The sequence below is a fragment of the Miscanthus floridulus genome, chromosome 2, assembly GCF_019320115.1.
Source record: "Miscanthus floridulus cultivar M001 chromosome 2, ASM1932011v1, whole genome shotgun sequence".
In the NCBI taxonomy this organism is placed as follows: Eukaryota; Viridiplantae; Streptophyta; class Magnoliopsida; order Poales; family Poaceae; genus Miscanthus; species Miscanthus floridulus.
Genome location: NC_089581.1, coordinates 140015055 through 140087143, shown reverse-complemented (window position 1 = coordinate 140087143; position 72089 = coordinate 140015055). Strand labels below are relative to the sequence as shown.

The following is a 72089-nucleotide window of genomic DNA, read 5'->3' as shown; positions in this document are numbered from 1 at the left end:
TCACAGAGATTGTCGATGACGAGGCGACCGTCGTCAGTGGATCGATGGAAGAAGGCGCGGGGAAGGCGCACCAGGCGCAGAAGGGGTGGCTCGTCGGCGAGGCTGGCCGCGCGGTGGTGCGGCACGACGATGACGAGGAAGGCGCCAGGGAGGAGCAGCGCACTCGGCGCGGGCGGGGCGAGGCGCTGCGGCTGTGGAGCTCGGCCGACGACGAGCGCGAGCCGGAGGTGGAGCGGTCCAGCGCGGGGAGGGCCGGCACCGGGCGGACGACGGTGCAGCAGATAGTGGACGGGTCGCATCCGGCCGAGCGCCGCGGCACGGGCGCTTCGGAGCACGGCATGGAGATGGAGATGCACACGGCACCATTGAGCTGTGGCACGTAGAGGCAGCGAGGGCGCAGCGTGGCTCGGGCAAACAGATGCAGAGATCGTGATAGCGAGCTGGGAGGACGAGCTAGAACCGGAAGCACCGGTGGCATGGACACCGGGTGCCGAGCGGTCGGAGGTGAGGAAGAAAAAGGGCCTATTGCCGCTGTGAAGCTTGGCTGCTGGTGTTCTAACGTAACGAGAGGAAAGCAGCACGCGTTCGGCCAGCTTCCAATACGAATGGCATAGTAGAGATAATAAGGAGACATACAATTAAGGGCGGCAGCAGCTTGGATGCCCGGCCTGCATGCCTGGCAGAGGGAGCAGTGACACAGCGAGATAGAGACACGGTAGACAGAGACACGGACAGGGGCAGCAGGAGACACGGACATTGGAACTCGCGAATTGGAGCTTTGCTCTGGTGGTATGCGGTGCCTGTACATGTACTCTGCCCGCTGCCGATGCTACGTGCGTTTACTTAGAGTATGGGGCTCTGAGTTGCTTGTCGTCACGTGTATCTATATTTATATATACACATACATACATACATACATATATATATATATATATATATATATATATATATATATATATATATATATATATATATATATATAGAACTACTATCCTGTAGCTGGCTACAGAATAACTTATTCTGTAGCCACTTTGAGTTACGATAATTACTATGTTATTTTACGAGATTATAGTAACTCCTTACTAAGTGGTTTAATATAACGTTATGGTAAATATCCCCATGTGTTATAGTAACCCAACTATCGTAAATATGTATTGACATTATGGTAAATTAGTATATAAAATAATAGTAAATGGAGGTGGCTACAGAATAACTTATTTTGTAGCCGGCTACTGAATAGCCTCTCCCTATATATATATATATATATATATATATATATATATATATATATATATATATATAACGGTTTACTACTTTAGGCAATTTGCAACGTCTAGGCACAGGAGAATTTCAGCAAGCTCGAATTTAAATTTGATTCAAAAGATATATATATATATATATATATATATATATATATGTATATGTATATATATCATGCTATTTATTAATGGATTTTATTTTATTTATAAACATTGCTTTTCATGCTTAATCTAATAGAACGACCCGTTTGCTATCGATTGGTTCGAATTGCCGTTTGATATTCCTAAATATTTCTACGCCCGGCATGATTTAACTTGAGCGTTGATTTAAGCCCACGAAACTAAGTCGCACAGGATTCGCTTATCGCGTCGAATACGTTTTAAATTAAAAATTCCGAGAAACTCGTTACGAAAATTTTACTTAGGCCTAAATCGCGGTGCTAAATAAGCTCGTAACACCAGGGGTGTTACACCCGTCCCCTTACCGTTGCTAGGGTCAGGTTTCACTAAAGATCGAGGAGACGATAGCGAAAACTGATAGGGGAAAGTGTTTTTGTTTTAGAAATGTTATTCTTAGTTTTCATATGTCCCCGCTCCCTAGGGTCCGAGCCATCGTTCTATGACCGCGTATTCGGTCTCCTTGTGAGTCCAACTTCCCTCGAGCCCCTGCGTATTGTAGGGGGTCCGGTCGAGCGGTCAGCTCGTCTTTGTGATCGTCACCCCGTTCGTGGTTTCCGCAACCGAAGGGGTTGAGCTAATGTCACTTGCCTCGATGGCTCGAGTGTCGCGCTTGGTGAGCTCGCTACCGGGCATGTCCGAGTAGAATCTAGGTCCATCGTTCATAACGGGGTCGGCGTAACCCTCACGTGGCATTCTACAACTCCTTAACCCACCTCTCAGCTGATGCTCGAGTCATTCTAGAGCTCGACTCAGGTGGCCCGCTGTCTTCCCCTCGATGGAGATTCTGTGGGCATGGCTCGGGGTTAGGATCAAACAAGAAGGTCGAGATGACCCTGTCTGCTTCTGAGTGGGTTAGGCAAAGATTGCTGGGGCTCATCTATGTTTTCTCCCCTAGCTCTATTCGATGCGAGGCAGCCTCGAGCCCTTCATGGGCTGGCCTTCGAACCTTTGTCGGTCGCCGCTCATGTTGAATGAGACGACTACCGCTTTGTGACGTAACGCAAAGTGTTGTGATGCAATAATTGCATATGCGATGCTTGGATGTATGAGAATAGATGAATGAATGCTCATGCACTAGAAAAGTAAAGTGGGGGTTGGTAAAGTTACCTCGATGGCTCGAGTGATGGGTTTAAGGAGCTCTTACCGGATATGTCCGAGTGGAATCTAGGTCTGTCATTCGTGACGGAGTTGGCATAACCCGCATAGGGCATCCTACTGCTCTTTACCTGTCTCTCGGCAGTGGCTCAAACCATCTGATCAACTTGGGTGACCCGCTGGCATAGGACTTACCTCGTTAGCTCAAGTGACGGGTTTGGAGAGCTCTTATCGGATATGTCCGAGTGAAATCCGGGTCCATCGTTCGTGATGGAGTTAGCATAACCCGCATGGGGCATCCAACTGCTCCTTACCCGTCTCTTGGCAATGGCCCAAGCCATCCAATCAACTTGGGTGACCCGCTGGCATAGGACTTACCTCGATGGCTCGAGTGACGGGTTTGGGGAGCTCTTATCGGATATGTCCAAGTGGAATCCGAGTTCATCATTTGTGATGGAGTTGGCATAACCCGCATGGGGCATCCTACTGCTCCTTACCCATCTCTCGGCAGCGGCCCGAGCCATCCGATTGACTTGGGTGACCCGCTAGTGTAGGACTTACCTACGGAGATAGAGGATGAGATCACCCCCACCAAGAAATTAGTTAGGCAGCTAAGCCAGGCGGCGAACTCGTAATAAGTGGACAAGCTCTTAAATTTCATTATGGCCAAATATATTTTTAGCCCTTCTTCCCTTTTTGTATAAAAAGGTTAATGTGTTCTGACCCTTTCTACCATTAAGGTTGTAAAGCTCGAGGTGCGGGTGAACAAACTCTGATCATGCTGGTGAGCAAAAACATTATAGCCGCTGGGGCATAGGTTTCTTGTAGTCCGATTAGTTTTACTCAGTGTTCATTTCTGCAACCCTTGCTTCTAGATCTTCATGTGAGAGAGGGTCAAACACAGAGAATGTTTGCCAGGTGGATATACTCTTAAATGTGTTCCGACACTTTCCGTAGTTAAGGCTAAAAAGCTTAGGGTTTGGGAAAAACTCTGATCACGCTGGTGAGCAAAAACGTCGTAGCCGCTGGGGCATAGGTTTCTTACCGTCTGACCAGTTTTACTCAGTGTTTGTTTCCGCGACCCTCACTTCTGGGTCTTAACGTGAGAAAGGGTCAGGCATTGAGAATGTCTACTGGATAGATATGCTCTTATTAGCCCCTGAGTGAGGCCCGACTCCCTACCGTTGCTAGGGTCGGGTGTCGTTAAAGATCAAGGAGTTGATAGCGAAACTGATAAGAGAAAGCGTGCGTAAATTTAAGGGTAAAAGCGACATAGCTGTTCGATGTTCTAGGCGTTGATGAAAACTTCCCTGTTGATGGTCCTAAGCTTGTAGGTGCCTGGTCAGAGCACCTCCGCGATGATGTATGATCCCTCCCACGATGGAGAGAGCTTGTGGTGGTTCCTGTTGCTTTCGACGAGGCAGAGCTCCAGGTCCCCGACGTTGAAGGCCTGACCCTACACTCGACGGCTGTGGTATCAGTGCAACGCTTGCTGGTACTTGGCCAAGCGAAGAAGGGCAACATCACGCGCTTCATCTAGCTAGTCCATGGCATCCTCAAGGGACGCCTCAGCTCCCTGTTCATCGTACGCCCTGACCCTCGGTGCTCCATAATCAAGGTCAGTTGGGAGGATAGACTTGGAACTGTAGACCATGAAGAATGGCGTGTAGCCGGTGGCCCGGCTGGGGGTCATCCTCAGGCTTTAGAGCACCGCAGGAAGCTCTGTGACCCATTGTCTCCCAAACTTGTTCAACCAGTTGAAGATCCTAGGCTTGAGGCCTTGTAGGACCATGCCATTCGTGCACTTGACCTGCCCGTTCGTGCGGGGGTGCGCCATGGCAGCCCAATCAACATGGATGTGGTATTCATCGTAGAATCGGAGGAACTTCTTCATGGTGAACTGCGTGCCATTATCATTGATAATAGAGTTTGGGACTCCAAAGTGATGGGCGATGTCAAGGAAAAACAACACGGCTTGCTCGAACTTAATCGTGGAGATCGGTTGAGCATCTATCCACTTTGTAAACTTGTCTACGGCGATGAGCAAGTGCGTATAGCCCCTAGGCGCCCTCTTGAGAGGTCTGACTAGATCGAGCCCCTAGACCACAAATGGCCATATGATGGGGATCGTTTGGAGTGCTTGGGCCAGTAGGTGGGTCTGTCGAGCATAGTATTAACACCCTTCATAGGTGCGCACAATCTGTTCAGTGTCGGCTACTGTGGTCGATCGGTAGAAGCTTTGTTAGAACGCGTTTCCGACCAGGGTTCTAGCTGTGGCATGGTGCCCGTAGATCCCACCGTGGATATCACTCAGCAACCACTTCCCTTGTTCGATGGAGATGCAGCGCTGTAGGATCCCAGTGTGGCTTCGCCTGTACAGCTTGCCCTCAATAAGGACAAGGGACTTGGCACGACATGCGAGCCGCTAAGCCTCCATTTTGTCTATTGGCAGCGCCTCCGAAGGAGGTAGTGAAGGTAAGGCATCCTCCAGTCGGTCAGAGAGTCAGGCTTTGTCGTTGGATCCTCACCAAGCTCCATGACTTTAGGGTCGGATGGAGCCACTGGTTGGTTAGCCCCCGAGCCCAGGGTAGGCGGCCCATCACTGATCTATTCTAGCTCCTCGTAGCTGACCAAGGGCTTGTACTAATCGCTGGCGAAGACGCCTATCAGCACCGGCTCTCGACTGGACGCCATTTTCTCCATGTCGGCCGCCTCATTGAGATGCCTCAGGATGTGATTGAGCTCGAGACCGTCGAACTTGTCTTCTAGCTGGCAGACTTCTCGGTAATACATAGCCATCTTAGCATTGTGGCATCTTGATTCCTTCAAGACTTGGTCGATGACCAGCTGGGAGTCACCCCGGACGTCAAGCCATCGGATACCCAACTCGATGGTGATGCGTAGACTATTGATGAGTGCCTCATACTCGGCCACATTATTGGAGATGGGGAAATGGATGCGAACAATGTACCTCATGCGTACCCTGAGGGGCGAAACGAAGACCATCCCCGCGCCAGCGCCTTTCTTCATTAGCGATACATCGAAGTACATCATCCAGTACTCTTGATCGACGACTGCTAGTGACATGTGGATCTTAGTCCACTCTTCAACGAAATCAGCCAGCACTTGGGACTTGATGGCTGTCCGAGGGGCATATGAATGCCTTGATCCATCAGCTCGAGTGCCCACTTCGCGATTCTTCCCATGGTGTCCTGGTTTTGGAAGACCTCGCCGAGAGGGAAGGATGTCACGACCGTCACCGGATGCTACTCGAAGTAGTGATGCAACTTCCTCTTGGCGATAAGGACAGCATACAGAGCTTCTAGATTTGGGGGGTAGTGGGTCTTAGAATTAGATAAGACCTCGCTAATGAAGTACACGGGACGCTGTAGTTTGAGGGCATGTCCCTCTTCTTCTCGCTCTACCACCAGGGCAGTGCTAACCACTTGTGTGGTGGCTACAATGTAGAGCAGAAGCGGTTCCCTGTCATTTGGGAGGACCAGGATTGAGGCCTTCATCAGGAGCTACATGACCTTGTTAAGTGCCTCCTAGGCCACAAGCATTCATTCGAAGCGGTCAACCTTCTTCAGAAGCCGATAGAGGGGGAGACCTCATTCGCCGAGGCATGAGATAAAATGGCTGAGCTTGGCGAGGCACCCGATAACTCATTGTACCCCCTTTATGTTCTAAATTGGGCCCATCCTCGTGATGGTTGAGATCTTCTTCGGGTTGGCTTCGATGCCACGCTTCTCGAGGTTGAGCTTGATGTCGTTTGTTTAGAGTTTCATGAAGGTCTGCTCTAGGTCGGCCATGACCTGGTCATCCCATTTGGACTTGACCACGATGTCATCCATGTAGGCCTCAATGGTCCACCCAATGAGATCCCTGAAACAATTGAGCATGCAGCATTGGTACATAGCCCACGTGTTCTTCAGGCCAAACATCATTATGACATAGCAGAACGAACCAAATGGGATGATGAAAGATGTCACGAGCTGGTCGGACTCTTTCATCACGATTTGATGGTATCCGGAGTACGCATCAAGGAAGCAAAGGGTTTCACACCCTGAGATCAAGTCGACTACTTGATCTATGCGTGGCAAAGGAAATGGATCCTTTGGACATACTTTGTTGAGACTAGTGTAGTCAACACACATCCTCCATTGCCCATTCTTTTTTTATACAAGAACAGGATTGGCTAACCACTTGGGATGGTATACTTCCTTGATGAACCCAGCCACCAAAAGCTTTGTAATCTCCTTGCCAATGGCCCTATGTTTCTCCTCGTCGAAGCGATGCAGGCGCTGCTTCACCGACTCGAAGCCAGGCCTGATCTTCAAGGCATGCTCAGCGACTTCTCTCAAAATGCCTGGCATATTTGAGGGTTTCCATGCAAAGATATCTCTGTTGGCACAGAGGAAGTCGATGAGCGTGCTTTCCTATTCGGAGGAAAGCGTGGTGCCGATGCGCACCACTTTGCATTTGAAGCTGCTAGGGTCCATGAGGACCTCCTTCACACCCTCAATAGGCTCAAAAGACCCAGCCATCTGCTTGGGATCATGTGCTTCTTTGATGACCTCCTCCCTGATGGCCGCAAGCTCTTTGGAGGTGACAATTGCCATGTCGTGTTCACAGCACTTGACCTCACACTCGTAGTTGGGGAGGTGCTGATGGTGATGACCCCACATGGACCCAGCATCTTCAACTTTAGATAGGTGTAGTTGAGGACGGCCATGAACTTCACGTAGCATGGACGTCCCAGGATGGTGTGGTAGGTTCCGTGGAACCCGACCACCTCAAATGTAAGGGTCTCCATCCTATAATTGGTTGGTTTCCCGAAGGTGATGGGTAGATCGATCTGCCCAAGTGGCACGACCTATTTTCTAGGTACAATGCCGTGGAAAGACACCCAGGTCGGTCGGATGCATGATCGGTCGATGACCATGGCGTCAAGCGTTTTAGTGTACATGATGTTGAGGCTGCTGCCTCCATCCATCAGCACCTTGGTGAGCTACTTCATGCCGATGATCGGGTTGACCACGAACGGATATCTTCCTGGCTATAGGACGCTTTTCGGGTGGTCGGTCCGATCAAAGGTTATGGCAGACTTTGACCATTGGAGGAAGGAAGGTGTGGCTGGCTCGGCTGTATAGACCTCGCGGCGCACAAGCTTCGGGCGGCGCCTAGAGTCATAGGCCGATGACCCTCCAAAGATCATAAGACAGCCATCCAGCACCAGAAATCCATCATCCTTCCCCTCGACGTCATCTGCGGTCGGCTTGGGCTCCTTCCTATGCTCCCACTTGTTAGAGCCTCCGAAGAAGAACCGCTTCAAGAGGACGCAGTCCTTGTATAGGTGTTTGATAGGGAAAGCATGGTTCGAGCATGGCCCTTCGAGGAGCTTCTTGAAGTGGTCCGGGGTACTCTCGGTGGGCTTCCAGCCCCCTTGCAGTCGACGGTGGCCACGAGCGAGCCCTCACACCGCTGCATGTTCTTCTTCTTGTTGAGGCGGTTGGAGGCACCTTTGCCGGCATCCTCGTCCTAGTTTGCCTTGCCTTTGAGGTGGTCGAAAATCGCTTCGACCACCTCCTCGCCCTAGGCATGGCTAGTGATGATGTTGAGGAGCTCCTTGGTGGTTCATGGGCCCTTACATCCCAGCTTATGAACCAGGGACTCACAGGTTGTCCCAGACAGTAAAGCTCCGATGATGTCGGCATCGGCGACGTTGGGCAGCTCATTGCACTACCATAAAAAGCATCGGATGTACCCACGAAGAGTTTCCCCAAAGTTCTATCGGTAGTTTTTGAGATCCCATGGGTTCCTAGGACGCACGTATGTGTCCTAGAAGTTTTCCACGAAGGTCTCTTTTAGGTCCGCCCAACTGTGGATTTGGTTGGGCAAAAGGTGTTCCAACCACGTTTGCGCCGAATCAGCCAGGAACAATGGAAGGTTGTGGATAATGAAATCGTCACTATCTGCTCCACTGACTTGGCAAGCAAGCCAATAATCCTCAAGCCATAGTCCGGGGTTTGTTTCCTCGAAGTATTTTGGGATGTTGGTCGACGGTCGGTACCACGGTGGGAAGACGACGTTGAGGATGTGTCGTCCAAAGGTCAGAGGCCCTGGCAAGTCAGGGCTTGGGCTTATGTTACAAGTGTTTTTATTTGGATGCTGCATATGTTACAAGTGTTTTTATTTGGATGTTGCGTATGTTTCACACATATGTTTGTCAGGATATTGTGTATGTTTTGCAATGGCTTTTCAAGTGTTTTTAGGTGTTTTCGTAAGTGTTTCAGATGCATGTTTCAAGTGCTTCATCTTTTCTCAGACACATGTTGCAAAATATTTTAATATTTAAAATAACAAATACAAAACACAAGTTAGATACATTACTCTTTACAATAAGTTAGCCAAATAAGTTAGCTAGCATGCAAGCACATGGAAACACAAGTTAGATACATAACTCTGTACACTAAGTGAATCAAGTAAGTTAGGTAGCATATACATAAAAGAGGAGTTAGATACATAATTGAGTACAATAACCTAATGAACTAACTTAGGTAGCATATACATGAACAACAAAGAGAGAAATAAATAACTCTGTTATTTAACATAGGACCACAAAAAGACCGCATAGCACAAATCTATAAAAATAAACTATACGAATAGCAACGAATGTAATAAGTTAAGTAGAAAATCATATCGTTATACCTTGTTCATGTATAGTTTGAAAGCTTTATACCCTGACAAGTTTAAGGAGTAAAGATAAGGATTCCATCACAGACAAAATAATAGGTACAAATATGAAATCTTACATGTTGCTCAGCTATGTAACGTATCGAAGGTAACAAGAATTGATTCTCCTCATGGGTGTACAAATAGTATGTCAATGCCTCACAAATAGGTTTTGCATGCTCCTGCATAACATAAAAATTTGGAAAAACATCTTGTCAACTAATCTGAAGATGTAGGCAATATGCTCTAATCAAATGATCAACAGCTAAGGCATTGAAAATTGACTTTGGAATGATTGAAAAAAATAAAAGAAAGACTAGTTAGTATTTTCTTAGTCAATTCACCACAAACGAACTATCTGGAAGCTACATTTAGCTTATTACTGTAGCATTCAGTAAAAACAACTAATGCAAGAAAGAACAAAAAAATAAATATACAGTAAAGAACTCACTCGCTATTTTAACCTGAAACATATGACCTGAATGCAAACCAACATTTGTAGCACAGTCAGAGTACGAAAACAGAGTCATTGCAATCCTGGGAACACCATAGGTAGCATTTGAGACTAGACAATCTTCAGATCCTTCTATTAAGAACCTACGTGTCGGATTTGGAGGTTTAATTGTACCCCTGTCTTTTCAAAATTATTATAGGGCAATCTTGGTCAAGTTTGGCTGGCTAAGTTCTTCGAAAAATATATTAACGTCCAGAATACCAAATAAGTGCACTATCTAGACATATTTAATGGTGAAATTAATATTATAGATGTGAGAGTATTTTTCAACAAACTTAGTCAAATACAGAGAAGCATAATTTAGGACAAAGCTAAAGTGGTCTATAATATGAAACAAAGGGAGTATCTTTTGAACTGTTACATGCATGAATGCACCAAATGTGGTTTTAACACAAGTTGGAATCGACATTCATCTCATCAACAAACAAAAATGGTGGGGGTTCCTTTTCTCAAATTATTTCCTTGACTTTCCAAGATTTTTGCATCCTGATTACCTCTAATTGCCTCTTATTACCTCTAATTTCTAAGCTTGTACAATTCGATGGCCACAAAAGAATAAAAGTTCAATGCAAGAAAAGGATCCATGACCGCTCAACTCTCATACTGATATGATCATCTAGAACAGCTATGATGACGTATTGACATCTTAGAATGCAAAAAGAATGAAAAGCAATGCAGACCACTCTATCCAAACTTGAAAAATCGCCAAAAACAACAACAGACAAGTAACCACTACACCATTTTGGAGAGCTTTGCCACCATAAGTCAATAAAGAAAGCAAAACTGAGCTAAACAAAACTCAAATAAGCCAGTGACAACAGAAATAGGTCATACTTTTCGTGTGAAGAATAAAGATAGGAAATACTGATATCTCATCCACAAAAAAAAGATTATTATCTATATCACCACAACACAGTCAGTGTCTTGATTGAGACCAGAGCAACCCTAATTTTAAAACTAATCTTGTATTACTAATTTTAAAACTTCCAAACAAAACAAGTAATGTGTGCAAGATAGAACATACAAGTTGAACATACTAACTTAATAACTCGCACAACACAACTAAACAATACAAGTTATGTGTCAAAGTTGAACTTACAAGTTAGCAGCATAAACTTAAACAAGCAAGTTGAACATACTAACTTGCAAACAAAAGATTACTCAACAAGTTCAACATAATAACTTGCAGAGCACAACTAAACCATACAAGTTATGTCAGAAAGTTGAACACACAGGTTATAAAAGTCAACTTCAACATGCTAACTTAGAAACAACACTTGACCATACAACTTCATACATATAAGTTATGTTTGCAAATAAGTACAAGGTCCTACTTAATCCATTTGTCAAAAACAAACAACACAAAATTATGAATAGACCAAAACATCACTCACTGTAGATTCATTGGTTGTGCTCTCGCCACTGTCACTCCCATCCCCCATCATTGTTATTATCATCAGCAGCACCAGAAGAACTAGATTCCTAAATAAAAGAACTCAGTTAGCACACTAACTAATAAAAAACATGCGTGAAACAAAATTATCTCACTGGTAATTCAACTAAACAAAACTGAGAAAGAAATTGCCAAACTAAGAATTTATAGAACATTAGCACACTGTGATCTTAGGCCCTGTTTGCAGTCTTCTATATAAACTGAGAATTGCAAGATCCAAGCAGACAGAACAAAAAAGGGTGTTGTTGACCTAAGACAATAATTGCTAATCCATTTGAACTATACTGATTTCTATATTAATCGCTTATCACTGCACTAAGCATAAAAAGGCTTGCTTAACCTGCAATTTCATGCTACTGTCATTCTCAATCAAGTCATGGTGACACAATATTAGTTGTATCGTTGTGAAGTTATGGGATAACATTAGCACAGAACAGACACAATATTTAAGGAATTTATAGAACATACCAATACAGTCTAGCGAAATAGGCCACCACTTCTGACATCATTATTAGAAGACTGCAACCCCAACTCTTCACTTGATTTGGACTTTTCTTCAGAAGAAGAAGAATCTCCCTCATCAGCCATCTGTAACCAAATGTATTTAAAAAAAATAGAATCACTTTGTACTGATGAATTCTTTTACTCTCAACTCTATTGGATGGTTGTACTACTGATGAACAAAACACATAAAAGTGAAAAAATAATTAGTGATTTCCTCTCATTTTGTATGCAGTTGCTTAATCTGGAAGGAACAGAGCTCGCAGTTGAACCATATTTAATATAAAGTATAACTTATCAAATTGCAGGTGAGTAATTAATCTATTCCCTACTGATCAGGTTCAAGCAATGCAAAAAAATTATACTCTATACTCTACTGGATGGCAGGGGAGGGAGCTACAAAAGAGAGGAGCAGCCAGAGTCACCCAGGGCCAGGGAACATTTGCTTGCTATGTACTTCACTCACCATACCATAGACCATACCACATACCCTCTGGCCTCTGGGCTTTGGTTGAGTGCATCACACTTTAAGGCTACTATATACTATATTTGTGTTTAGACCAAAAATGGCGTGGATCAATTCATCAACCTCCAATAAGCTTTTCAAGTGTCCCTATCAAACATAAGTACATAACTCTGGTTTGTATGTCCTAAATTTGTGAACATCCTTTCTCGTATATCAGCAAAAGAGCCGAGAGAAACAAAATTTCTAAACTCTGTCCTGGATAGCTGAACCTGAACTCCTAACCGAAAACCCAATGACGTGGATAAATTCTTCTACTCTCAACTCTACTGGATGGCTGTGCTAGTGATGAATGAAACACATAAAAGTGAAAAAAATAATTAGTGATTTCCTCTCATTTTGTATGTAATTGCTTAATCTGGAAGGACACAGAGCTTGCAGTTCAACCATATTTAATATAAAGTACAACTTAGCCTATTGCAGTTGATGAATTCATCTATTCCCTGCTGATCAGATTCAATGCAAAAAGATATTGAACAAAGGACTAAAACATTTATCCCTTCTACATTTCTTATTTCAGTTTCAATCTCCACAAAATTTAGATAGTAGAATATGAAAACACCAAATGCAAAAATACTAACGATTCAGTGGGCAAAATACTAGAAAAAATGAACCAAACCTAATAAAAAATTAATGTATGCGAGCACGATGCGTGGCTGAAACAGGTCTACGCCATGGCGCCGCCCTACAGGTTCAGTTATGGCACCACCCACACTGGCAAATATGTGGATCGTGTAATGCAGGGCGAAGTCCTGCAGTGGCGACTCCAGCTGCGACGTCGCTATCCTGTCCAGCTGGGTTGGAGTTAGGACCGGTGCCGAGGCCGGAGCAGGATATGCTAAACTCGACGCCGGCCACGTAGGGCAGGGGACGGAGCTAGAAAAGAGAGGAGCAGCCACCGGAGAGCGATGGCGGTCAGCAACGTGCGGCGCAGGAGCCGGGCTCAGGCTGGGCAGCTGAAACCGCGGCGGCCACGTAGGGTAGCAGAGGAAAATGGAAAGAGCGAGAGGAGGGTGGTAACGGTCAGAAACACGAGGCCACCGGCGTGGAAGCAGGGGTCGCTGGTGAACCCGCGGCGGCCGCGCAAGGCAGAGAAAGGACCGGGAGAGAGAAAACTAGAAAACTAATCGATATGACCTCGAATCGAATAGCCCGTTGATGCAATCACGATGAGATGAGAGAGAAGAGATCTCAGTAATACCTTGCGATGAGCCCGACAAACCCCTCGAAGCGGAATCCAGCGGCCGACGAGGTCACCCCGAGGAGGAGGGCGATGGGGAGAGAAGATGAACGACCACACTATTCAAAATCGCCGCCCGCTTCGTTTGGGCGTCGTGTGGAGGACTCAGATTCGGTGCCTTTCCACTAGGCAAGACACGCCTAACTTTTGGCCCTCTATTCACCGTTGAAAGAGAATTTGATGGCTCTCACAAATTTTTAGCATATTTTTTAGCTTTTTCTAATGGAAATGGGCGGGAACGGCGGCTCATCTGTGCGTGCGTTACGCCTGGCTCTTGGGCGGAGCTCTCTGCCCCACCGCTGAGGCCTCTTCCTCCCCACCCCTTCTCCTCACCGCTGCCAAAGCAGACCATTAGAGGCCGGTGGCCGCGAGGAGGGCGGTAGCGGGGTGCCGGTGGCCGTGAGGAGGGGGGTAGCGGGGTGCTTTTTTCTCCACACGTAGGGCTATGGCACCGCCGTCGCCGCTGCCGTCGAGTCTAAAGCCCACTCCGCTGTCCTAGAGCATGGATCCAGGACCTGCCAACGTGGATCTCGGCCCGCGCTGTCATCGGCAAGGAACACGCAGGCAGGGGTCATTGCTCCATGGCCTGGCCATCGCCGCCGCCGCCACCGGATCCCACGTCCTCGTGCTTCAATCTGAAGAGCCAAGCCGCGTCGAGGACGAGGAGCACTGAGCAGACCAGCATCCTACGTAGGGACGCCTTCCAGGAGCACTACAACATCATCGAGGAGGACCATCCTTGTGAGTTGCTTCATAGATTCAGAATAGAGCCCCTTCTTAAGTTTCCTATCAGATTATAACAGACCTAATGCTGCTATGAGGCTATGATGCTATTGACATGATTTTGATTGGTTCGAAGGATGCAAGTCTAGCTTAGTCTCTCTGCTATAACACCATTTATTGTCATGAAACTTCAGTACCAAAATCTGTAGTAGTCCAGTTACTCTACATCTATGTACTATTTATTGTTTACAGTAAATGTTTAGCTTGATAAAAATTGCAAATCTGCCATCATGTGCTAGTAATTGTTTGCTGTAAATTTTGTTCTTTGTGACAGAATTTGGCAAGGAAAATTGGGTTAGATATTGAAAGGCAATGGCAGAACTTGACAAGGGAACACCTAAAGTTGGTTTGAGGTTTCGAAATCCAGATGAGGCTTGGTAGTTTTGGGTGGCATATGGGGGTCGTACAGGCTTTGATGTGAGAAAAAGATATAGAAATTTAAGCAAATTTGATAGGCAATGGGTGACTTCATGCAGATTTAGTTTAGTGCCAACGAAGGCCATTGAAGGAAAGTGGAAAGAGAGCATGTGACAAAGTGTTTTAGAGCTGAAACAAGAACCGATTACAAAGCACGAATGACAATTACATTGGACCGAGGGGAAGAAAATTATGAAGTCACTGATATTGTCCTTGAACACAATCACTCCCTTCACTTGCCTGAAACTCGACACTTGATGGTATCACAAAGAAAAATTTCAGAACTACAGGCTTTTGAAATTGAGACCAGCCGATGATTCTGGAATTAGGCCAAAAGCTGCCCATGAGTTGGCTATCCAGTCAAGTTAGGAGGGTCCTTTTAACCTTAGTTACACTTGTCGTGATCGCAAAAATTATTTACAGATCAAGAGGTAGAGGGAGTTAGCATTTGGACAGGCTTGGTAGTATGTTGAAATATTTTCATGACAAGATCTCTGAAAATCCATCATTCCAATATACTTTGGAAGTGGATTGTGATGAGCATATAACCAACATATTTTGGGCTGATGCCAAAATGATCCTTGATTACGCATATTTTGGTGATGTCGTGACATTTGACACTACTTTTGGCACAAATAAAGAATACCTGACCATTTGGTGTGACATCACAACAATTTAACTGTAATCACATACTGCACTGACATTTCAATCTGATTATTCATATCCATGAAGATACATTTCTGAAGGTGGTTGGCTTGCCAAGGAAATCTAAGATATTCTTTCAGGAGCACATTTGTAGTTGAACCATGATCATGTACACCATTGCATTTTCCCAGTTCAAGTACTTAACATGGTCTCTGTGTTCAAGTTACAAAATCACAGTTGTCAAGTCATTCATTTATCGAATTTTGTTTAAAACTAGAAGCACTGTCAAATAGAATAGAACTAAGCATCACTGAACTGTCCATTAGCAAGCCACTGAGTTTAATACATCATTGATTAACCAGGTGGACACCCATCATAGAAGTTTTGACAACAATACGCTATACAATAGGCAGAGCCAGTGCACCATTCAGTTAACTGACATGGGCTCAATCAAAAGGTCAGGAACGTAGCCTAAGAGGTATCCAGAAAACTAGTTCGTCAACCACTACGTAGACCCTAACTTGAGCAAAAGACCAAGCCGATTTACCACCAGCAGGTACTTGGCATCAGTTCTTGAACATGATGGTAGCGATGAGGAATGCGATCACTCCAATGAGACAGTAGACGAGGTACATGAGCTTGCACTTGTCAATAGCTGCGAGAGAAGCCTTCCAGTGGTAAACCTAATAGATGCACTCAGCAACACTGCCTGGTACGGTTCACCTCCTCCTGTAGCTCCACCCTAGCATCGTTGGCCACATCGTTGCAGCGGATAGCATCGAATCAGAGCTTCATTAGTTGTGGCTTCACAACGCCTGGTGGTTTTGATCTCCTTCTAGAGTTCCTTCAGGCACTCCTAACCCAGTTCAGGCCAGGGTTCATCCTACCATTCCACAAACTAGCATTGATCCACCTCTTCCTGCTTGTCACAATTGTTGTTTCAGTAACTTGGTCAATAGGGACACCATCATGCAGTGACAGATAAGATGAAAACTACACAATTGCAATGAAAATGCTAGAAAGATTGTAGGCAAACCTTCAGTGGGCACCCCAAGAAGCATATGCCTATGTGCTGTCAGCTCGATCATCACCGGCCACCATGGATGCCCCAAGAAGCATGAGGCGTGCCCAACCTAGCAGCCACACTGTCAACCGCACCTCGACCTTGCACGGCACAACCTAGTGCCGCAGCTGCACATTGCCTCATGGCCTAGGGCCGCAGCCACTGCGCCTAGGCTCTCAAGACACCGCCTCCGCCAACCAACAAGCAGCAGGGGTGCCACCCAAAACCACCACCAGATCCACGCACTAGGAGGCCAGATCCACGCACAGACCATGGATCAAAGCATGAGGACATGGGATCCAGTGGTGACTACGATGACGGCTAGGCCATGGCGCAGTGACCCCTACTTGCGTGTTCCTTGCTGACAACAGCGCGGGGGTGAGATCCACACCGGTAGATCCTAGATCCACGCTATAGGACAGCGGAGCGGGCTTCAGACTCAATGGCGATGGCGGCGACGGCGCCATAGCCCTGCATGGGGAGAGAAAAGCACCCCGCCACCGCCCTCCTTGCGGCCACCGACCTCTAGTGGTTTGCTCCGGTGGTGGCAAGGAGAAGGGGGTGGGGAGGAAGAGGCCTCGGCAGTGGGGCAGAGAGCTCTGCTCGGGAGCCAGGGGCAACGTGCGTGTAGATGAGCCACTGCTCCCGCAGCCGCTTGCCGCCCATTTCCATTAGGAAAAGCTAAAAGATGTGTTGAAAATTTATGAGAGCCATTAGATTCTCTTTCAATGGTGAATAGAGGGCTAAAAGGTACGCCATGCCTTGCTAGAGGAAAGGCACCGAATCTGAGTCCTCGCGTGGAAGGGGGAAGGTGAGGTGGGGGGAAATATTTCAGAATAAAATTTTTGGCGGCGTCCGCTGGCTCACGCTCTCGTCACGTGCAATAGATAGAAAAGGAAAGGGAACGGCAGACGAGAAAGGAAAGGGAAGCCTGGTCGGATCGTTCGCTCGGAACAAATACGATGAACGACTGTAGAAATGGAATTGGGTCATTTCTAGGCAGAGAGAACTTACTAAAGAACTTGATCTGGCCTTTCATTTGATCAACGAGTGCTACGATGTGGAATTTTGTGCCAAGTTTAGTGGTCTAGGCGCACTATGCATGAACAACTACTTGAGCCTTGGGGTGATGCTCTACTCGTACGGTCGTACCAACAGGAGTGGAGCAAAATTCCAAAAACAAAACTGAAAAAATGGAGCCCTGGGCAAATCAGGCCGGATAGCGACCAAACAATCGGAGCCAAGGTGGACTTGGACAACACATCGATCGGACCCTAGAAAAGGAAAACAAGGATAGACTCCAGACCGCAACACCGATAGCCATGCAAGGCCCCGTCGCATCCGAGTCTAGCATGGTCGCCTCGTGCCCAGGCCAATAAAACGGCACCTCCTCGCCACGCCGTCTCGTCATCATCAAAATAAAGTTGAATGTTGTTTAGCTCCATCGGCCAACTGATAACGTAATCAAGATGGGGCGCATTGCACCGTCGCTTGTACTTGCCATCACCTCCGCGCTCCTACTCCCGGCGTCGTTCTACCCCCGCCAAGCCGATCAAGACCATGCCCACGCACTAGAGCTTCCACCTACCGCTGCTTGATGGCGTCACCGACGCTGAGAGCCTCTCCTTCGACCGCAGCGGCTGAGGCCCCTATGCCAGTGTCTCTGATGGCCACATCCTCAAGTAGGGCATGTTAGGATGATCTTCACTAGTTGGCCCAATAACCAATTAGGCCCTTGATCCACGCCCTGATCGAGGGCGCTTAGCCAGTTCTCCTGGCTGATGGGCCCCTATCACGTAGCGCCATAAAAAAGGATGATGGGGGCTAGGGCACAAGACATGAGGTCACCGGTAGCCACTAGCCCCACCCCGAAGTTCCTAACCCTAGACCGATCGAGAGGGGCGTTGTGAGTGACGGGAAGCGCCATCGCCTTCACCACCACCATAGCGCCACGCCTGCATGGCTTCCCCTACTATGACTCTAGTGGCCATGTCATGGTGTTGCTATGGGCGTGACTGTGCATGGCGAGGTACATCACCAAGTCTCCCATCTAAGTCAAGTTATCCTCTGATCTACGATCATATAGGTCATATTTTCTATTAATGGTATCAGAGCAATGGTTCTAGTGTGTAGATCTAGATTGGGGTAGAAAAGTCAAAAGAAATTAGAAGGAGTTGATAGATTCCTAAACCCTAACCCTAGATCACCACTACCGGCCATCGCCTCGACGCCGCACGGGAAATGCACCTCGAGCCATCGCGGGCGCAATAAGAATCCACCTAACCCTAACCCTAGAGTAGGGAAACAAACAGAGAAGGGGAGGAAGAACCTACCTAGTCTCCTTACTGCCGTCACCATTGCCATTGCGCGGGAAGAGATCCACCGTTGTACAGGCCCCAAAGGGCACCACCGCGGCGCCGCTTGATGCCCAAAGGGACCACTGTGGTTTTGCTTGATGGCATCACACACGGCTCTAGCCACACGCATGCACCGGCAAGGGGTGCCATGGTGGCACCATCTCTTTCGTCGTGCTCGTCCCGAAGTAGTCTACTGCGGTGGCAGTGGTGTGCAGCGTGTCAAAGAGAGAGAAGCAGAGGAAAGAATGAGCTCTAGGGTTTTAGGGAGCCATGCACACGTGCTCAGGGCACCGTCGCTAGACCGCTCGACGGTGGTGCGCTCACCCTACGGTGGGCGCGCGCACCGGTGAGGGGACTCGTGGCGGTGCCCCATATCCTACTACCATGTTGTTGGGTGAGAAAGGAGAGATAGTTAGCCGGTGTGGTGCTAAGGAGAGGAGACGGGGGAGAGAAAGAACAGAATGAGTTAGGGTTTTGAGGGAGCGGCGTGGCGCCATTTTTGTTTCGTGCGAGAAGTGTGGGCGACCGTCGGATGACGATCGACGACGGGGGCACGATCGGGCCGAATGAGGCCCTGGCGGGCGAGTGAAATCATGGCCCTGGCCTTGGTTGGGGCCTGGTATGCGGGCGCATGTTGTACTTGAAGTAGGCTACGGGCTCTTTGGGCTTGGCCAGGGCGCATGACAGCGCAGTGCGCACGGCTCGGTTACAGGCCGGATTTGCCGCTGGGCGGCTGTGGGAACAAGCGCAAGAATGGGCCATGTCGCGTGAACTGGGCCTTCGGGCTAAAATGCAACGTAACGGTCTACTTTTGAGTTTTATTAATTTCAGAAGCACATTTTGATGAATTTTGTCAAGTTTTGATGTTAAATCTCTGTCAAAATTTGAACCAACGAGATTATTTTTTCAGAGAGTAGATGAGTACAGTAAAATGCTTCTAAAATATAGATAAATTAGTTTTTCATGTTTCTGTTGTAAAGTTTAATGTTGATTATCTTCTAATTAAATTCAAACTAATGGGAGAATTTAATTTGAAGAGAAGTTATATTTAGTAAATGATGATTATGTTTATCCTCTAATTAAATTGGAGGAGTAGTCCGATTTGTTTATGTTAAATTATGGTATTGTTATCTTATGATCAACGTTGATGATAACAATATTATAATGAGTTTAAGTTTGAAGTTTAAATCTCTGAAAAAAATTACACCAATGTGGTCAATTTTTCAGAGAGTAGATAAAGACCAAGAAATGCTCCTGAACTAATAGAATGTATTTTATTATCGTGTTTCCGCTGCAATGATGTTGATTATCTTCTAATTAAATTTGAACCAATGGAAAAATTTAATTTTGAAGAGTAGTTATATGTCTTTCAAGTTAATTTATCAGTTTTATGCATTAATTCTATTTTTTGCCCAACAGTGATGTAGAATTGATGTAGAAGCATCTTGTATGTTTAATTTTTTAACCGACAAGATCTCTCGGCTGCATGCCAACGGGCTGCAATGCTAGGGTATGTGAATAAAAAGACTTGAGTCAAGCCAGTTCAGAACAGCTTTTTGTTAGCTTACAATTTTCTAATTAAATTGGTATCAACAGGAAGATTTAATTATAAAATAAAGTATAAGTAAATGTTTTAGTCGTCATGACTAAGTTTTCGTATAGATGTATCCTGCATGGGGAGAAGTTTAGCATAATACTTATGTTAGTCAATCCTGTATGGCGGGAGAAGTTTTGTGATGACATATGTTTTTGTATCCCGCATAGCAAGAGAAGTTTGGGTAGCTCTTATACTATCCTAGTATTAACCATGGCACAATAGAAATGCACCATCATGGCTAATACTAATCAAAAGATAAGAAAAAGATGTAAGTGTGACTTACAAAAGTACAGTTAATAAAAGACCTCGATGAGTTCTTAAAGTAGAATGAAGAAAGTGTACTCCTATATGGATCAAGAAATAACTTTGTTTGCATGACGTAATCATGTGAATGAAGTAAGTAATAAGTGTCTCCTCGGTCACAGTTTTCCTAGATAGTTCTCAAAATTATGACAGTAAAGTTTATGCCATATTTCGAGGAGGAGAACAGTAAGATCAATTAAGAAAGATACTCTTCATTAAGAGTGAGATAAAGATCAATTAAGAAAGATACTCTTCATTAAGAGTGAGATAAAAATTAATTAAGATAAATATGACCGTCGGAGGACTACAACGGTCATAATAACGATACCCCTAAGCAGAGATATAGCTAAATTCCGAGATTTTTTAAAGTTCTGATAGAAAGGTACCATAGTCAGCCTCAAAGATATAAAGGCGGTGCTTAAAGCGTCATATGAGGTTTTAACAGATGAAACCTAAAAGTGCATCTAGCCCTTGAGTGGGTTTTGGATGATTGAATGACAACGTGATTAAAGGTCTAACCCGTTTGCTAAGTGTGGACAGGTAATAGGTTATCTCATAGGTACTTAATGAAAGCTAAAATGATGTGTTGTTGTATAAACAATCTAGTTCAAGCACAAGACAACAATGCAAATGGAATTCATACAAAGACTTATTTATTGTGGGATTTCCATGTACTGTGTGAAAGCAAGCTCATAAGAATTAATTAATGAGATATGAGAGATTACATATGGAATGGTCTCATATTTGAAGCTTGCTAAATTGAAATAAAAAAGATAACAATACAAATGAATAGTTGATTCAACACAAGATGTGAGTTGATGGCTTGAGTTGGTGAAGATAGCAAGGAAAGGCTTTGAGGTACTAAGCAAGGGTGAAGAGCAAGCGATGGCTTGGTGGCCGAAAAACCTAGCTAGGGTAAAGAAGGAAGTACTTGCATTTAGTTGAGATACTAATCAAGCTACAATGGTCATATTGATGTAGAGGATCAAATCTATATTGGACAAAGTGTTTGAAGTGACTTGATGCATTTGGAGTTATTCATATTTGATGAATGGAATCAAGTCATCTGCTCAAGATGGCTATGCTCAAGTGACAAGATCAATATCAACATGTTGGCACCCTTACTTGAAGATTGAAAAAGACGGCATTAATTCAAAAGATGTCAACTCAAGCGGTATAAATTTGTTTTTCCTTTAATCTTGAGTTTAATAGGTACGCCGTACTATTAATAGAGATGCATCATGTTGATAAATAATGTTTCATAAGTGCTTAAGCCAACCCATGTGAGTTTTGAGTATTTGAGAGACAAAAGAGCTAACTGATTTCTTGCTGGTCCGGCAATACCGGACGTGTCCGGTATTTGCCCAACAATGGTAAAACTGTTGTTCTTGGGTTGGTTCGTCTAGAGTTCTGACATAAGTTGGGAGTTCCGACGGTCGGGAGTTCTGGCAATGGTCGGGAGTTCCGACGTCTCGCGCTTTAACTGACTTGGAGAGTTCATTGTGGTGGTCATACCGGACGTGTCCGGTATTCATACCGGACGTGTCTGGTATGGACAACCAGAGGCCAACGGCTAGTTTTCAAATGCCTTGAGAGTCAGGAGTTCCAACATAAGTCGGGAGTTTTGACAATCGAAAGTTCTGGCATGAGTCGGGAGTTCCAACACCTCACATACTTTAACTCAGTTACATGGTTTTCAAATATGCTGAGGGTCGGGAGTTCCGACAGTCGGGAGTTCCAGCATTCATCGAGAGTTCTGATGCCACACATTGTCACTGTAACTTAGTTACCGTTGGGGCAGTATAAGTCATACCAGACGTGTCCAGTATGTAGTCCGGTATGGCAACAGTTATAAAACGACTAATTTTTCCACGGAGGCTATAAATACCCCAAGCCTCCACCTTTAGAGGCTGCTGATTCTGTTGGTTTCTATACACATTTTTTAGTCTTGCCAACGCTCCCAAACCCTCTCTTAGTGAGTGTGTGATCCAAATAGCAAAATCCAATTATGGTTAAGAGAGAATTTGAAAAAGAGAGATAGCCACCACTTGAGCACTTGTGCATATTGTCTACTTCGTGAATCGCATTTGTTACTCTTGAACTCTTCGGTCCTAGACGGCTAGGCGTCACTGGGGATCACCCGAGAGATTGTGGTGTGCCTCGAAAAGTTTGTAACGGTCGATTCCACCGCCTTGGAATCAACTAGTGGAAGGAGTGTAACACCCTAAAATTTGAATTCTATTTAAAATAGTAAATTTGATTTAAATATGCAATTATATGTGCAATTCAGATTAGGAAATAATATTTCTTTTATGAAATTAAAAGAAAATACAAGAATAGAAACATGTTGATGCATTCATGCTATTGCGTATTCATTTCTGTGACGGGTGGTTTTGTTCAAATGCTAAAAGATTTTAAAAATCTTTTGAAAATGAGTTTGAAAATTTTATTTATAAAAAGAAAAAGGAATTTCCTTCCATTCCCTCCCTTCCTCGGTTTCGGCCCGCAGGCCTTTCTTTCCGCGGCCCAGCACCAGCCCTAGCCCAGCTCGCCTCCCCCTTTTCCCGCTCGGCCTAGCTTCGCGCCAGCAGCCCAGCCGCGTGCTCCGTGCCGGCCCAGCTATGCTTGGCCCAGCAACGGCCGCGTCAGCCCCGCCAGCCCAGCTCGGGCAACTGCCATCGCCGCGCGCCTTCGCCCCGCGCCCAGTCGCTGACCGCACGGCCCCACGCGTCAGCTCCGCCCCCTTCCTTCGGCAACCGCCCGCGCCTGGCGCTGCAGCAACCGCTGCCACTGACGCGCGTCGTGGGAGCGTCCTCCCCGTCCCTCAGCCTCGTTAAAAAGGCAGCCGAGCCCCCCCCTCGCGCGCCCCCTGCTGCCCCCGCTCCATTTTCGCCTCATTCCCGGCCGCAACTGCCGCACGGAGGAGCTCCGAGGATTGCCGTCCGCCGTCCGCGTCGCCGTCTTCCCCGAGCCACCGTCGACTCCATCCTTCCCCGCTGTGAGCTTCACCGTGGTCCCCTCTCTCTCCCCATGCGTTTTATTTCATGTTTCGTGGCTTTTAGCGCCCAATCCGCGAGCGCCGTGAGCTCCATGCCGCCGGCCATGGCGCCCGCGCCCCGGCTTTCCCCTCCGGCCGTCTTCTCGACCTGTGCGCGACCCCCTTCTTCCCCCCGAGCTCTCGGGTGCCCTCGGTTCCCAGTTTGGTGGACCCTAGCCCCCCTAACCGAGCTCGCCGGCGTGTTCCAATGCCGCCGGCCATGGCTAGCCTCGCCGGTGTTACTGTTCCGGCCGGCCGAACCCCCCTAGGCCGATCCTAGCCGTCCCTTGCGTGATCAACGGCCAGGAATTGAAGATACCCCTTCGCGGGTAGATTTGCTAAAGAGCCCTCCTAGTTTCACCGAATTGAACCCGCAAGTCCAAGGCGTATTTCCTCGAGTACGCATTCTCGTTTCGAAAGCGTAAAGTTCACTGTTTAAGTCAAAAGTACGCTTTCAGTATTTACAGAAATGCCATTCGAACTGTTTCGCTTATAAAATTGTCGTTTTAACTCCGAATTGATCCATTCAAATCGCGTTAGTTTCGTAATTTCATAAGCTACATGTTGGAGCTACTGTTAGACAAGTTTGGAACTTTTTAATTTCATGATTAGAATTAATTAAATATAGGGCTATAGGAAAACCCGTTTTAATCATAACTCTTCGCATTTTAGCTCCGTTTTTCGTGAACTTCGCGTTGACGTGATCGTAGCGAAACGTAGATAGTTTTACAAACATTTTATCTTGATTTCAATACTGTTGGTGTACTGTTCTAATGATAGGAATGTTTGCTTTGCATGAATGCTTTTGGAATGTTGTATGTTGCCGTGTTGGTCGCGTTCAGACGGTGAGGAAAACGTTGGAGACCAAGAACTCTTCGACGACCAGCAGGACCAGCACGAGTTTGTGAACCAAGGCAAGTATAACATGGGCCTTCCTTGATGTCCTATTTCACTGTAATCAATTACTCATGTGCATGTGTCTAATTTTGATACCCGTAAGGACATCCTAGTGATTGTTATCCTGTTCCTTGTCTCCTATGGGTTAAATGCATATGGGTAGATTGCTAGTGCTCTACCTGAACTTGACATACATATTGATGAATGATACTATGGAACAAAGAGAGTAACATGAATTATAACAACTGTTCCATAGGGCGAAAGTGCAAATGACCTTTGTTCATGTTGCTCCCGGCCCTCCATAAGGACTTATCTGTCGGCAAAAGCTGGGACTGACAGTGCAACCGGGAGAGTCATATGGCTCTGACTTTAGCTCAGTAATAGGACCTTTCCTAGCTGGTTAGAGGTTACCTTTTTGGCGCAAATGGGGCTTGCCACTTTGGGTATAGGGCTGCCTCTGTTCCTATGAGTATAGCCACGATGGATTTGTGCCATAGGAAAGGGGGGTCCCTACATCTGCCTGCCAAGGAAACCTAGCGGCCCTAACTTGTTAGGGAAACCTATGAAATGGCTTCATAGTGTACCCTGCCCGCTCACCTTGGTAGTGACATGGGAGTAATTAACCCGGGCATAAGGGGATCACGACTCGCGGTGAATGTGCACCACCTCTGCAGAGGGTAACAAACTGTTATAACAGCCGTGCTCACGGTTACGAGCGGCCCGGAAAACTCACAGAATAACTGTTTACTTGATGATGATCATTTAAGTTGTTCTATGATGAAATATGGTAAACCTGACCTTGATATATGTTCTTATGGGAATTAAATGGGAGCTTAAGCATAACTTGATAATACTTGAGAATAAAAGTTTGACCTATTAAAAATGCTAACTGCAGTAAACCAGAGTCTATCCTTTTTGAGCTTCATAACCCCATGTTAGCTTGCTAAGTACGGAATGTACTTACACTTGTTTATTTTCTTTACTTGGATAAAAATCCCGGATGGGTAACAGATGACAACGGGTATGAGGATTTCCCGGAGGATTATTAGGCTTGTGGTCAACCAGTTGACCTTCCCTGTGATGACGGCCATGAGAGTTTATTATCTTTTTATTATTCCGCTGTGATGTATAAGACTAAGTTTTATTATAACTCTGATGTATGAGACACCGTGATGATACTATTGTAATTTGTCAGCTTGTGTGTGTGATTGATTTCCTGGGCACACACGAGTTTTGTGCATTCAATTTTATCCTTAAAATTGGGTGTGACAAATTGGTATCAGAGCCGTGTTGACTGTAGGACGCAAGCCTAGATTAGAAAATGGTCGTTTTAGCAGCTTTGCTCCTCTGGTTTCTTGCTTACTGACTTATTCTTGTTATTTTATTAAAACATTTATGCTTTTCATACCTTAATCTATTATTTAAAATTGTTGATTCTAATTTCTATCTCACTTTAAATCTATAGATGTCTCATAATCCGAAGACTGCTCGACTCAGCACAGCAGGCTATCGTGCCATGTTCACCCCGCGTGCCCCACCGGCGGAGAGGGAGATTGTGATCATCTCCGACGACGAGGAGATGGCTACACCGATGCCTACACCTACTCCTACACCAGTCGCCGTGCCCGTCTATCCTGTGGTAGCTACACCTGAGGAGTCGACGGCTACTTCCCCTACACCTGCACCCGTCCCAGCTGCCCCCGTGGAGGACGAGGAGATTGGCTGGAAGTGCAAGTACTACTTCAAGCCAGCTCCAGAGACAGCCTACTACCACACTCTCCTCACCCACGTGCTGGACGACTACTTCCCCGACTTGCACGCCTCCATCAGCTACCACTGCGCCGAGTACAAGCACCCACTGGAGGCTACCTTCTGGAAGGTAGAGCTGGTGGTCACCGCATGGAATGATATCATCAATGGACATGAGGTGGAGACTGTCCACAGTGCCCCTGCCAGGAGAGCCCATGCTTTGGATGGCATGGAGGATGCAGCACAGAATGCCTACATCCACTACCATGGTCGTCGCTTCGAGGCCATGAGGGAGGATCGTTTCAGGTTCCTTCCTCGAAATGATCATGAGGGTGTTTGGCAGGTTTTGGCTCCACCAGAGAATGACCCCACTTTGGAGGCAACGGTGCAGCATGTCCACGCTATGCAGGGAGTGGATGATGAGGTCAAAGGAGAACTACGTGCATCTCAGAGGGCGCAGAGACGTCTTCAGAAACAAGTGGATGAACTTCGAGCACAGCTGGGACAGCCTTCCATCTACAAGAAGAAGCGCCGTTCCTTCACCATGATTAACACCGCTCCATAGGTGTTAGGTGCCTTGATCTAGATTATCACGTCGTTAGTTCGTGTCCTTATTTAGTCTTGTTGGTCTTGTGAACTTGGTTGATTAGATGTTTGATTTGTGAACTTGGTTGAGTTGGTATTTTGCTTGATTGCTGGAAGTTTGTGGGCATGTCCACAACTTCCTTAGATTGGAACTTTAAATTTAGAATGAAATCTTAATGCTGAAGTATCATTTTATCTTATCTCTGCTGTGCTGATTTCTGGAGCAGCCTGTGTTCTTTATCTGGTAACTCGAAATCTGGGATGATAAAAATTCTGAAATTTTTGTGGAGATAACTAGACCTCTGTATCTTTCAAGTGTCTTTGGAATCATGTCAATAGCTATTCAGGTTTGGGAGATCTAATTGGCACAAGTTGATGTTCCTGCGCTGTCTGGAACTCAGAACAGTATTCGGTTTAGCTCTATTTTTGGCTATGTGTGAGTTCGAATCTGTAAAAGTGGTCTAAATGAAAGTTGTAGCTGATGTCCTAAGCTTTCTAACGAATCTTGGTGCACCTCTGTTGGATCTCGGAAACTTGAGTTATAACAGTTTTACTGAACTGCTGAATTTGAATCTTGCCCAGAAAATTTTCAGCATTGTTTCTTATCTCTTGCAAGCTCTCTATAATTGGAAAAATCTCTAAATTTTGCACATTTGTTGGAAAACAGATGGCCGCAAGAGGAGGAAGAGGCAGAGGCCGTGGTCGTGGGCGTGATGCTCTTATGAATCCACCACCGCCACCTGTGACCATGGAGCAGATATTGGGAATGCAAGCGCAGCTGATGCAAGCTATGATGCAGCGCTTGGACAATGAACCTGCAAGAGGTCCACCGCCTGTCCAGGTTAGAGATAAGCGTGGAGAGTTTATGAAAGGTCGTCCACCGGTGTTCACACATGCCACAGACCCTATGGAGGCCGATGATTGGTTGCGTGCTGTGGAGAAACAACTGAACATAGCACAATGCAACGACCTGGAGAAGGTGTTGTACGCTTCCGGACAACTCCAAGGAGCTGCTCAGGATTGGTGGGAATCATTCCAGTTTGGACGTCCCAACAATGCTCCTGATATCACTTGGCAGGAATTTAAGGACAGTTTCAGATCATACCATATTCCTGATGGACTAGTGGAACTGAAGCAGGAAGAATTCAGATCTCTCAAGCAAGGATCAATGACTGTGGCGGAATATCGGGACAAGTTCGCACAACTATCTCGCTACGCTCCTAATGATGTGGCAGATGACAAGGATAAGCAACGCCGTTTCCTCAAGGGACTCTATGATGGACTGCAGCTCCAGCTGATGTCTAATACTTATCCTAACTTCCAGTCTTTGGTGAATCGCGCAATCGTGATTGATGATAAGCGCAAGGAGATGGAAGCTAAGAAGAGAAGGCTCCAAGGGCAAGCTTCTGGAAGCAACACTCGCCCACGTGCTTATCCCCAGCAAGGTTTCCAGCAGAGGAATCAAGGACCAACTCATCAGGGAAACCGTGGTCAGTATCCTCAGCGGAACCAGTTCCAGCAACGCCCTCAGTATCAGCAACAGTTTGGAAATCAGCGTCCTCCGCAACAGACTAGCAATCCTGCAACACGCCAGGGAGTGACTAACAATGCTCCTGTGAAGAGTGCTGCACCCAACAATCCCAATGCCTGTTACCGATGTGGAGAAGTAGGGCACTATGCTCATCAGTGCCCTAAGAAGCAGAACCAACAAGCACCTCAGAACCAGGCCAACAATCAGAAGTTCAACGCCCGACCACCTCTCACAGTGAAGGTGAACTATGTGTCATCTGATGCGGCTCAGGAGACGCCTGAGGTCATGTTGGGTACGTTCAGTGTCAACTCTATTTCTGCTACCGTACTTTTTGATTCTGGTGCTTCGCATTCTTTTATCTCCCAAGCTTTTGTTAGAATGCATAGCATACCTTTGTGTGCCATGAAAAACCCGATACTAGTGAATTCCCCGGGAGGTAGTATGCCCGCTTCTTATTGGAGCCCCTCAACTAGCATATTCCTTAAGGGGGGTAGACTTCAAGGTGAAGCCTATTGTGTTGAGAACAGCGGGAATTGACCTTATCCTGGGAATGGATTGGATGAAACAACACCGGGCAGTGATTCAGTGTCAGGAGAAATCTGTGGTTGTGACATCACTCAATGGCGATAGAATCTGTGTAGAAGTAGTAGTGCAAGCTCAGCCTACAGCCACAGTGAATCAGCTAGATGGTGAAACTCAATGAACAAGATCGTGTCGTGGAGGAATTCCCGGATGTCTTCCCCGATGACTTGCCAGGTATGCCACCTGACCGAGACATTGAATTCATTATTGAATTATTACCTGGAACTGCACCAATAGCTAAACGTCCATATAGAATGGGAGTTAATGAATTAGAAGAGCTTAAGAAACAACTAAAAGAGTTGCAAGAAAAAGGTTTCATACGCCCCAGTTCTTCCCCGTGGGGGGCACCTGTGATCTTTGTGGATAAGAAGGATGGTAGTCAACGGATGTGTGTGGATTACCGCTCACTTAATGAGGTTACCATCAAGAATAAATACCCTTTGCCTAGGATAGATGATTTGTTTGATCAGTTGAGAGGAGCTCATGTGTTCTCCAAGATTGATCTCCGATCTGGTTATCATCAGCTTAAGATTCGGAACTCGGATATACCCAAGACAGCATTCACTACACGGTATGGATTATATGAGTACACCGTTATGTCTTTTGGATTGACCAATGCACCTGCATACTTCATGTATTTGATGAATAAGGTGTTCATGGAGTTTCTGGATAAATTTGTGGTAGTGTTCATAGATGACATACTAATATTCTCCAAGACTGAAGAAGAACATGCGGAACACATAAGGATGGTCTTGCAAAAGCTTAGAGAGCATAAGTTGTACGCTAAGCGGAGCAAGTGTGAGTTTTGGTTAAAGGAAGTCTCTTTTCTGGGTCATGTTGTCTCCAATGGTGGTATAGCAGTGGATCCAGGCAAAGTGCAAGATGTACTGAATTGGAAACCACCAACTACTGTAAGTGAGATTCGTAGCTTTTTGGGATTGGCTGGTTATTACCGAAGGTTCATTGAAGGCTTTTCCAAGCTAGCCAAGCCTATGACAGCTTTGTTGGAAAAGAATGCTAAGTATGTATGGTCGGATAAATGCCAGGCAAACTTTGAAGAGCTAAAGAAGAGATTGACTACAGCTCCAGTATTAATTTTGCCCGATTTAAACAAGAACTTCTCTATATATTGTGATGCATCCTGTTTGGGTCTCGGATGTGTGCTTATGCAAGAAGGAAGAGTGGTTGCATATGCATCTAGACAACTAAGGAAGCATGAGTTGAATTATCCTACTCATGACTTGGAATTGGCAGCTGTGGTTCATGCTTTGAAAATCTGGAGACATTATCTGATTGGACATAAGAGTGATATCTATACTGATCATAAGAGTTTGAAGTATATCTTCACCCAATCAGATCTGAATCTAAGACAACGTCGTTGGTTGGAATTGATCAAAGACTATGAATTGGAAGTGCATTATCACCCGGGAAAGGCAAACGTCGTAGCTGATGCACTTAGCAGAAAGAGCTATGCCAATGGTATTCAGACAACACCTATGTCAGCAGAGTTGTGTGCTGAAATGGAGTATCTCAACTTGAGCCTGGTCACTAATGCAATGGAATTGGTAATAGAGCCTACACTGGAGCAGGAGATACGCAAAGGTCAATTGGAGGATGAAAAACTTAAAGAGATAGCAGAGAATGTAGTGCTTGGAAAGGCACCCGGATTCAGAATGGATGAGAATGGAACTCTTTGGTTCGGGAAGAGGATATGTGTACCGGAAGTGAAAGTTATCCGAGACGCAATTCTGCAAGAGGCCCATGAGTCTGCTTATTCTATACATCCCGAAGTACCAAGATGTACTTGGATCTCAAAGAAAAGTATTGGTGGTATGGTTTGAAGAGAGATGTGGCAGAATATGTGGCTTTGTGTGACACTTGTCAAAGAGTGAAAGCTGAGCATCAAAGACCTGCAGGGTTACTACAACCAATGAAGATCCCTGAATGGAAATGGGAAGAAGTTGGCATGGATTTTATTGTAGGATTACCCCGCACTCAAAGAGGTTATGATTCAATATGGGTAATAGTGGATCGACTCACCAAGGTCGCTCACTTTTTACCAGTCAAGACTACTTATAATGGTGCAAGATTAGCAGAGTTATACATGGAACGAATAGTGTGCTTACATGGTGTTCCCAAGAAAATTGTGTCGGATAGAGGCACCCAATTTACATCACAATTCTGGCATAAAGTACATAGATCTTTGGGAACAAAGTTGAATTTCAGTTCTGCTTACCACCCGCAAACCGATGGACAGACTGAAAGGATCAACCAGATTTTGGAAGATATGTTGAGAGCCTGTGCACTTCAGTATGGTGATAGTTGGGATAAGAGTCTGCCTTACGCAGAGTTCTCATACAACAACAGTTATCAAAAGAGCCTCAAGATGGCACCTTTCGAGGCGTTGTATGGACGTAAGTGTAGAACGCCTTTGTTCTGGAATCAGACTGGAGAAACCCAAGTGTTTGGTCCCGATGTCCTTAGAGACGCGGAAGAACAAGTAAGAATGATTAGAGACAATTTGAGAGTGGCTCAGTCTCGACAGAAGAGTTACGCTGATACCCGCAGAAGAGAGCTGACTTTCGAGATTGGTGATTATGTGTACCTGAAAGTGTCACCAATGAGGAGTGTGAGAAGATTCAATATGAAGGGAAAGTTAGCCCCAAGGTATATAGGACCTTTTAAGATCCTAGAGAGACGTGGAGAAGTAGCTTATCAGTTGGAATTGCCTGAGAGCTTGTCCGGTGTGCACGACGTGTTCCATGTTTCCCAGTTGAAAAAGTGTCTGAGGGTACCAGAAGAACAAATTCCTTTGGAAGAACTTGTTGTCAAGGAAGATCTTACTTATGAAGAGTATCCGATAAAGATCTTGGAAACTGCCGAAAGAGTTACGAGAAGCCGAACAGTAAAGATGTGCAAGGTACAGTGGAATCGGTATACAGAGGATGAGGCTACTTGGGAAAGAGAAGAGGATCTAGAAAGACTTATCCCTAACTGTTTGAGTAAGCAATCACCCGAATCTCGAGGACGAGATTCATCTTAAGGGGGGTAGAATTGTAACACCCTAAAATTTGAATTCTATTTAAAATAGTAAATTTGATTTAAATATGCAATTATATGTGCAATTCAGATTAGGAAATAATATTTCTTTTATGAAATTAAAAGAAAATACAAGAATAGAAACATGTTGATGCATTCATGCTATTGCGTATTCATTTCTGTGACGGGTGGTTTTGTTCAAATGCTAAAAGATTTTAAAAATCTTTTGAAAATGAGTTTGAAAATTTTATTTATAAAAAGAAAAAGGAAATTTCCTTCCATTCCCTCCCTTCCTCGGTTTAGGCCCGCAGGCCTTTCTTTCCGTGGCCCAGCACCAGCCCCAGCCCAGCTCGCCTCCCCCTTTTCCCGCTCGGCCCAGCTTCGCGCCAGCAGCCCAGCCACGCGCTCCATGCCGGCCCAGCTACGCTTGGCCCAGCAATGGCTGCGTCAGCCCCGCCAGCCCAGCTCGGGCAACTGCCGTCGCCGCGCGCCTTCGCCCCGCGCCCAGTCGCTGACCGCACGGCCCCACGCATCAGCTCCGCCCCCTTCCTTCGGCAACCGCCCGCGCCTGGCGCTGCAGCAACCGCCGCCACGACGCGTGTCGTGGGAGCATCCTCCCCATCCCTCGGCCTCATTAAAAAGGCAGCCGAGCCCCCCCTCGCATGCCCCCTGCTGCCCCTGCTCCATTTTCGCCTCATTCCCGGCCGCAACTGCCGCACGGAGGAGCTCCGAGGATTGCCGTCCGCCGTCCGCGTCGCCGTCTTCCCCGAGCCACCGTCGACTCCATCCTTCCCCGATGTGAGCTTCACCGTGGTCCCCTCTCTCTCCCCATGCGTTTTATTTCGCGTTTCGTGGCTTTTAGCGCCCAATCCGCGAGCGCCGTGAGCTCCATGCCGCCGACCATGGCGCCCGCGCCCCGGCTTTCCCCTCCGGCCGTCTTCTCGACCTGTGCGCGACCCCCTTCTTCCCCCCGAGCTCTCGGGTGCCCTCGGTTCCCAGTTTGGTGGACCCTAGCCCCCCTAACCGAGCTCGCCGGCGTGTTCCAAGCCGCCAGCCATGGCTAGCCTCGCCGGTGTTACTGTTCCGGCCGGCTGAACCCCCCCAGGCCGATCCTAGCCGTCCCTTGCGTGATCAACGGCCAGGAATTGAAGATACCCCTTCGCGGGTAGATTTGCTAAAGAGCCCTCCTAGTTTCACCGAATTGAACCCGCAATCCAAGGCGTATTTCCTCGAGTACGCATTCTCGTTTCGAAAGCGTAAAGTTCACTGTTTAAGTCAAAAGTACGCTTTCAGTATTTACAGAAATGCCATTCGAACTGTTTCGCTTATAAAATTGTCGTTTTAACTCCGAATTGATCCATTCAAATCGCGTTAGTTTCAGTAATTTCATAAGCTACATGTTGGAGCTACTGTTAGACAAGTTTGGAACTTTTTAATTTCATGATTAGAATTAATTAAATATAGGGCTATAGGAAAACCCGTTTTAATCATAACTCTCGCATTTTAGCTCTGTTTTTCGTGAACTTCGCATTGACGTGATCGTAGCGAAACGTAGATAGTTTTACAAACATTTTATCTTGATTTCAATACTGTTGGTGTACTGTTCTAATGATAGGAATGTTTGCTTTGCATGAATGCTTTTGGAATGTTGTATGTTGCCGTGTTGGTCGCGTTCAGACGGTGAGGAAAACGTTGGAGACCAAGAACTCTTCGACGACCAGCAGGACCAGCCCGAGTTTGTGAACCAAGGCAAGTATAACATGGGTCTTCCTTGATGTCCTATTTCACTGTAATCAATTACTCATGTGCATGTGTCTAATTTTGATACCCGTAAGGACATCCTAGTGATTGTTATCCTGTTCCTTGTCTCCTATGGGTTAAATGCATATGGGTAGATTGCTAGTGCTCTACCTGAACTTGACATACATATTGATGAATGATACTATGGAACAAAGAGAGTAACATGAATTATAACAACTGTTCCATAGGGCGAAAGTGCAAATGACCTTTGTTCATGTTGCTCCCTGGCCCTCCATAAGGACTTATCTGTCGGCAAAAGCTGGGACTGACAGTGCAACCGGGAGAGTCATATGGCTCTGACTTTAGCTCAGTAATAGGACCTTTCCTAGCTGGTTAGAGGTTACCTTTTTGGCGCAAATGGGGCTTGCCACTTTGGGTATAGGGCTGCCTCTGTTCCTATGAGTATAGCCGCGATGGATTTGTGCCATAGGAAAGGGGGGTCCCTACATCTGCCTGCCAAGGAAACCTAGCGGCCCTAACCTGTTAGGGAAACCTATGAAATGGCTTCATAGAGTACCCTGCCCGTTCACCTTGGTAGTGACATGGGAGTAATTAACCCGGGCATATGGGGATCACGACTCGCGGTGAATGTGCACCACCTCTGCAGAGGGTAACAAACTGTTATAACAGCCGTGCTCACGGTTACAAGCGGCCCAGAAAACTCACAGAATAACTGTTTAATTGTTGATGATCATTTAAAGTTGTACAACGATGATATATGGTACACCTGACCTTGATATTGTTCTTATGGGAATTAAATGGGAGCTTAAGCATATCTTGATAATACTTGAGAATAAAAGTTTGACCAATTAAAAATGCTAACTGCAGTAAACCAGAGTCTATCCTTTTTGAGCTTCATAACCCCATGTTAGCTTGCTAAGTACGGAATGTACTTACACTTGTTTATTTTCTTTACTTGGATAAAAATCCCGGATGGGTAACAGATGACAACGGGTATAAGGATTTCCCAGAGGATTATTAGGCTTGTGGTCAACCAGTTGACCTTCCCTGTGATGACGGCCACGAGAGATTTACTATATTTTTATTATTCCGCTGTGATGTATAAGACTAAGTTTTATTATAACTCTGATGTATGGGACACCATGATGATACTATTGTAATTTGTCAGCTTGTGTGTGTGATTGTTTCCTGGGCACACACGAGTTTTGTGCATCCAATTTTATCCTTAAAATTGGGTGTGACAAGGAGGAAAAGGAGTTGGAAAAGACTCCGGCTAGAGTGACCTTCATAGTACCCTCTAGGGCTGACCTTCGCTAGGTCGCCCACAACCCCTCAACGCAGAGTAGGACTCGAACGAGTCTGAACTTTGGTAAAACAAATAGCGTGTCTCAATTCGTATTTCATTTGATATTTGTGTTGCTCCAGCTCTTGTGCAGGCTCTCTGTGTATATTGTGATCTCTAGTAGGTGCCTACAGTTTAGTTTGAAGATAGAAATCGAAAGGAGCAAGTTCGGGGCTGATCTACAGAAATCATGTATATTGGACACGTCCAGTATTCATACCGGACACGTCCGATATTAAAGCTCAGTACTGAAAATATTTATTCTTTGTTCTAACTTTGTGTTGCAGGGTTGTAGCTTCTAGATATATTATTTATATCTTGTTTACTCTGTGGCTAACTTGTGAGGGGTGGTATTACTCTTAATTTGGAGTTTCTAATTTAGAAACTCCCTTTTCTAATTATTTCCGCATTTAAAGGTGTTGATTTTTAGAAACACCTATTCACCCCCCATCTAGGCGGCATCCTAGGTCCTTTCAATTTGTATCAGAGTGGGGTTCTCACCTAAAGCTTCACCGCCATGGGAAAAGGATATCGACGCCTATCGAGTTGGAGCCGGTGCTTCTCCAAAATGATGGTTCAAACTTTCTACCTTGGTCAATTCATGTACTCAATGCTTTTAGGGATATTAGTCCTCTTGTTGAGCATATTGTGGATGCAAGCATAACTCTTCCTATAGTTAATTGAAGCAACTACAAAAATTTATCAAAAGAGGAAGAGATATGTGTGCAACTCAATGCTCAAGCTATTAATGTCATTTTGAGTACATTAAGTGTAGAGGTTCAAGATGAGGCAATCTTTAATGGACAACCACCTCCGGAGAGTGCTCATCTTATTTGGACTAGACTTTTTGATTTATACAGAAAATCCAAATGTGATGTTGCACTTGAGATCGAGTCAATGGAAAGTATGTCCATTGTGTCTTCATGCAGTGAAGAAGCCTCACAAGACCTCAAGAGCGCCGAGCCAGAGCAAGAAGTGCAAGCAACGCATGACTTGCTGTCTGCCTACACATACCAAACGTGTCTGGTATGGCCGAAGCAGCAGAACAGCAAGTAGCTGTTTGCAACGATGCTCAAGCCTGGTGGCGACCAAGTGATGAGTCAACCTTAGTATCTTATGATACTCATCACTTGTGTCTCATGGCCAAGAAAAGCAAGAAAAGGAGTAACAAGAAAGATCAAGAAAAGGAGAAAGCACAAGTAGATGATCAAGATAAGAGTGATGTTGAAGTTGAAGACAACTACAACCTTGATCATCTCAACCGCAAAGACAAGTTCATCATCATGAAGATAGTTGAAAAGAATGATGAGCTTGAAGAAGAGATTGAGAAGCAAGAGCAATCACTTCAAAAGCAAGAATTGTTTCTCATCTCTAAGATGAAAGAACTAAAGGCTCTAAGTGAAAGGTATGAAAAATTATCAATTGAGCATGCTTTAGTTACTAACTCCTCTTCTAGTATTTCACAACTAGAGAAGGAAAACTTTGAGCTCAAGGCAAGGCTAGATGAACTATCAAGCAAGTATAATGTGCTACAAGCAAACTATGTTCATCTAAAGTGCTCTCATGAGGAAGTAGTAGAATCAAGCATCATGCTTGAGGTAGCTCATGAGGTTGTGATGACATCGGTAAAATTTTCTCAACCTCTTACACATTCACTCACTAGTACACCATCCCAATTAAATATTTCTTGTACTAATGAGTGTGCTCCCCAAGCAAGCCAATCTTCGATTGAGCTAAATCTCATAGAAAACATAGAGCTCAAAGAAGAGCTGAAAAGATTAAAGAAAGATGTGATTCGGTTGAAGGGTAAGGAGAAAGCACAACCTTCTCAAGATAACCGTGATAATATGGTGAAGAAGCTTGAGAAGGGTTCAAATCTTGCTTCCTCCAAAACCCAACAAAAGAATCACATTTCAAGTAAGGCCAACACAACCAAGAGCAAGAAATATGGAAAAAGGTTATGCTATGGTTGTGGATTATATGGACATGAGTGGGCCATGTGTCCATATAAGAGTTGGGCCAACAAGTGTGAAGTGGCCGAACAAAAGGCCTCAAACAAGTTGGCCAACCAAAAGAAAAGTGATGGACAAAGCACTTGTCTCATGAGCAAGAAATTAGGGCATCCTACCATGAAATGCCAAATGTACAAAGAGGCAAGAAAGGAAGCCCAAGTTGCAACAAGAAGATGCTATGGATGCAATGAGATGGGCCACAAGGTTGATAGATGTCCATACAAGCAAAGCAAGCATAGAGCAAACAAAGGTTGCTTGTGCTATGCTTGTAGAAGAAAGGGGCATCTAAGCTATGAATGCCCAAATGGTAACACTCCTAAGCCAAACACATTTGGTTATAATGATAAGCTTAGGAAGACCACAAATAGAGTTAGCACTAGCAAGGTGATGTGTTCACCACAAACTAGTGCTAAAGCCATTTGGGTGCCTAAGCACTTGTTGACTAACCGAAAAGGATCCAACAAGAGTTGGGTACCAAAGTGTGCTTAGGTTAATGATGTAGGTACTTGGTAAAGAGATGAATGCTTCGGGGTGGTTGAGCAAGCAATTTGATAATATTCACTTAATCTATCAACCAATTCTTATCATAATCTCTTATATGGTTGACCCAAAGATAATTCAATGAATATATCATATATTTCATCCTCACCATTGGTAACAAGTACCTAAACCTTATAGGATAGCCACCTTGTTCATTTTGTGTTCAATAGTTCACAAATAGGCATATTTGTGAAATATTGAAAGTGGCTAATTGAAAAGTATTTTATTTTGCCATATGATGCTTTTAATGGCTCTCTAGTGGAGCAATTTATTTGTTGACATGCAGGGCATAAAATAAATACTATCGCTAAAATGAAGAATCACAAGCGGTGGGTTATTTGCTTCTGTCCTACACCTATTAGACGTGTCCAGTATTACTATCGGACGTGTCCGGTATGGATAGGGACAGAAAGCAAGTGTTTCTATTTTGCGTATTCCAGACGTGTCCGGTATTGCAGGAACTAGAACACTAATAGGATTACAACTGAGTCTTTGATCCATATATTTTCATATATCCTCAATTTACTCAGAAGCTTGTGGTTTATCAAATCTAAGTGGATTGTTAGCATCTCTTGAACTCAAATTTAAATATGGCAAATTATTTGGTTATGGTTCAAAATAGAAAATTGACTCCCATATTCTTAATAGAATAAAGTGCTAGTTGAAAGTTATTCAAATTACTTAAAGCACTTATTTAGGGGAGCTCAGTTTCTATTTTGCACCTTTGTGGCTAACAAATTTATCTAGCATTCTTTGTTGTCCTTTGAATAAAAATGTATCTAGCATGATTATTTGGCAATTAAGGTCAACATAAAGATTATCATGCTATGTATCTTCTTAGTGGTATTCTTGTGGGCTCAAGGCAAAGGTATGTCTTTACATACATGCATTGTAAGTGCATCTAAGGCCCTTTATATGTTAGAATGTGCATTTGTGTGACATAGGAGAGATGTTTTTCAAAACCCATAACTAGCATGTGTAGGTGGTGTGAATTTGAAAAACTATTTGAATCTTGGTCTTTGTGATCTAGCCTTGTCATGTGATAATTATAGCTCCCCTTGATTGTGTGATTGGCTAATTACACATGACATGGCTTTCTTAAGTCCACAATCTACTATGTCTCACAATATCTCTCTTAAGTAATCAAAATCTATATATGCCAAATATTTGGAAAAGAGAAGTGTTACTCATGACATTTGGATAAGAAAAGTATTTACACCTTATTTGGATCAAGGACATACATGTTTTTGGATCAAGAAATGATAGAGAAGGAGATTGGAATTAAGTGAATAAAAATTTGGAAAAAGAACAGCCATCCCGCAAATACCGGACATGTCCGGTACGGTATGAGTGGGATTATAAAAATAGCCGGTACCCCCTTCGGCCAAGTTAGGTTTTTCATCTTCTAGCCAACCCAGCCGCCTCTCCTCAATCTTCATTGGCGATTTCAAGTTTCCACCATGAAAAGGAAGAGAGGGAGATTGGATCGGAGAAGATTTGCATCAAGATCAAAGGCTCTAGGACTTGGATTTCCAAACGTATCTTCATTCACTCTCTCAAGGTACCCTAATCCCGGACCTCATCCGATCTAAGCGGTTAGGGCATGATCTTGAAATCCCTTTGGTAGAGATACTACATTATCTATCTAGAAGCAATGCCTAGAGTTTGGATTGGATTGGTTGAAGATTGAGCCAAGGACCCCGGTTAGGGTTGCTGTCCGCTCATATCGGACGTGTCCGGTATAGGACAGCAGAGCAGATTTTGCTCCCTTGTTTCAATCTTCTTAGTGGTTGATTCTTAGGACTAAGTTTAATTGTCTATTGTGTTTTGTGAACCTTTTGACCTAGTTTGGTTGAGGTGATTACAAAGCATGGGACAATTATTCTTATTTCTATATATCAACTAAAATAAGCTATCGTTTGGGCATGTATCTAAAATTCCTTACAAATATTTAGATATAGGATAGCAGCTATGCGTGGAAGACAGGAGCCTAGGTCTAAGCATAGGCATGATCCAGCTTTGGAGAAATACAAGAAGGCAGGATAGGAAATGCATCTCAGATATAGTCAGTAGGAGCAGGGATGCAGCAGAGGACTCTCCAGGGCTACTAGAGGTGCTCCACAATGCATAGAGGGAGACAGTAGTTCTTCCTCTAACACAGATATAGAGGAGTATAGAGTGAAGCCTAGTACAAGAAAGAGGAAGAGCACTGACAGAGGTTTAGATGGTGGCAGCTCAGATGATGAGCAAGAGATTGAGGAGGAGCAGGCAGTACCTCTAGCTCAGCACCAGCTAGGTTAGGGTATGCACTATGGTTTACTTGAGCCACATCCACCCAGTGTACCCTCTTATGTTTCTAGAGTTGACAATCGAGGGAAAGGCATGACCAGAAGGGCCAAAGATGAAAGAAGAATTGATCCAAGGGGCTTGTCGAGGATTTAGTTTGATCATCGATTTCAGATAGCCTTTCATATGGACTTCTACACCAGTGTGATCCTCGCTAGGAACCCAGTGATTGTCAGGTCTCAGTGGATTGACTAGCAGTACGTCAGAGATTTGCAGAAGACCTTCGTTGATCACGCTATTGCCATTTGTGAGCATATACGGGTTTATGAGATTACGGAGTTCCAGCATGATTGGAACATAGAGGTGGTAGCTTAGTTCTAGGCCACCCTGTATGTTGAGGAGGATAAGAGGCGTATGCATTGGATGCTTAAGGTCCAGTGGTACAATGTTGATTATGATGCTTTTGTAGCTCTACTTGGCTTCTCAGATGATGATCTTTAGAAAGATAGGATCCACATAGAGCAGGTGTTGCCTCTAGAGCAGCTTGCCTATATGTACCCACTAGGGGGTGAGAGAGGAGCAGTGGGGAAGGTTCTAGGTCTTCACCCTACTTATAGATACCTGGACAGGATGTTTAGGAAGACCATTGATTGCAATGGTGGAGATAAGAGAAACATTGTAGATTACTCTATGCTCCACAGGATGGCACCTGATGCATGACCTTTTAGCATCTTTGATTTCATATGGTGTGAGATCAGGAGTGTCGGCGAGAGGCCCCTCAAGGGCTATGGTTTTGCTCCCTACATCATGCACATGATTGAGCAGGTCACAGGGCATACCTTTGAGTATGACAAGGTACATAAGGCCCTAAAGATTGTTGCAAATTTGACTGAGGTTGGGGTACCTCTAGTAGGACCAGGAGGAGCAGCAGTAGCACCAGAGGTAGATGCTCCTGTAGGTGGTGGTGCAGCTGGATGAGCTTCTCCTCTACCACATGCTCCTTCACATTCTTCTTCATGTCGCTGTAGTCCTCCTTCTCCTATTCGCAAGATGTTTAGTGCTATCTTTGGGTTGTGCAAGGACATACGGACCTGCCAGCTAAAGGAGAGGGAGGCTAGGAGGAAGGATACTCGGACTTTGAAGCAGATTGCTTCTAGACTTGAGCTTGATCCTCCTAGGTCTCCACTATCAGATGAGGTAGCTAGTGAGCCTAAGACTGAGGAGCAATAGCAGGGCAGGTATGATGCAGAGTTTGCTGAGTTCCTTCAGTGACAGTAGCAGCAGCAGCAGGCTCTAGAGCACCCTGACACTTTACCACTACAGGCTCGGGTGCCTACTTACTCTCAGCCACATCCTAGTACTGTAGACGAGTATGCTTTCAGACTGGTGGAGTAATCTCACAGGGTAGTTTCTATGACCCTGTCTGGTGCGGGTGGTTCTCGTCCAGCTGATGCTACATGCTCAGATGATGAGGATGCTGGTAGAGATAAGATGATGATGAGTGATCATAGATTTTAAAGACAGCTTGCAAGCCCCTTTGTCCTTAGTTTGTCATTGTTGGACCTTTGTGGTGATAGATGGACAAAGGGGGAGAGAGACTGATTAAAGCTTCAGGGATACTTGTTTCATTTGCTTATCTTTGTACCTGAAGACATGTACTTGCAGGCTATAGTTTCTTGAGCTTCATTTCAGTTTTTGAGCTTCATTGATGTATCTAGAGTTTGAGATAGATTGTATCATGTGAGAGATGAGACTTACTTATGCTTTATCTATATATCTCTTGAGATATGATCTTTATTTATATATTAGTGGCTTGTGGACTTGAGAAAATATGAAATGAGTGCTATGTGTGACTATACATGTGTTGTATTTATTTTCATAAGGACCATGCATGCTAGAATGAAAATATTTGATGTGATGCCTTTATATTTATTTTTGTGTGATATATCTTGTCATATGCATCACGGTTTTACTTTGTCGCACATGCACCTCACGGATGCAATGATTTAGGGGGAGTCTCCTATATGTTTTAGTATATGCAATTGACATTTGAGGTCATTTTATGAATTCTAATCATAAGCACATATTAAGGGGGAGCCTCTCATAAATCATTGAACCCAAAAGCTTAAATGTTTATATTCTTTTGTAAGTTTTAATCAAGTTGTCATCAATCACCAAAAAGGGGGAGATTAAAAGTGCATCTAGCCCTTGAGTGGGTTTTGGATGATTGAATGACAACGTGATTAAAGGTCTAACCCGTTTGTTAAGTGTGGACAGGTAATAGGTTATCTCACAGGTACTTAATGAAAGACAAAATGATATGTTGTTGTATAAACAATCTAGTTCAAGCACAAGACAAAAATACAAATAGAATTCATGCAAAGGCTTATTTATTATGGGATTTCCATGTACTGTGTGAAAACAAGCTCGTAAGAATTAATTAATGAGACATGAGGGATTGCATATGGAATAGTCTCATATTTGAAGCTCGCTAAATTGAAATGAAAAAAGATAACAATACAAATGAATGATTGATTCAACACAAGATGTGACTTGATGGCTTGAGTTGGTGAAGATAGCAAGGAAAGGCTTTGAGGTACTAAGCAAGGGTGAAGGGCAAGCGACGGCTTGGTGGCCGAAGAATCTAGCTAGGGTGAAGAAGGAAGTACTTGCATTTAGTTGAGGTACCAATCAAGCTACGATGGTCATATTGATGTGAAGGATCAAATCTATATTGGACAAAGTGTTTGAAGTGACTTGATGCATTTGGAGTTATTCATATTTGATGAATGGAATCAAGTCATGTTCTCAAGATGGCTATGCTCAAGTGACAAGATCAATATCAACATGTTGGGACCCTTACTTGATGAAGATTGAAAGAGACGACATTAATTCAAAAGAGGTCAACTCAAACGGTATAAATTCGTTTTTCCTTTAATCTTGAGTTTAATAGGTATGTCATACTATTAAGAAGGATGCATCATGTTGATAGATAATGTTTCATAAGTGCTTAAGCCAACCCATATGAGTTTTGAGTATTTGAGAGACAAAAGAGCTAACTGATTTCTTGCTGATTCGGTAATACCGGACGTGTCCAGTATTTGCCCAGCAATGGTAAAATTATTGTTCTCGGGTTGGTTCGTCAGGAGTTCCGACATAAGTCAAGAGTTCCGATGGTCGGGAGTTCTGATGTCTCGTGCTTTAACTGACTTGGAGAGTTCACTTTGGTGGTCATGGACGACCAGAGGCCAACGACTAGTTTTCAAATGCCTTGAGAGTCGAGAGTTCTGATGTAAGTCAGGAGTTTCGACGGTCAGAAGTTCCGGCATGAGTCGGGGGTTTCGACACCTCACATACTTTAACTCAGTTACATGATTTTCAAATATGCTGAGGGTCGGGAGTTTTGGCATTCATTAGGAGTACCAATGCCTCACATTATCACTATAACTTAGTTACCGTTGGGGCAGTATAAGTCATACCGGACGTGTCCGGTATGGCAACGGCTATAAAACGGCTAGTTTTTTCAAGGGGGCTATAAATACCCTCAAGCCTCCACCATTGGAGGCTGCCGATTCTACTGGTTTCTATACACATTTTTTAGCCTTGCCAACTCTCCTAAACCCTCTCTTAGTGAGTGTGTGATCAAAATAGCAAAATCCATTTATGGGTTAAGAGAGAATTTGAAAAAGAGAGATAGCCACCACTTCAGCACTTGTGCATATTGTCTACTTCATGATTCACATTTGTTACTCTTGGACTCTTCGGTCCTAGACAGCTAGGCGTCGCCGGAGAGCACCCAAGAGATTGTGGTGTACCTTGGAAAGTTTGTAACGATCGATTATGCCACCTCAGAATCAACTAGTGGAAGGAGGAAAAGAAGTTACAAAAGACTCCGACTAGAGTGACCTTCGTGGTACCCTCTAGGGCCAACCTTCGCTGGGTCACCCGCAGCCCCCTCGACGGAGAGTAGGACTCGAACGAATCCAAACTTCGGTAAAACAAATATCATGCCTTAATTCGCATTCCATTTGATATTTGTGTTGCTCCAGCTCTTGTGCAGGCTCTCTGTGTATATTGTGATCTCTAATAGGTGCCTGTAGTTTGGTTTGAAGATAGAAATCAAAAGGAGCAAGTTCAGGGCCGATCTGCAGAAAACGTGTATACCGGACATGTCCGATATTCATACCGGACACGTCCGATATTAAAGCTCAGTACTGAAAATATTTATTCTCTATCTAACTTTGTGTTGCAGGGTTGTAGCTTCTAGATATATTATTTATACCTTGTTTACTCTATGGCTAACTTATGAGGGGTGGTATTACTCTTACTTTGGAGTTTTCTCTCTTTTCTAATTGCTTCCACATTTAAAGGTGTTAATTTTTAGAAATGCCTATTCACCTCCTCTAGGCGGCATCCTAGGTCCTTTCAAAACCCAAACAAGAAATTTGAAGGTACACTATCTTTTTTAGAAGATGGGATGATCTGGGGGAGCATGGTATGTAGAGATCTATGACTTGAAGAGAAGCGGGACTGCGTGCCCACTTCAGTGATTCAAAAACAATGAATTTCTCAATACTTGTCGATGTTGTATAACTTATACAACACCTATTGTTGGCTCTTTGAAGAAGATAAATAATACAACCAAGGATCTTGTAATATAGGAGCTTGGAGAATCTATTGTCTCTTAGCAATGAAGAGCAACAACAGCCCCATATAAAAGTGCCAGTAGCTAAGGCCCCACAAGGTCTCAAAAGAATTAGTAAACCAGATTTTTCTAATAACTATGAAGTCTATGTTAGTGAATCAATTCAAATGGAGGGTGATCCCAACTCATTTGAAAAAGCCATGAGAAGCGTTTATTGGTCTAAATGGCAAGAAGCTATGGAAGTTAAAATGAATTCGATGAATACCAACGTTATTTGGGACTTCGAAGAAATTCCTAATGGAGCCAAAATAGTAGACTGTAAATGGGTCTACAAGACAAAATGTGACTCCAAAGGGAATATAGAAAGATATAAAGCATGACTTGTAGCAAAAAGCTTTACGCAAAGAGGATGAATAGATTACGATGAGAGTTTTCTCTCCAGTCTTATGCAAGGATTCTTTAGAATCAAAATAGTGTTATTGGCACATTATGATTTAGAGATACATCAGATGGATATAAAGACGACATTCCTTAACGGGGATTTGTATGAAAACGTTTACATGGCACAACCCAAAGGTTTTGTCATGGAAGAAAAAGAACGTATAGGATGCCGCCTGTAGAAATCCATTTATGGGTTAAAACAAGTCACAAGATAGTAGTATTTGAAGTTGATGAAACATTGAGAAAGTTTGGGTTTTAAAGAAAATGAGAAGGACAATAGCGTTTATGTGCAAGTTTAAGAAGGGAAAATTCATTTTCCACATCCAGTGAATAGATGACATTCTACTCACTAGTAGTGATGTTAATATGTCATTGGAGAAGAAGTTTTGTCCTCAAGTTTCAATGTGAATGATCTTGGTGAAGCGTCATTGGTTCTAGGAATCGAAATTCACCGAGATAGAAAAATGGGGTATTAGGACTATCGCAAAGGCATACTTAGAAAAGATTCTAAAAAAATAAAGTATGCATGCAAGTAAACCTACGCCTGCTCGTATAGTCAAGGGTAATAGATTTGGGAACTTTAAGTATTCCAGGAACCGATATGAGATCGATCAAATGAACATGGTTCCATATGCTTCAGCTGTTGAAAGCTTGATGAGTGTACAAGTATAAGTAAGAACTTACCCTGATGTAGTTTACATATCCAGGATATTTTGGTAGAAGTCCAGTCTAGATATAGATCACTGGAATGGAGTTGAGAATGTCTTGCAATTTTGCAAAGTATCATAGGTCTCATGTTGAGTAAGAAAGAACAAGTACTCTCAAATAGTTGAGGGTACAAATGTTAGGTCTAGGCGAGATGTGTAGTGAAATCCATAGTAGTTGCTAACACTCGCAGTTAGAGTATTATTGTGAAAAAGCTCCAAAGAAACAGTTGTGGTGTCATCAGTGATGCATACCATAGTATAGCTTGACATGAGGCTTAAGGAACAAGCAAAAGGAGGTTAAGGGAATTAGTACCCGGATTTAACAATGGTAGTCAACAACAATAATCATTTAAAGTAGTTAACTCCTAAGACAACAGGTCAAGTGTGTTGTCAAACACATTGACATTGAGTTATATGTTGTAAAGGAGAAAATCCAGAATTATTTTAAAAGCATTGAGCATATGAGTACCAAGCAAGTACTTGCGGATCCACTTACCAAAGGCTAACCACCCAGTGCGTTCAGAGAACACACAGTCAACATGGGTTTACGGGAAAGCCTATAATTTCTTGATACTGGGGGCCTAGTTGAGAATCTATTTCAAAACAGAGAGGTGCATTGTAGCTGTTTAATCTAGTGGCAACTGACCATGATGATGTGGCACGCTCGATGCACTGATCTCTGATGGAATGGAAAAAAGATAAAGTAAGTTGGGTTTAAGTAATAAGGTGAGATCAAGGAGGAGAATGTTAGGATGATCTCCACCAGTTGGCCCAACGGTCAATTGGCCCCTTGATCCACACCTTAATCGGGGGCGCTCAGCCGATTCTCCTAGCTGATGGGCCCCTGTCTTGCAGCGCCATAAAAGGACGGTGGGGGCTGGGGCACAAGACATGAGGTCACGGGTAGCCGCCAGCCCCACCCCGAAGTTCCTAACCCTAGACCGATCGAGAGGGGCGCTATGAGCGATGGAAAGCGTCATCGCCTTCGCCACAGCCACAGTACCCGCCTGCACAGCTTCCCCTACTACGACTCCGGTGGCCATGTCGCGGTGGCGCCGTGGCCGTGACTGCGTATGACGAGGTACATCACCAAGTCTCCCATCTAAGTCAAATTTATCCTCTGATCTCCGATCTAGAGGTCCTATTTTCTATCAGGGTGGCAGCCACCTCGGCTGGACCACGTTCGCCCACAGCGCAAACTACCAGAAGATCCCGCTGTGCACGGCGTCCATGGTGCCGCCGGAGCAGACGGAGAGCATGTGTGGCCGCCCGCTTGGGCTACAGTTCTACGCCATGACCGACGATCTCTACATCGCCGACGCGTACATGGGGCTCATGAAGGTCGGGCCCAGCGGCGGCGAGGCCCAGGTGCTGGCGACCCAGGTGGACGGTGCACCGTTCCACTTCGTTAACAGGCTCGACGTCGACCAGACCACCGGTGACGTGTACTTCACCGACAACAGCGCCACCTACCCGCGCAGGTTCAGCACCGAGATCATGATGAACGCCGACGCGACTGGGTGGCTGCTCAAGTACGATGCGCAGACGAAGCAGGTCACCGTGCTCAAGGCCGACCTGCCGTACCCCAACGGCGTGGCGGTCAGCAGCGACAGGACGCATGTGGTGGTGGCGCACACTGTGCCGTGCCATGCGTTCAGGTACTGGCTCAAGGGCCCCAAGGCCGGCCAGTATGAGCTCCTCGCAGACCTGCCTGGCTACCCCGACAACGTAAGGCGCGACGCCAGGGGCAGCTACTGGGTGCCGCTGAACCAGGAGAAGGCGTGTCTCGACATGACGGCGCCTCCAGCAAAGCATCTAGTTGGCGTCTGTCTCGGTGTAGACGGCATGGCGGTGGAGGAGCTGACGGCGGCCAAGGGTGTGACCCTGAGCGACGTTGCCGAGAAGGATGGACAGTTGTGGTTAGGATCGGTAGAATTGGAGTACGGGGGCCTAGTTTAGATTACTACACCGCTAAATTAGATTGTAGGGGCAATAATGCACCCTAGTTTTTTTTTGAAAGGAATACCCAGTATTAAGATTAGAAGGTACTACTAGCTTTAGTTAGACTGCACTCCATTTAAGTAAACGTCATCATTATTGTTATATTTGAAGCGGAGGGTATGCCTCTATCTTATGTACAAACTTGTTTAAAATTTTAGAGTATATATATATATATATATATATATATATATATATATATATATATATATATATATATATATATATATATAAATAATAATATATATAATAATAATAATAATAATAATAATAATAATAATAATATAAGCGGGAATTTCATGTGTTATCTGGGTTTATTTGCTTTTGTATTATGTCCAAGTTAATCCATAGCATAGACCATAGAGGACAATATTAACATAATCCAAATATTATATCTGCGGTGTGTCATGCATAATTGTGGATTGCTTGTAGACCTTGTTCGTAGCAACTCTTTCGCTATTGTTGCTCTACTATAAATAAATTTTTCATCGATGTTACCAAGAAATACACCTGAATATGCAATCTTACCAACAACCACACAAACTATTTTTAATAAAGTTTCAACAAAAGGTTGTAGTTGTTGGAGATCGGTCGTTAGTCCATGATATACTGTGTTATTGTTGAAAAAAAAACGAGATGAAATATGTATATTTTCTGTCAAACTGTTTTGGACGACTAGGGCCGGCTAACTAAACTAATTTGGAGATGCAACTAATTAGTCTGGAACATTTTTGGCTCTACTTTGTTGTAAATGGTTTCTAAGTAATACTCTCTTAATGCAATAATAGTTCTGAGAGAGAGAAAAAAAGCTTCTAGTAGTATACTATTTTCAGTTTGTCAATGTCGTCTTTTGGCTAGTTAGTCTTATCTCACTGATTTGAAGGAAAGTATAGAGATAACACTAGAATTGTTCTAAAAATATCTGATTTTGCAAAATGTACATCTTAAAAATGGCGCTGAAAATTAGAAATACGAACTCGAGACATGACGAAAATTTGCCGAAAAGCAGCTGCCAAACAGAAAGTGCAGAGCAATCAGTGTCACAGCACAGGTGCCAAACTACAACCGCGGAAGGCGGCTACGCGTATACGAAGGGCACGTTAAGGCCCAAATAAGTAGACGGGCCTAAACTCGACGCCTTCGACAATGAGCCCGCGCTTCGGGTACCACCCCACCTCGAAGCTCACCACCACCTCCTCCTCGCCCGCGACCGCGGTCTCCTGCTCGCCGTCGTCGCCGGGCGTGCGCAGCCGCCCCATCTCCATCTCCGACCACCCGTCCTCCCGCAGCCTCGGCGGCCTCGTCTCCTCGGCGCCGGTGCCGCGGGAGACGGCCCTGAACTTGCGCGCCTCGGCCTCGTCGGGATGGAGGCACACGGCGTGGCGCCGCGCCGCCCCCGCCCCCACGCGGCCGGAGCCGGAGGCCAGCGCCACCGTCGTCTCCTGGTCCGGGAAGCTCAGGCCGCGGTGCCCGTCCGCCAGGCCGTAGACCAGGTACGCGGCGTAGGAGGTTGCCAGCGTCAGCTCGGCGACCGGGAGCCGGCCGTAGATGTCCAACGATGTGCACTCGACCAGCTCGGCCACGTCCCGGAACCTGAAAAATTAAAGAAACGATATTATAATTTTTTTTTGGTCTGATAGCAGATGCAAAGAGGAGACGACACTGATGTCAACATCGTCGAGCGAACACGAGGAGAAAATTTGTACATATTGAATTGTTTTTACCAACAGCATCTTGAAATTTAACCAGCAGCTCAGGTGTACGGGACTATCGAGAGCTTAGTGCAAGACTACAAACTAGTAACCGTCCATCCTGGAAGTTGACCTGTGCAGACCCGTGCCGTGCGTGTCTACCACTTGTGTTATTGTAGCGCGGTAGTTGCGTTTGCCCGGCGTTGCCCGTAATTTCTACACGGTTTCAGTAATTTCTACATTGTTAGGCGACGTAGCCACATCAGCACTACGCGTGTACCTGCCGTACAATGACCTCATGGCAGTCGATGGAGGAGGGGACTCGCCCCTGCAGAGGATAATTTCTAGAGATGATTTTGGTTTGGTTTTATGCCTGTGTTCCTTATAGATCCTCCCAAAGAAACATGAAACATGCAACAGAGTCTGAATTGAATTTGGCTAGACATATATAGGGAGGAGATCAAGCGAGGGATGCTCCTGACTGGTGAGAAGGAAGGAAGAACCTGGAGAGCGGGTGGCGTCCATGTCCAGCTGAACTCGCCGTCGTCCCATGGCAGGCTCAGTGCCCTCGCTGACCGAATTTTTTACTTTTTGGCTTTTTTTCGAAAGTTTCTCTCAAATAGACCCCTGGCAGAAAGAATTTCAGAAATGGACCCTTGGCTCGGCGCCAGAGTGAGTGGCGCCGAGCTCGGCGCCACGGTGACTGGCGCCGAGCTCCGGGCCACGGGCAAACGGCCTGCAAGGTGCTCGGCGCCAGAGTGGATGGCGCCGAGCTCGGCGCCGTAGATCTTGGCGCCGAGCTCGGCGCCACTCACTCTGGCGCCGAGCTACCTGCATTTAACCCCCGCCCAGCCTTCTTCCCTGAGCGTTCTTCTTCTTCTTTCTCCTCGGGTTTTTTTCTCGCCACTTCATCCTACCTCATGAATCGACATATTGGACCTTGAAAACCTTGATTTGATCCGTAGATCTTCGAGAGCAAGGTATACTCGCTCACCTCCTTGTTTTTCTCGTATAGATTCGGTACATATTAGTCGGATTTTTAAACCTAAGAATCGTCATCACTTAGGGTTTCATTGTATCCCTCAATATATATATTATACAACCGTAGGTTCATTTCAAGGCGTGAAAAATGCTAGCAAACCAAGCCGCATGTAGTTATGTTATGGGTTTATTGTTGTGGATGAAATGAGAAACCCTAGGTTTAGGGTATAATGTTAACTGCTTTTGGTTCTTATAACGAAATTGATTGTATTGTAGTTATGGTTCTCATTGATATTTTGTTGTGATATTTTTATTTATGTTTGCTAAATTACATCCTATTTGTTAGATGCAAGAAATGTTTCGGGAGGAGTTTTGGCGAAAACGGGGTCGTCCTCGCGAATTATACCCCGACGCGTCTAGCAAAGATGCCCCTGTTCCCCCTGACCTTCCTGTCCCTAACTGTGATTGTGGTTTCCCGGCCCATGTTTTTCAATCGAAACATCCGGACACAGCCGCGTTGCTTCTACACATGTAATCGGTTTAATGTAAGAAATTATTTGTACTATCCTTTTTCTTTATTTGTTTAAGTATGGTACTAATATATTATTGGAATCTCGTTGTGTAGGACCATGAGAGGTGCTTTTTCTTTCAGTGGATCAATGGTGCAGAAAAGTTTGATCCTAGGTACCTCTTTTTCGGCGATTGGTTTAGAGGGAGACATCCACGTGAGCACTTCAAGCGGTGGGTTCCACCCCCCCCTAACCCTCCGGCAATGACGGCTAAGGAGAAGCACCTAGCCGCCGTTAGACGACTCGAGGAATCTCCTCTGTGCGATTGTGGAGATCGAGCTGTGATAAACCCTGAGAATACATTGGAGTTTGTGTGTCCAAACAAGCATGAAGTAAGTGCAAAGTGTATGTGTTAAAATCTTGAGCTATATGTGTTTATGTACTAATGTCTCATTATTTAGGTGTATTCAATGGCGAAGTGTCGTTTCAAGGAGTGATTGTATGGTCCTAAGAACCAATGGCCGGAAGAACCGCGGAGGGTTAAGGAAAAGAAGAAAGAACGTGTAATCTACAAAGCATCTCCTGTCGTGTGCGAATGTGGTGTAAAATCCAACTATGGCCTAGTCCCTTCGGAGCTTGGAATAGGTCATTATTACGGCCATATGATTGAGTATGATGAGGTTTGTTATAATTCTAGTAAACATGAAATCGTATTTTGTTTGTTTTCCTAAAACATATATGATATAATATTTGTTTTGAACAGAGTACTAGGAAATGCAGTTGGGAATGTTATGATGATCAAGCTAAGTTCTTGGATGAACTGAAGAAGAGGCAAGTAATTGCACGGAAGAGGGGATATGGACCTGACTACGTCAACCTATTCGTTAAACATCATAAAGAAAAGATGTGTGAGTTTGCTAGACAGCGCGGTATTTGTAACCCGATCGATGTTGGGCTTAACAAATAGGGATTGGAGAGGCGAACGGCGTTAGAGGAGGAGAGGGCAAGGAATGAGGCAAGGGAGGAGACAAGAGTACAGATGCAGGTCTTGGATGAGCATGTTGCTACATTATGTGCTAGTGAGTGCTTGAAAACCTTTTTTTGTTGCCTGGTTTTAAATGTAATATTATCGAGTTGCTAACTGATTGCATTTTATACATCAAGAGATTGGTTGCAGCGGAGAACATGCTATATAGGTGGCTCGTGCAAGATATGAGGAGAAGTTAGATGCCCATAGATCACGAGCTGGTCGCACCGTTCAATCATCGATTGTGCTGTGTGATGATGGAGACGAGGATGAGGACGACACTGGCAGACTGAGTGAGCTCATTGCTTTAGCAGAGGCGGGCATACAGGCGCAGGAGGCTGACGACGACACAGGCAGACTGAGCGAGCTCATCTCTCTAGCAGAGGCGGGCATTCAGGCGTAGGAGGCTAACGACGACACTGGCAGACTGAGCGAGCTCATCGCCCTAGCAGAGGCAGGCTTACAGGCAGAGGAGGATGACGACGCGTTCTTCACTCAGGCCGTAGCGGCCGCAGACGAAGTAGAGGCCGCTTACTACAAGCGACAGGCAGGTGAGAGCAACACAGTTGAGCCTAGCCGCAGCAACAGGGTTGTAGTAGAGGACTGGTACTCGGATGATGAGTTGCTTACTCAGTACGTTTCAGATTGAGGATTTGGAAGTGCATTTGCCCCTTTGTCTACTGTCGGCACTTAGTTATACTATTAATATGTTGTGTAATATGACATAGTATCTAACTTTTCATTATGTGGTTGTTTTCATTATCAATGGTCTTAATATTCCGCTTAATGATATAGACTTATTTCTATTTGAACACGTGCTGTAAAAAACAGTTAACGACATACGATATTATAGAAATCAACACACGAAACACATTAAATGGTATGTGACTACAGGTACCAAACCTAGGTACATAGTTTTCTTTGACTAAACCTAACATGCCTTAGGTAATTAAACCATGCCTTCGGTAATTAAACCTAACATGCCTTAGATAATTAAACCTGGGATTCTCCACAAGAAAAACATAAACTCATCCTAGTAGTGTGGCCACATAGCAAATTGTGTTGCACCTTCTCCATAGTAGCCTTCCGTTGTTGGTGGTGGTGGTGGCGGGGGTGATGGGGGAGACCCCTTTTTCTTGTGGTTAGGGCAGGTGCAATATGGATCATTGCAGAGTGCCTCCTGTGAATCGGCACCATTGTTGTTGTCGTCCTGTTCGTCATCCTTGTAACCGCTGCTAACTTCCCTTTCTAGATCGAAGATACGGTCTTGTAGGTAGTAGATGTACTCCGCATGCGGATAAATAGGTCGAGGATCGACCCACCTACTGAACCCACAGTTTTCTTCTGTCAAGGAAGACTACAAAAAGTATGTCGTGTAAGTGATATACAAGACAAACATATTGAAGAAACAAATAGTAAAAGAAATTACCCATGCTCGCGGGCATTTGAAGAAACGACGACCTCTATCTATTCCCTCGGTGAACATCTGCACTAGGCAGTCCTCACCATGCATGCATTTTGGCCACTCTTCTTTCCTTTCATCGTATCCTGTCAGTGGTGCCTCTTTGGTGAAATCACTTTTGCTCTCAACTGGGAACCTCTCATAAAGAGCTTCCTCAAAGAAATCGGGACCAAGAGGACCCTCCCACCCCCAGGTAGTTTTCTTCCCCTTTCCTCTCCCTCTGGACGACCCTCCAGACATTGGTACTACAACGAAAGCAAATGCTGAGGAGTGTTCTTCTTCCTTATTATTTGTGTGAATGAGAGGGAGTGAGTGGTTATTTATAGGTCAAGAGGAGGAATGGAGGCCTGTCAATGTGCCATGTCAGCGATCCGTGTGCCGCTTTACCTCAGCCCTTGGATCAAACAGTCATAAGATGGATGGTGGAGATAGAGTTTAGTTGTGCTTCCTTGCATGTTGTCCTTGCAGCTGAGAGGTCTATATCAGTGATGTGATAATTCGATGATGTCCGTGTATCTGAAAAGTCTATATTTATTCTCTGTAAAGCATAGATTCTCTGAAATGCATAGATTCTTGTACACAGCGTATGTACAAATATTCCTGGATTATAAACGTAATAAATTTATAGTTAATCTGTGTACTACATTTGTGTCTTTGTATAAGTATAATATGATTAAAGATTCACGCAAAAAATTCACAAGATACGGTCTTGTATTAGAAGCATCCACAGTTACAAACAGAGACATCAATATATATTCTAAACATTTACTCATCCAACAAGCATAATGCAACCACAACGAATATCACAACTAACATAATATGTCATGCAAAGTACAAATAGTCCACAATATTCATACGGTCCCAAATAATTAAAGATAAGTAAATACAATAGTTCATAGTAACATCTACCACGTCCCTCACTGTCTCCTACTCTTGCCCCTACCCTTGTGACCCAGAGCGCTGGTGCCTGGAGTGTAAGGGTCACGGGGACGGCGTCGCCTAGTGCCTAGAGGCGGTGTAGGATAAGTCGATGGAGCGTCATGGAGCTGAGAGGGCCCAAGCTCATCGTGCCTCTTGTCCATGTCATCATCGTCGTCGGCCTCCTCGTCCTCCTCCTCGTCCCCTGTAGCTGCTTGACTAGAGGAACCCAAGGCTCCTCTTCCTGCGGAAGGATCGTACACGTCATGCGTCATGTTTGTCCTGCAACCACAACGACCAGCCGCACGGTGTAGACGACGTGACAGCCTCTGTTGTACAAAACAATGTTAAGTGAAAGAATATAACGTATTAATGATTTGTTTGAAAGAATATTTGTAATCTTACATCTAGGAAGCCAAGTATGTAGTCATCATTGACTCTAGGCCGAACGTGCTCGATCTCTTCAACTAAGCTTCTCAGTGTATTGCCCTGCAATAATGTTTTCAATATTAAGACTTCTGAACACCTAATGTATTACAAGGGTTATATATTTAGTTTTGTTTTCTTTTGTACAAGAATGTAACTTATTACAAGGGTTATACAGCACGAAGGTTGCAATAACTACAATAGATAACTCCTAACGTCGGTCCAAGAACACCTAATATATTGTTATGTAACTAAACATAACAAAATAAGTCGATTGGCTTACCACTCTGTCCAAGATCGGTCCTGCCTCCACCTGCCTTCCTGCACGAGTGGACCGGTCGTACGTCGTGTCCTCATCGTCGGAGGACTCGATGTCGGCGTAGTCAGTTTCGGTCCACTGTAGTCTGAGCCTGCACCTTGTCGAACGCTGGTACCAAGCTTGGTACCGCCTGAACTCACGGTTCGTGTGCGGCTCGTTGTTGTCATCCAGGTTGTCGTGCATCTCCTCTCATTCCTCAATGTAGGACTGGTGGTGCCTCTCCCAGTCAAAAATCTTCTTGTTCCTCTGACGATCCAACCTGCACGTATGTCATCGTTACATTAATCCACGTACGTGGCACCATATTATAATAAATGGACCATCATCATGACTCATTTGAAATATCAAAACACTTACTTGTGTAAGTCAACGCTAGTCGAGAACATAGGCATAGGCCAAAGCTATCTCACTCCAAATTGGCGTGCAACCCTATCTGGCAGGTGGTACTCGATAGCATAGAAGCAGATTAGAGGACACCTCATCCTATAGAAGTAGTCGTCGGCCCCACATATGGTGCTCAGCTGAAAAAGTAGTGCGTCCTCTCCACCATATGGCTCCCACTCTACCTACATCATGTTCAAATAAGATGTTAGATGGTATACTAATCCTTTTAATAGGTGCATGGAAAATAAAATTTACTTACACTAGACGCCATCAGCGAATCTAGCTCGTTCGTGTACTGAATGTACGCCCGGTCTATCCTCGTGTGCAAAACCCTAACCTGGTCCCAAAGGTACGCCCACGTCGGCTGGCGACTTGGAGGCTGACCTTGGAACCACTCATGATGAGCCAGTACCTCTGGACGACCAACTGGAAAATGAGCCCACATCCACAGCTGTAACAGGTACATGCATCCACCAAGTGATGGGTTCGCCGTAGACCGACGACACCCCTCGCATAGCTGCCGGTATAGAAAACACAAGACTGCAGAGCCCCAGCTGTACTGACCCGCCTGGTCCCAGTTACTGAGGCAGTGGATCCACATCTAGGATGCATTGTCACCCGTCGCGTCTAGAAAGAGAACACAAGCAAAAAGGTGTAGGATCCACGCCCGGCAGTAGTACACAACCGTCTCCTCATCTGCCTCCTCGGGGCACTGTGCGAACTCTGTATATAGCCATGAGATGGGAACTCCAGAAGTGCGAGCCCCTTGCTCGCCAAGCTCACGCCCAAGGAAGGCCTCCACTCGTGCTCTCCATCCCTCTGACCTGCACTGCCCGGTGACTGGGTTCCCATGAATCCTTAGGCCTAGCATCTTCTAACAGTCCTGAAGTGAGACTGTCATCTCTCCGAAAGGTAGGTGGAAGCTGTGAGTCTCCGGCCGCCACCTATATTTAAGACCAAGGAAGATTACTTGTCAAACAGTCAATCGCATTAACAAATGGCCATTAATGGAAATAATGATTCACTTTAATACCTGTCTACCAACGCAGTTATCGCCGCTGAGTTGAACTTGGGCAACCCACGACGAACCTGAAAGGAGATGACATCTAGGCCAGCTCTTTGCAGGAAAGGAGTATACCTATCGTCGTACCGAATGTCCAAGAACCCACTATGGGTCCTAGAACGAAGGTGCGGAAGGTCCTGCATCGAAGATAACATAGTAACATGTTACTTCACGAACACATGTACGAATAAAACTTATAGATTATTACCTGCCCCAGCGCAACGAGACGTCCTCTGTGGGTCTCCTCGTACGTCGGGTCGAGCAGGTGGAATTGCTCCATCCTACAAAAAAAGTGAATGAATTAGAATTGCAATGTATAATGAAACATGAACTTATAAATGTATACATAATTGACACAAATACAAGCATAAATTGAGACATGCATAATTAAATATATGATACGACAAAATATAAAATAATACTATAAACCAATAGTCCTACCTCACTAATCTGCCAATGGCAACTTCGTGAGTTGTGGCCAAGTCTACCGCACTTGCCGCACTCGTACTGCTCGGGATCAGTAACAAATGGAGTTCCTCTCCCACGCCTAGTTCTTTCGGGTATCTGATCCATAACCATCCTATGTCTCGTCCTCTGCCTTGATCCACGCTTGTTCCAACGGTAAGCTGGATCCGCAATGTACTTCGGGCCATCATAAGGAGGCCACTCTCCAGGGTCCCAGAAAGGCACAAAGCGAGGGCTCCATGTGTTCACAAGCGTGTTGACACTGAACTCGTGAGGTATCCTCCTCTCGATATTATAGTTGCGATGCCTAGCTGCTGCCACCAAATGCGAACATACAAAGTGGTATTGCCTTGGTTTACCACAAGTGCACTTGAAATCTTGGAGGACAACCACATGTATCCTCGACTCTCGGACCTCGCCATTGGATGTTGTACCGCCCCTATGCTCGACCTGATAAGTCCCTGTGGCATGGTCAAAGCATGCAACCTCATGTGTGCCAGCTCTTTCTCTTGCCTTCTCTAGGTGTGCCTTTGGTTTCAGAGCCCATATCTCTCCATCACTACTCAACTGCAATGCATGGGCGTGTCTATCGTTGAACCAGGCAACAAGCTTATAGAAGGTGAATTGAACAATTGCATTCACGGGCATACCATGTATCCCCAATAGCAATTTATTGAATGACTCTGCCATGTTGCTGCATTGAAACTCGTACCTCCAGCCACCATCGTCATGAGCTCTCGTCCATTTCTCCAAATCCCTCATCAAACCCGTGAGCCATTGTCTACCTTCTGCATTTGATGCGGTTCTGACCTGCTCCAACTTTTTCCTAAAGTACTTGTCCTCAAGCTGTCGAGCAGCCTCCTGCAATAGATCAAAGTTTTTCTTAACACTGTCCTTCCGTAGGAGATTCTCAGCAAGGTGTCGAGTACACCAATGATGGTGCAAAGGTGCATACCCCTCTAACTGCTCTCGCACGGCATTAAGTATGCCCTGATGCCTATCAGATATGACGCCAACCTCCCTGCCAGGGCCAACCATATGTATCCAGACTAGCCTCAAGAACCATCCACAACTGTCATTGTTCTCCTTCTCAACCAAAGCAAATGCCAAAGGAACCAACTTGTTGTTCGCATCACAGGATATGGCTATAAGAAGTGTGCCCTGGTATTTGCCAATCAAGAACATACCATCAATGGAGAAGACAGGATGACAATGCCTAAAGGCCTCGACACACTGAGGAAAGCACCAGAAGGCACGGAAAAATATCTGCCTCCCATCCTTCCATGCATTAGGTTTTGGGATGTACTCATAATGCATGCCTGGATTCACCGCTTTGATTGCATTGAAAAGAACTGGCAGCTGCTCATACCCATCCTCCCAGTCCCCATATATCATGTTCCACGCTCACTGCTTAGCCCTCCATGCTTTACCATAAGTTATCACATATCCTCCATACAACGCCTCAACGGTCCTAATAATTGTTCTCACCTTCATGTTGGGTTCTCCCTGCAAAATTCCCATCAACCGCTTGGCAATTAGGGTAGATGTCAACTGCCAATGCCTCAGTGTCAGCTCATGGTCAGCACAATTGTGTGGCCCAACTACTTTTGTGATCTTCCATTTTCCGGTCACCTGTTGCTTCCTTGCACAAATCCTCCATGGGCAGCGTTCCTTATCACACACAACTGTGTAACGACGCTCCACATATGAATGCAATACCCTGTAAGGCCTCTTTCGTATTACTGCAAAAGCCTGCAACCACCTCTTCAAAGCAGGGAGGTCATTGAACACCCTCCCCTCCTCAATTACCATGTTAGGACCGGCCTCAGGAGCTTCTAGGAGCTCATCATCACGTCCTTCTGCAAACGCCAGATCAGAATGAGCAAGATCACTAAACTCATGAACTCTAGGATCACGGCGGTCGGGAAAGATACGTCTCATCATCTCAACATCACTCTCCATTAGCTCTCCAACAGGATGATCATCATCAGAATCAAGAGCCCTAGCCATCTCATATGGCTCCAAATCATTCATAATTTCAACATTATTGGAGCCACGAAATCCATCTGAAAAGTGCACTTGCGCAGCAACATGGGGCACATCGATATTCTCAGGAATGTCTCCTGCAACGTCATTACAGAAATGAGGAAAGAATGAAAAAAATACCATGATTCTGATGAGCTCCCAAAAACCATGAGGTTAAGACACTTACTCGGATGATTCTATGTCAAAGGGATCTCATAAGGAGGATCTGCCACGAAAACATGAGTATGACAACCATCTTTAAATAACGCATTGAGGGCAGATTGAGCATCAGGAACCGTAGGCGCAATCTGCACATGCAGGTAAGGTTTCGGAATGGGAGGGTCGATGTGTGCTGGATGATCCATTGCTGGGGTAAACCCATGAGGGATTGGATCAACTAACACCCGACGAACAACCACGTCCAAACATTGTAGCTGGCTCTTCATAGCCGATCTCACATAATTGTCCCACTGATCCGCACAACCAATTGAGATCATTCGCCTGAAGATGTTCGGAGGACAACCTAGGTGCAGTACACTATCAACTGCAATGTCATCATCTCCAAAGCAATGCAGCTCCTCCCGAGCCCTTGCAACCATATCACTAAATGAAGGCCTATCATTGAATAGCACAGGCACGCTTTGCATGTCAAGAAACTCAACATATCCATAACGATCGCTTTCAACCGTGCCTCCATAATATATGGTCACTAGGTTGTCCATCTATTTAAAAAACGTAACGAAACACATGTCCTTTAGTCCAAATTATACGATAGATAGTACCTAACAAGTACTTTCTAACTACAAACTAAGTAATCATGATAATAACTACGTATATATTTATAGTGTACTCACTAAATAGTAAGATCATATGTAGGTAACTACAAATATAACTACATATCTAAGTAGCTATCTAACTATATCTATTTATCAATGTATCTATGTTTCTATCTATATATATATATATATAACCATATCACTAACAAAGTCATCACAATATAACTAGTCAATAACATACACCAACTAAATAGGTACATTGCATATTCATATTTTATACCTTTTCGGGTCGACGGACGATGGGCGTAAGTCGAGGCGAATATCCGAGACTGCGGCGGCCAACGACAGAGGTGGCGTGCGGCGGTTGCGGGGTGGCCGGCGCTCCGCGCTGCGAGACCGGCTCAACGGCCGCGGGAGGCGGGGCGAGGCGAGGACAGCGGTGGACGTCGGCAAGGCGGGGCGAGACCGAGGCCGGCGGTGGAGACAAAGGCTACGACGACGGTGGAGGGCGTGGCGGCTCGGCGCTACAGCCAACCAACGGCCAACAGCGCGAGGGCACGGCGACGCGGTGCGGGCTCGGGCGAGGGAGCGGAGGCAGCGGCGCAGGCTCGGCCGCCGGAGCAGCAGCGGCTCGGACGGGCCCGGCGCGGCGGGCACGGCACGCGGCGCGGGTAGGGGCGCGCGGGCGCGGGCGCGGGCAGGCGCGCGCGGCGAGGCGGGCGCGGGCAGGCGCGCGCGGCGAGGCGGGCGCGCGCGGGCGGGTGCCGCGGCGTGGCGCGCGCGGCGTGGGGTGGGCACGGGCGGGCGCGGGCGACGTCGGGCGCGGGCGGGCGTGGGCGCGGCGGGGGCTGGCTAGGGCAACGAGATGGGGAAGAAGGCCGGGTAGATATTTAGGCCGAGCTCGGCGCCAGAGTGAGTGGCGCCGAGCTCGGCGCCAAGATCTACGGCGCCGAGCCCCTTGCAGGCCGTTTGCCCGTGGCCAGGAGCTCGGCGCCAGTCACCGTGGCGCCGAGCTCGGCGCCACTCACTCTGGCACCGAGCCAAGGGTCCATTTCTGGAATTCTTTCCGCTAGGAGTCTATTTGAGAGAAACTTTCAAAAAAAAAAAAAAAAGCCAAAAAGTAAAAAATTCAGCCTCGCTGACAGCAGGTAGCACTTGGCGCCGCTCGCCTTGTCCAGCCACATCCTCTGCACACGCACAACGTCGATTGGGCAACCCGCCACACGACATCATCATATCCATCCAGTTCAGCACGTGTGAATTGTGATCGATTAACCATGGGAATGAAGTGAACGGAAGCTGCAAGCGGCGGTGCCGGTGCGGCCTTTCATTTGTATGAGATGATGATTACCATGGCGTTGCCTTGGCCGTCGACGAGCACAGCACCGGTGTCGCAGAGGCGGAGGTAGGCGTCCTTGCTGGTCGTCGACTTGTTGGTCGCCACTGCCGGTCCCTGCGGGAGGAAGCGGCGCCAGACGTGGTCGGAGTCCGCGGCGGCGCGGAAGGCCGGGGACACCGTGGCGCAGCGGCAGGCGTCACGCGGAGAGGTGAGCGCGATGGCGTGCGCCAGGCAGACCTCCGGGAGGTCTCCCACCTTGGTCACCTCCTGACGATTTCCGGCCATCGCCGATTCGCCGCCGTATGGCTATTTGCTTCCTGCTTTGCCGTATGGCCGTATATATGCTTGCTGCTTTGTGCCGTGGTGACTGAAATGACCAAGCATGTGTAACTAATATACGCCTGCTGATCGATCTCAGGGCACTGTCACTGTATGAGGTTGATGTCACTGTGCTTGCGAGCTAGAAAACGAATTCCGTTGCACCTCGTGCGCTGCTAGGCGCACACAATCTGGAAACACGTTGCATAATAAATGAATAAAACTTGGAAAAAGGAAAGGAAAAGAAAAAAGTAAAGCCTTCCGTCCGAAGCTTGTTCGCTCGTGCCACAAAGACCAAATGCGGTGACCGTACCGCAGACTGTTAGCAACCCCGAATGGATTACTCACAGATAACTCGATTCAAGTAGCAGGGTATAAGACCTCAGGGAAGAGGGAGGTCGGAACAGAGGGATTGAGAGAAGCTGGGAGGAAGATGAACAGTAGTAGTAAGGTAAAAGGTAATCTGTCCCCAAGCCGATGGAAAATTTCGGTACCACCAGGATCCCAAGGCACTCGCAAGATCTTAATGCTGAAGAGCAATTCGCCATGACACCAGACCTGGGTATCTGACGTCACTTTCTGGAGCTGCCAGTCCACTAGATTGATGCTTGCTGTAACCATCGTGTTGTATGTTCTTGTATGAGTTGGACAGATAGACTCCACGAAGCCAGATGCCTACCACAGAAAGGCATTGAAGTCATTTTGCAGTAAAAGGTAATCTGTTGTTGATAATTTGATTGATCCTCCTCGCTGCTGCCCCTGTGCTCTCTTGTAGATGCCGCTGGGCGCTCCAACAGACAGCAGCTTCTCGACTAGGCCCAGGGCCATGGCCCATAATGAAGGCCCAACCGTGGTAGTTCCTGACACAGATTGGGATGGTCGGATGGACAGACACAGCATGAAAAAAAAAGTACCAGCATGGTATGACCAAGTCCCACCTCTGCCGCGAACTGATCATAGATCAGTTAGTTAGTGTCGGTGTTTGATGATCGACAACTCGTCACGGGGTTATCCGGGACGATGTTCGAAGGGCTTTAGCGTACGCAAAACTCGACAGTAAACGTAAAGGGATGAACGATTTATACTGGTTCGGACCATCTTGTCGAGTAATAGCCTTTACGTCGAGTCGGCGTGTAGCCTTTTACGTTGAATTGATTGTATGATTGTTAGGGTTAAAGGGGTGAGCCGTACTTCTCTTTATATAGGGGAGAGGGTAAGAGCACATATCTAGTCATAGTCAGTTACAAGAGAAGAGTCCTAGTCCTATAACACAATCTAGTTTTCATAGTAAGCCGACTAAGTTGATCTAGAATAGATTGAAGTCAATGCCACCATGTCTCGCGTCCTTCAATAGATCGTGGGCCATCCAGGGCCCATCCGGGTAGAACTCCCGTGGAGAATCCCTAGTACCTTGGTCCATCAAGCCCCCGAGCGTGTCATGGTTGAACTCAGAAGCCTCCTTGTTCCTCTTGGTATTGCCGAGTAGAAACAAGTGTAATCCAAGTGCTTTCGTGAGTGAAGCCATGAGGTGCTCTGTGAAGCCTCCGGATGACGTGCACTTTTCAAGAAAGTACACTCACTGAGTGTAGCCCCCGAGCCTCTTGTTGTTTGCAAAATAAAGAGTTAGATGGTCTAAAAGAAAAAACATCCATAGAGGATATGTACCCTGCAGCCTCCGAGCCTGTGTCCGAGTACTTGTACTCAAAACAAGGATCTAAAAAGAATATACTCGAGGATGAGAGTGGCAGTGAAAATTATTGCCCGTCTGCTTATACAGAAGCAGGAAGGACCTGTTGAAGTCACATGCAAAGCCTTAGTACTGTTGGTCTAAAGATCCTCAATATATCCGTGAGAATATGCCATCAAAGATGCTACCGGGTATACTATAACTTCACATGTGCTGGGAAAAGGCTGCATGTACCTGAAAAGGTGTAGTGGGACTTATTGTACCCTTGTAGTGTAGCACGTGAACTTGTGTAGGAGTCTGTAGTTTGTCTATGTATTCCGCAGGAACCTAGTCTATAGACGTCATCAAAATGCCTATAAACCCCCCCTGGAAAGCACTTGAACCTCAATTGTAGAAGAAGCGAAGTGGATCAAAGTTTGTAGCTTGCAAATATGGTGGTTAGCGAAGTAGACCAGCCCCCGAGAGTACTTGGTTGGCATAGCCAAGAGCTATAGTGACTATAATGTGAGAGGATTTAGAGGTAGGCTAAACCCGTAGTTGTGCACATTAGAGTAGTCTGGATCTGCAATTAGAAGAAATCTTGTGACGGCTGGTGGGGTAGCACATCCAGCTGTCCCGTGTCAGTTCTTCTAAGGTGCCTATCAACGTCAGTCCATGAAGGGTCATACTCAGACCCGAATGTGTACAGATGGCGTCGGCTGGGTGGTAAGATGTGCGTGTAGCTCATCCTACATACTAGCCTGCAGGCTTCCTGTTGCAATAGCTATGCTACCAAAGGTAGGCAGCCAACAAATGTTCATAGTCGGACAGTCTACCCAAGGTTCTAGGCTAGGACACACTGAACTTCTGTTATCTACCCGGATTCATGACTCTTCTCTTGGATCCAGGTGCATCGGGTAGAAAAGTACCTACTGAGAAGCACTTAGAGTATGAGTATTCTGTTATATCCGAGTAGGTGTTGTCTTCGTTATTGACTAAAAAAATCTTGTATGAAGTGATCTTGAATCTTGTAAAGTGTTCAACTTTGTATCCATGGTACTGTTGTTAAATAAAAAATCTTCATCCGAGTACCGTGCTGTATAGTGCATACTGTCAAGCAATTGTCCAAGTACTGCAGAATCATCCAGGTACTACACGATGTGGCCGTGTAGATATCAGTCATATCGTGGCCGGTATCCGAACGAAGGAAATCCAATGGATAAGTATGAACACATTCTGACATGTGGGAAATCATGAAAAGGCGTGCAACCATCATATCAAACCGCGCAGTGTCATTAAAATAGAAGGGAAACCAAAATACCGCGCCCGTTGGTGTGATTATCGGGCCGTGCAGTAGTGGAATCCCTGTATAAAAGGTAACCACCCTGTGCGTCTTCTTCCTCTATCGCATTCTGTGTTTTGCTTAAGCCCCCATGCCTGTTGTGAACGCCGTCTCCCTCAAACGCTAGATCTAAAAAAAGAGCTCTGTTTGATGGGTAAGGGCAAGAACCTGAGCGCTGTCGGCAAGAAGGTTGTCGAGAAGACGACGTTGGAGGTGCCGGAGATGGCTGCCGCCACCCAGATCTGGCCGGCGCCAAGCGCAAAGCCAAAACACCTTCAGAAGCTCCGTGATTAGGGCTATCTCCCTAACCAGAAGCTAGGGGAATGGAAGGCACCTGGTGAGCACCACATTCCCAATCTTGAGCTGGGTGAAATTGTGCTCTTTATTCCGTTCATCCAGCATGGGTTAGGGTTGCCAGCTTGTCCATTTTTACATGGGTTTTTGCATTATTATGGCATAACCCTAAACTATCTGAACCCTAACTCTATCCTACATCTGTCAATTTTTGTTCATCTTTGTGAAACTTTCCTTGGTATTCCCCCCTCCATCACTCTTTTATGCTATTTCTTAAAACTAAAAGTGCACCCGGACGTCGCAAATCCTAGCGTTTTGGGAGGTGCTGGTATTCAATTTCACGTGGGGAGGAAGAACAAGTATATCCACTATACCCTGGTGGATTCTGTGAAGAATTGGAGAGCTGAGTGGTTTTATGCGCAAAACATGTGGCCCCCCTAGAAGTCCATAGCGACACCGTGCTAGTGCCCAACAATCGTTGGGATAAGGAGATGCTGAGTACGACGGAACTTGAGGGTATTCGTCCTTTCCTCAAGCAAATTCGAGCTATGAAGGACCAAGGCCTTTGTGGAATTAGAGTAGTTGCCAACTTCATTAGATGCCGAGTACAACCTCTGCAAGAGAGGAATCACTATGGGTTTGAGTACACCGGCCTAGAGGACCCAGCCCAGGTAACCGCTGATGAACTAACAGAAGGAGGGTCTCATACTCAGCTTCATTATTGGTAGCAGGACAAAGTATTTATAGGACATATTTAAGCTGCTTTCCATCTGAAGATATGAAGAGAATGCCAGAGTCTACACCTCCTAGCTTGAGGGAACCATCGAAATACATCTTTCAATGGTTGAGGATGACTATTGGAGTAGGCTGCTGGGCTTTGGTCCACTCAGCTATGAAGTCAGCCAAGACTTGAGATTTGATAGCCTTACAGTAAACAAACTCAATGTTTTGAGCTCCGAGTTCAACTAACCACTTGGATATGTGTCCTGTTACATCCCGATTGCGTAAGACATCGCTAAGTGGGAAGTCGGATACCACTATTACCTTGTGCTCATCAAAGTAGTGGCATAGCTTGCGTGAAGTAATTAAGAGGGCATAAAGGAGTTTTTGCACATGTGGGTACTTGGCCTTGGATTCTAATAGCACCTCACTAATATAATAGATAGGTCATTGTACCTTATATACGTGCCCTTCTTTAGCCCATTCCACAACTATTGTCGTGCTAACTACCGTAGTATTAGCTGCAATGTAAAGTAGGAGTGGTTCATGCTTCTCGGGTGGAGTAAGAATTAGAGAGGTGGACAGGTACTCTTTGAGCTTCTAGAAGGCTTCGTCAGCTTAGGTTGTCCACTCGAACTTGTCCATCTTTTTCATCAACTTAAACAAGGGTAGACCTTTCTCCCCAAGTCATGAGATAAAACGATTAAGGGCCACCATGCACCCTGTCAGTTTCTGAACATCTTTGACGCAGTGAGGTTGAGTCATCTAAGTGATTGCTCGAATCAGTTTCGTGCTGGCTTTGATACCCCGATGGCTCACGAGGAAACCCAATAGCTGTCTGGAAGGAACTCCAAACACACACTTGGTTGGGTTAAGCTTCCACTTGTACTCACAAAGATTATCAAAGGGTTGCTTTAGGTCTACGATAAGAGTAGAGGGATCCTTGGTCTTGATGACATCATCCACGTAGGCTTCTACATTATGACCGATCTGTTCGCTTAGGCACGCCTGGATAGCCCGTTGATAGGTTGCATCGACGTTTTTTTAGCCCAAAGGACATGGTTGTGTAATAGTAGGCACCAAACGGAGTGATGATGGATATCTTGCTCTGATCTTCTTTTTAGAGGGTGATCTGATGGTAACCCGAGTAGCAATCAAGGAAGGATAAAAGAGCTGACCCAGCCATGGAGTCTATGATCTGATCAATGCGAGGTAAGCCGAAGGGATCCTTCGGGCAGTGCTTGTTGAGATCTATATAGTCAACACACATGTGCCACTCTTTCGAGTTCTTCTTCTGGACGAGTATAGGATTGGCTAGCTAGTCAGGGTGAAGAATTTCCCTAATGGACCCGGCTGCTAATAGCTTGGTGATTTCCTTCTTGGTTGCCGCTTTCTTATCAGGTGAGAACCATCGTAGTCGTTGCTTAACCAGCTTTGAGCCAGGGTTTAAATCCAATTTGTGCTCAGCCAACTCTCTCAGAACACCTGGCATATTAGCCGGCTTCCATGCAAAGATATCCTTGTTTTCCCTGAGAAAATTGGTGAGCGTGAGTTCCTATTCTTTGGAGAGCTGGGCACTGATGATAGCCATCTTAGAGGGATCACCGGTACCCAAATCAATCTCGATGGTATCTGTCTTAGAGGGTGGGGCAATGATTCCGGTCTTCTTAGTCAAAATCTCCATGTCTTCTAGCTTAGTCTGCTGTGCAATGTTGGCAATCTCCTGTGCTTCATAGGCTTGCTGAGATCAGGATGGCTTCCATGTCGCAGTCATATGAGCGCTTGAGGTCACCTTGGAAGGAGATTACGCCATTGGAACCCAGCATCTTGAGCAAGAGGTACGGGTAATGAGGTATGGCCATGAACTTGTCCAAAGCGGGTCGACCAAAGATAGCATGGTATGATGATTCAAAGTCAGCTATCTCGAACTGAATGAACTCCATTTAGAAATTATTTGGGGGTGCCAAACATTACTGGGAGTGTGATCCATCCAAGTGGTATGGCAGCCTTATCGGGTACTATCCCATAGAAAGGGACATCAGTGGGAGTGAGTAGGCTGGTAAAATCTAAGCTTATCTTCTTTAGCGTGTCTGCAAATATTATGTTCAATGATGTGCCACCATCGATCTGGACCTTGGGGACTATCATGCCGGCTATTGTTGTACCCAGGACAAGTGGATAGTGGTTGGCATTAGTCATGCTAGTCCATTGATCTTTCTTGGAAAACTGGATTGGGTACTCAGACCAATTAAGGTACTTTGGTGTTGAAGGTTCTGCTGCCATGATATCCCAAAGAGCCAACTTCCTAGAGCGCTTGTTTGATGAAGTCGGTAACCCCGCAAAGATTACTACGATTTGGCCCTTGAACTGTTAGAAGTCAGGGTCAGCGTTGTCGTCTCCATCTTTATTGTTATCAGTTATACCCTTGCCTTTGTTGGTTTTGGCATAGAAACCCAGTTCTTGGAGTTGTCTGCACTTCGGTCGTCGTGTGCTTGGTGTTCTTGTGGAAAAGGCAGGGTAAATTCTTAAGGTCTTCAAATGTCTTGTTATTCTTGTTAAACTTCTTGGACCTATCTATGGAAGCAAGGGTGTTGTTGGGTCCTCTCTTTCTGGTGGATTATCCACCCTGATTGCTTCTAGGGTAGTAACCTTTGTCTTGTGGGCCACGTGGGAATTGTTCACGAGTACGCTCTTCAAATGCAATCATCTTTTGTACTGTACGCTTGAATTCCTCGGTGGTCTCTAGATTGTCGTCATAGAATTTTTCAAGCTGACACTTGTATTTTATCCCATTGGTGAAGTGATCTATCACCTCCCTGTCGATGATATTGAAGACTTGGGCTCGTATTTCAGCAAAGCGATGATAATATTGCTAGAAGGATTCATCTGGTTTCTGTTTGCAGGTGAAGTGATCTATCACCTCCCTGTCGATGATATTGAAGACTTGGGCTCGTATTTCAGCAAAGCGATGATAATATTGCTAGAAGGATTCATCTAGTTTCTGTTTGCAAGTTCTAAGCTCGTTTTGAGTACTTGGGTGGGTGAGGATGTAATGTCTCGCCTCTACAAGGTCGGGCCTGCTTACATCTGGCAGCTTTTCTAGGACATAGACTGCCCTCACAGACCCACACAAGTCTTTTCTGCGCACTTTGTCCTCACTCATGCGCACCCGAGAAGGACTTCCTGGTCGGTCACCCATCGCTCCAGGCCAAGCACGCTTAACCTTGGAGTTCTTAAGAGATGGGCTTCCGGAAAAGAAGTTGCAACTTGTTGGTATGAGTATCCTATTAATCCTATTAAGCCCTGGGTCGGGGTGTTACAGAGGACACCACAAAAATTTTCATAGAATTTACACTGAAGCTATCCCCAAGTATTAATGGAGCAGGCTCGTAGTCTATCAAACCAGGCGAGAGGCACAATGTCGAGTGCCATGGGAAAATATAATACTTTGATGTCGTCGGCGTCGCCTGCCAACTCGATGGACTGAGAGTAGATGCGCACCAATTGGTTGGGTTCTGTCTTCCCGTCGTACTTGGTATGGTTGGACAACTTAAACTTGTAGGGAATCCGCACAATGAGTAGTCTATCCGAGAAACATGGGAACCTATCTAGTGGGATACCAGCTTCTCTGTACTCGGACTCGCCTCTGCCTTCCTTGTTACTATACTGGTGCCCATGATAGGCTGACTGTGCGGCACCCTGATTCCTGTTCTGGTTACCCTGAGGTCCAAGACGAGAGTGGGCAGGTGCCTGTGCCTCTAGTCATCGGGAAAGGTTAGCTTGAGATGTCACTTTTGCAACTTGCATCTGAAGGGCTGTTGATTCTAAAATGGCTGAGTCGTTGTTGAACTGGAGTAGGGTTCTCTATGGCCGCCATCTCCTCAACCAGGGCATAGACGTTAGCGTAGGGCATGGTAAAGACCTTGTGTCCAGCTACTTCCATGAATTCAAGCTCAAGGTTGCGTGATGTAGAGGCTCTAACGGCATCACGGTCTTGACGCTATCATTTTGCTTCTTCATCCCATAGACATTGTTCATACACTGCCTCTACAGCTAAGCGTCATCGTTCAATGTTTTGACAAGCCGATTGATACTGCTGCCACTCCTCCCTGTGGTGTTGGGCACGGTTACGTCGAGCCTGTCGAGCTCTATTCTTCCTTTCCCTAGCCATCTTCTGTTCATCCATCTCTCCGTTGGGTGGCACAGTGTCCGAGGATATGTCGGACAAGGTTTCCTCTCCATTTTGGATATCTGGTGGGTTAGGCATAGGGATATGAGGTGGTTGCCCAGCCATGAAGACTTCTCTGGAGTGCTTCGTGACCGAGTGAGTTCTAGATACTGTAGTCATCGCAATGTCCAAGATCTCTGTAGAATCATGATCGTTGTTGTCTGCTGGAAGAGTGCTGCCATCCTGATAAGGCAAGAGCTCCACCATGCCGACTAAACGAGATGGATCTATTAACGAAGTGTCAGGTCGAGCACCTGGCCAATGAACGATGCCTCCTTCAGGTGTGATGGATAGAACCAATCCTCTTTGGGCACCCGCAAGAGGGACTTCTTGCTCAGATTGCACGAGGTAGCTTATCGTATCTTGATAGATTGAAGCTGAATTCTTGAGTTTGAGTGGAAAACGAACTAGGTCTTCGAGTTGGACTTCAGATGGGATCTCCAACCCGAACAAAAGTGACGTGTCCGAGCAGGAGTCATGGTTGATGGTGACCTCCTAAGTTTGAGTTGAATCGGAAATTGAGAGGTACGAAAACTTCTCAGTGAGTTGATCCAGTGTGATCATCGAGACATCTGGTGAAGCTTGAGGCGTTGGGATCTCCATGAGATGACTTTGGAGCTTGTTGTTATCGTCTGCCTTGCAGATCCAGGAGCCGAAGATGAAGGTGGTTCCTGCCGAGAAAATCATGTTGTCGAGGTCCGCCGAGCTCTCGATCACGAAGTCGCCGAAAGCCCATACCTGGCGCGCCAGCTGTCGATGTTTGATGACTGACAACTCGTCACGGGATTACCTGGGACGATGTTCGAAGGGCTTCAGCGTACCCAGAACTCGACAGTAAACGCAAAGAGACGAACGATTTATACTGGTTCGGGCCCTCTTGTCGAGTAATAGCCTTTATGTCCAGTCGACGTGTAGTCTTTTGTGTTGGATTAATTGTATAATTGTTAGGATTATAAGGGGGTGCGCCATACCTCACTTTATACAGGGGCGAGGGTAAGAGCACGTATCTAGTCCTAATCGGTTATAAGAGAAGAGTTCTAGTCCTATTACAGAATTTAGCTTTCATAGTAAGCCGACTAAGTTGATCTAGAATAGCTTGAAGTCCACACCACCTTGCCTCGCGTCCTTCAATAGATTGTGGGCCATCCTAGGACCCATCTGGGTAGAACTCCCGTGAGGAACCCCAGGACCTTGGTCCGTCAGTTAGGCTCTTTATGGTAGAACCTGCTTACCCGGGTTCAAGCCCTCGACTTGACATGGGTGCTCGTATTTTTCTGGATTTATTTCACGATTTAACGACGCTATGTTTTCAATGGTAGGCGATATCCTGTCGACAGCGAGGCGCTTGACTTTGTGAATCTTAAGATCTGTCAGCTCAGTCATTCGAAGGTGCTCATAAGGATAGGGTTTATGTACGTGTGTTCATAGAAGTGAGTGTGTGTGCATGTTGTGGACATCTGCGTTGTACTATGTAATTTTTTTTTTTTTTAAAGTCCCACCTCTGCCCACTAGTGAGAAATAAAAACGGAATCCGTTTTCCACGAGCCTCACTCACGCAGTGCGGCGCGCGATATACACTGCTCTGTTTCCTAATCTGCAGTGACCAGTCCGAATGTCTGATACATGCTGCAGCAAAAACAATCGTTAGCTCTAGAAAATCGTGGCCCGTATGAAGCATTGAACCAAAACAGCAGTGCTTGCACACGTTGACACGCACATCCTGGTCGCGCTGGGCCTGGATGGGCAGTCTAGAAGGCTATGCAACGGTAATCATCACGCCATAATGCAATGTGTCGCTTGAGTGATGCCAGAAGAGGAAAAAGCTGGATCTAGCACCGCTCTACACGTTGCAGCAAGAGAGACTAACTATCAGTGGTTTCAGAAAAATAGAGAGCGAAGCACGTATTTGCGCCGGTTCCAAACCGATGCCCAGGAAATAAAATAGTATTTCATCTGTCTCCCATTTACCTCAGCTGGCTCATATCAACTGCTCATGGCCTGTTGCTTCTATTTTTTTACTTCCCTTTTCTCTCACTTGTGGGACCCATGAAGTGATGTCTCCTATAGGCACACACTATGGCTAGAACGTGCCATTTTTTTTTTGCATCACTTACACGCTGCAGCCCTAAACTCAGCCCTTGTTTAGTTGGACCTCAAATTCCAAAAAAGTGCTACAGTACCTGCCACATCGAATGTTTACGGTCTGTGCATGAAGCATTAAATGTAGATGAAAAAAAACTAATTACACAGTTTGGTGGGAAATTGCGAGACGAACGTTTTGAGCCTAATTAGTCCATGTTTGAACACTAATTGCCAAAA

General features: G+C 45.6%; 1 protein-coding gene and 1 pseudogene across 1 annotated transcript; one reads left to right on the top strand and one right to left on the bottom strand.

The window, feature by feature from the left end:
• Positions 1-17877: 17877 nt before the first annotated feature.
• LOC136539871 (protein STRICTOSIDINE SYNTHASE-LIKE 10-like) lies at positions 17878-47778 on the top strand (annotated as a pseudogene).
• Positions 47779-48917: 1139 nt separating this feature from the next.
• On the bottom strand, positions 48918-61614 carry LOC136537164 (putative F-box protein PP2-B12). Its single transcript, XM_066529222.1, has 4 exons — positions 61215-61614; positions 60998-61050; positions 50012-50075; positions 48918-49412 (listed from the first exon to the last, which is right to left on the bottom strand). Exons 1-4 carry the CDS (start codon positions 61485-61487, stop codon positions 48918-48920), a joined length of 885 nt encoding a protein of 294 aa, XP_066385319.1. The 5' UTR covers positions 61488-61614.
• Between the last annotated feature and the right edge of the window lie 10475 nt (positions 61615-72089).

Bases quoted from the DNA above. Each gene is read 5' to 3' on its own strand.
- LOC136537164 (XM_066529222.1), bottom strand. From the start codon at position 61,487: ATGGCCGGAAATCGTCAGGAGGTGACCAAGGTGGGAGACCTCCCGGAG. The intron at 61,051-61,214 runs GTAATCATCATC...GTGCGTGTGCAG, and splicing joins ACGGCCAAGGCAACGCCATG to AGGATGTGGCTGGACAAGGC. The intron at 50,076-60,997 runs GCTGAATTTTTT...TCGGTCAGCGAG, and splicing joins TGCTACCTGCTGTCAGCGAG to GGCACTGAGCCTGCCATGGG.